This window comes from Zalophus californianus, chromosome 8 (genome assembly GCF_009762305.2).
Source record: "Zalophus californianus isolate mZalCal1 chromosome 8, mZalCal1.pri.v2, whole genome shotgun sequence".
NCBI lineage: Eukaryota > Metazoa > Chordata > Mammalia > Carnivora > Otariidae > Zalophus > Zalophus californianus.
Window position 1 is genome coordinate 55,349,703 of NC_045602.1, and position 72,089 is coordinate 55,421,791.

General features: G+C 36.6%; 1 pseudogene; it reads right to left on the reverse strand.

Moving 5' to 3' along the window:
• Nucleotides 1-43,387: 43,387 nt before the first annotated feature.
• LOC113938863 lies at nucleotides 43,388-43,502 on the reverse strand (annotated as a pseudogene).
• Between the last annotated feature and the right edge of the window lie 28,587 nt (nucleotides 43,503-72,089).

Here is a 72,089-nt window from a genome sequence, read left to right on the forward strand (position 1 = left end):
AGGTATGTTTCTAACTTTTATAATCCCCAAACTTAGGCTACAGCTTAAACCACCTATGGGCTGAATTGTGTCCCCCATCCAAATTCACATGTTGGTGAAGTCCTAACTCCTCATACCACAGAATGTGACTGTGTGTGGAGATAAGATCTTTAAAGATTGAGGTTAAGGTAATTAGGGTAATTAAGTTTAAATGAGGTCACGAGGGTGGGCCCTAATCCATATGACTGGTGGCCTTATAAAAAGAGAAGATTAAGGCACAGATACATACAGAGAAAAGATCATGTGATAACACCAGAAGATAGCTATTTACAAGCTAAGGAGAAAGGGCTTAGGAGAAACCAACACTACCAATACCTTGATCTTGGACTTCCAGCCTCCAGTACTATGAAAAAATAAAGATCTGTTATTTAAGCCCCCCAGACTGTGGTACTTTGTTATGGCAGCCCTAGAAAACTAGGACAAATCATATTTAATTTTTCCCCTTTGTAGAGTTTAAAAATTTTGGGTATGATTTTTGAAAAGGTATTATCATCATCATCATCATCATCATGCTGTTTTCCGGCAAAATAGCCTTAGTTCTCATAAATGTTTCTCATTAATCCTGTTTTTCAAGTATTTTGGAAAAAGCTACAAAGCTGAAAAGATTTTTATTTTTTTAAAGATTTTATTTATTTGACAGAGACACAGCAAGAGAGGGAACACAAGCAGGGGGAGTGGGAGAGGGAGAAGCAGACTTCCCGCCGAGCAGGGAGCCCGATGTGGGGCTCGATCCCAGGACCCTGGGATCATGACCTGAACCAAGGGCAGACATTTAAGGACTGAGCCACCCAGGTGCCCCAAAGCTGAAAAGATTTTAAAAGAAGATTTCTTTATTGTGGATATTTGCTTTTTTAAAAGAAAAGACTATTTTTTTTGTTTAAGTCTTCACTTTCTACCCTGGTCTTACTGTACTAGTTCCAAAACAGTCATATACTTGAAAAGTTTATTCCAGTGTTTTCATTGTTGGTTTACCTTTTCCTAAAGTGCCTATTCATATATATATGTATATATACACACACACACACGTGTATATATATGTACATACATGTATATATATATATATATATACGTGTGTGTGTGATATATATGTGATATACACACATCTCATATATATGAATATATATCATATATATATAATCTCATATATACATGTATATGTATACTATTAGACTCTCTTTTTGGTATAGTCTTTTCTAAGAGCTCATTTTCTCTCTTAAATATATAGATAGTATATCTGAGTGCTCAATAAAAGTTACCTGTTTGAGTGAATGTTGAGAAAATAATCAGTGAACAGGTTGAAGTTGCAGTTGTGCAAGGCCAACAGAACCAAACAAGAATTACAGCTGGTTGTTCAGAGTTCTATAATCAACGAAGTTGAATTTTTGTATTTTGCTTGAACTTAACTCAATTAACAGTCTCTGAAAAATAAGCTAGCTTTACTTATTTCCACCTAACAACAAAAAAGAGTCAAGAAAACACTGTCTTTTCTCACTGAAGGAGAGCTCTTTGAGATTTAAAATTTATATTTATATACTACAGCAGCTGTCCAGAATTCAGAACATGGAGGTGTCCATTAGTGGGTTTTGCTTGTTAAGGGATTTGCCAAATGTGAAAAGCTATTGTCATGAATAGAAAAAGTGTGATTATTGTAAGATAATGTCTCTCTTCATTTGAATAATTGTTGATGAAGACTGAAAATGGGAAAGAGTGTATTCTTGGGATGCTCATGCTTAGTGGTTTTCTCGAGGTAAATAGATAAAAACTTCAAATTAACTTCAGTATTTCATATTTTAAAATATTTTCCAAGAAAAGTATTTTAGAAGCATAGCATGATTAGATAACTAGATGCTATCACAAGAGCCAATTTTGTTCATTTTCTAAGGTTTTAGGGAATATAACCAGACTACTCCGGATGAATTATTATCTATAAGTTTTTAAAGAACTTTACAGACAGTGATTCTACAACCATACATAAATATATTTTCATTTCATGTCTATATTCGAATTATGGGAGGAATTAGGACACATTACACTGCTAGAGTCTTAAAAATGTTAGAGAAAGAAATACATTTAGGAGCTGTTGGTTCTATTCGGGAGATCTCATTCCCTGAGTATGGTATATGGTATTTTGTTTTCTTCCTCCTGTGTCCAATCCCAAGATAATTATTCTTAATTTGTTTTATGGCATAACAACATTTCTGAGTAAAAGTGTGCCAATTTTAACTACAGCTTCTTATCAATACCATACATCCTTCCCCATCAATTTTATTCTTACAACTGTAGGCTTTGCAGTTGGTATGTACTTTAACCTTATCAAAATTTAACATACTGGTCAACTTTTTAATCACATTTGAAGCTTACTGAGTTCAGGGGTGCTATCGTTGCCATGTTCACTAGATGTCTTTCCTATAGTGTAAATTAAGTCACTGAATTCGGTTATAGTCATTTCCTGCCAGAGAGAGGCAATTAAACCATGTGGGTCCAAAGCTGGTAATGACTTCACAGTTATAGAGCAACCACAGACCATGGTGTTCTGTATAAATGATCAGAGCAGACCAATGTGGCCTTTCATATGAGAGCCTGTACTTAAAAGATGTATATAGGAAAACTTTGTAGCTAACTATATCATTTTAGCTTATGTCTCTTGACATTGAAATTCTCATTGTTACCAGCAGGTCTCTTCAGTGGAGTGCTATGGAGTATTTTTATTCTAACCACATATTGATTCATCTAATTTCAAACTTGAATAGTGATAATTTATTAAATTTATAGAGTTCTAGATGTTTAGTTTATGTGGTCTATTTGTTTTGTAGTTTGATTCTTTTCCTTTTCCTGAATGGGGTATCCCACTAAAATCTCCGTTAATATGTTCTGACACTGCCACAGGACACTGTGAGCAATAGCTTAAGATGGTTTTGATTTAATCTAGAGAAAGATGAGAGTGGGTGTCCATTTCTTTCAACTCCTCAGCTCTTTCACCAACCATCTTAGTCTGTTGTGGTTACTCAAGACATGGCATTAATAATAGCTATAAAAATAATAGTCTGTGGGTTAAAGGTCAAGAAAAATATGTAAAAAACTTCAGGGTGAACTGATAGTAAAGAAACTCATTTAGTCATTTAAATGCTAGACTAGTATGGCCTTGGTGGGGTCAGGGGTTAGTGGGAGCAAGAAGAATAAATGGGGACATCTCCAAGTAGTTTACTCTTGTTAAAAGAAAAAAGAAAAGATGATAATAGCATTACCAAACAAGCACGCTAGAGGCAATTTTCTTAATTACAGTGCTGACCTAGCAGTGTACATAGAGTGGTCTTCCTATTGGCATGAAAGCTTTTACTTTCCAATAATATTAACCCTTCTTGGTACTCTATGTCTTAATTAAGATAACTCCTAGAAGTAAGTGCTGCCAACATCCACAGTTTTATGTTCCTGTTGGTGTTTTTCTAAGTCATTTGTGAAAGATGTGAGCTTAGGGTCCTGGCAGAGAGTCCAGTTCCTTTATCCAAGGAACGTTTTCAGTGAATCTAAAGGAAAATCTCACAACGTTCTGTTTTACTAGGCTAGCTAGTTAATATCACACTACACAAATTCTTGAGAGAGAAAGAAAAGGGAGAGAAAGAGATCATTTTGGTCCCATAAAAATCTTCAGGGACAGCAAAAACCATGCCATATGATCTATACAAAAAAAATACATTATTTGATTTTAAATATAAAATTGGCATTTATAGCCTTGAAGTTCAATTTTGGGCATAATTAATTATAACACATTGTTACTTGTAGTGTATAAAAGTATTAGAACAATTGCTTATAGTAATTATACAATGGAAGAATCACTGAAATTCCACTTTGACATCTGAAAAATACTGGGTTTATGTAATTTTTAAACAAATTTTTACATTTCTTTCCTACTGCGGGGATCCAGGAAGGAACCTTTGAAATTCTTTAGAGAATAACCCTAGTTAACTTATGGTTACTTAAAGAATTGCTTTTGAAAAGAAACCTCTGAGATGTATAATGTCACTCCAAAGTATGTTTTCCTAATTACTCTAGGTGGAAATGTGAAGTGTATTCTCTCTGAGAGAACTCATGGTTCACTTCAAGAATCGAGTGCAAGATAAATGTGAATATTATTTGATGAACTTGAGTTCCTGAGTATTCTAGACTGGGTATTTATGCACCAACAACTCTATGGACAATGGCCAAGTCCTTGTATTACTTGACTCTGGTTAGAAGGTTAGAGGGATAAAATTTTTCCACATGCTGATTAGAGCAACTAGACCGATTCTGTTTCGTAAAGTTTTACTACAGTTTTTTTCTTTCTTTCTTTTTAAGTTTTATTTGAGAGAGAGAAAGTGTGCATGTGTGTGCGAGCAGGGGGAGGGGCAGAAGGAGTGGGAAAGAGAATCCTCAAGCAGACTCCCTGCAGAGCAGGGTGGCCTACGCAGGGCTTGATTCCAGAACCCAGAGATCATGACCTGAGCTGCAATCAAGAGTTGGCTGCTTGGGATGCATGGGTGGCTCATTCGTTAAGCATCTGCCTTTGGCTCAGGTCATGATCCCAGAGTCCTGGGATCGAGCCCTGCATCGGGTTCCCTGCTTAAGGGGGAGTCTGCTTCTTCCTCTACCCCTCACCCCACTCGTTTCTCTCTCTCTCTCTCTCTCTCTCTCTCTCATGTGAGTTCTCTCTCAAATAAACAAATAAAATCTTTAAAAACAAAACAGAACAGGAGTTGGCTGCTTAACCAAGTGGGCCACCCAGGCACCCCTACTATAGTTTCTTTAGATCTCTATTCTTATACGGATTGCTTGTTAGTTATGCTATTTTTTAGTGCAAGCATATTTTCAAACATTTGTTTAGTTTATAAGTTACCTTCAAACTTTACACACCAAATATATTAGCAGACCTTTCTTTAGAGTCAACATTATTAATATTATGAGATATTGCAAACACATATCATTTATACTGTTGAAAAAAATTTCTAGATTCTAACTGGAGCCACCTCTGCCCAGGGTGCTTTGTTGGCAAAACAACATTTAGTTTCATTTTGTGTTTTTGCCAATGCTCTGCTTGATCAGAAACACAGTGTATCCAGTCAGCCAATCCCAAATGCCACACCAACCCTGGACTCTGTAATACTTCCTTGTTCCTTCTTGCACCAAACAAAGTTGACTGTGTTGCCCCAGCCATTCAGACATTTTCTGTTTCTCTTCCTTGTTCTTTACTCTATCCTATAAAATTTTTCTTTATACCTTCTGTCACATTTTGCAGTTTTCTGGAGATGGTGCTTCATGAAGTATTAAACAAAATTTGTTTATATCATCTAAATTGTCTTCTTTAATAATTTTGTTAATTTTTAATTTATTTTTTATTATTTTTTAATTAACATACAATGTATTATTTGTTTCAGGGGTGCCGGTCTGTGATTCATCAGTCTTACACAATTCACAGTGCTCACCCTAGCACATACCCTCCCCAGTGTCCATCACCCAGCCACCCCATCCCTCCCACCTCCCTCCACTCCAGCAACCCTCAGTTTGTTTCCTGAGATTGAGTCTCTTATTGTTTGTCTCCCTCTCTGGTTTCATCCTCTTTCATTTTTCCCTCCCTTCTCCTACGTTCTCTGTCTTGTTTTTCAAATTCCTCATATCAGTGACATCATATGATAATTGTCTTTTCTTTGATTGACATTTCCCTTAGCATAATACCCTCTAGTTCCATTCACATCTTTGCAAATGGCAAGATTTCATTTTGTGATGGCTGCATAATATTCCAGTGTGTGTGTGTGTGTGTGTGTGTGTGTGTGTGTGCATGTGTGTGTATACCACATCTTCTTTATCCATTCATCTGTTGATGGACATCTAGGCTCTTTCCGTAGCTTGGCTATTGTGGACAGGAAAGAATGTCTAATGGAAAAAAGACAGTCTTTTCAACAAATGGTGTTGGGAAAATTGGACAACTACATGCAGAAGAATGAAACTGGACCATTTCCTTACACCTTACACACAAAAATAGACTCAAAATAGTTGAAAGACCTAAATGTGAGACAGGAATCCATCAAAATCCTTGAGAAGAACACAGGCAGCAACTTCTTTGACCTTAGCCACAGCAACTTTTTCCTAGAAACATCGCCAAAGGCAAGGGAAGCAAGGGCAAAAATGAACTATTGGGACTTCATCAAGATAAAGAGCTTTTGCACAGCAAAGGAAACAGTCCACAAAACCAAAAGACAACCGACAGAATGGGAGAAGATATTTGCAAGTGACATATCAGATAAAGGGCTAGTATCCAAAATCTATAAAGAACTTATCAAACTCAAAACCCAAAGAACAAATAATCCAATCAAGAAATGGGCAGAAGACATGAACAGACATTTCTGCAAAGAAGACATCCAAATGGCCAACAGACACATGAAAAAGTTTTCTTTAATAATTTTTAATAATTCTTTTAGTTACTTTATGTACTAAAATGTCAACCGTAAAACAGTGTATTTTTTTCAATTTCATAAAAAAATGTTTTTCCCTTCGTAATTGTTTCTGTGGGGGTGGTTAGGTTGTTTTATTGTTTTATGAGTTTTCCTTTAAGAGTTCCTTATTTCAAGAGTTTATTTGCTGCCTCTGCCTCTCTAGGAACTTTTACAAATGACATTAGAACCTTTGGAGAACTGTATTGGTGCTTAATTGTATAACGTGCTCAGTAGCCAGCAATGGCTATAGATTTTGGTAAGTGAAAGATAGTGATGAAAACTTTTCCTTTAGTGTAAATATTCTCACTTAAACAAACTCACCCAAATAAATAAATCACAGCTACTAAAGATAGTTTCTTTATTGTTTTTAAGACTATGATATTTTTCCATATTCTAGAAAAATTTGAATAATGTAGACAGTTTATATTACATAGGTAGGAAAAAAAATCAATAGTTGGTTTATTTCTTAAAACCCAAATAAAATGAACAGTATAGTTGTTAACCACACTCAACCATAACTTTTGAAGATCCATCAGTGTTAACACTTACTTCCACCTGATTTTTTTTTTCCTTATTGAAGTATGGAGTATTATAGCATCTTACAGCATCAGAATTCCAAACAGAAAAAAATGCACATTTCTCCTAGTAGAGGTGGGAAGGAAGAACTTAAGCAGATGTGATTTATCATTACCATTTTTAGAATGAATGCTATAATAATGTATTAAGTACAAAAACAATGCCAGGTACCTCCAAAGAAGATGATAAATTAATTTAGGGCCTTGGGCGCTATTTGAAGAATAGCAAAAATAAAATCTTATTTCCATTTCATAAAATGGCAATTTAAATTACAGAGATAGACTATTTCATTGAAATGTAATGATCTGAGGGGATGAAATTACAGTGCAATGAGATGATATGTAAGAAAGGGTCAAATGTAAGAATGAATGAGTAGAAATATTAGAAATATAACAAGCTGTAGCTAGTAATGAATTTGCAGTTAGTAGGAAAAGTTACCTTTCTCTACCTCAGTTATTTATTCTTCTATTCATTTATTCAGCAAGAAGTTAAACAAATCCTGTTATATGTCTCACTTTTATATATTTGGGAAAAATTGTTTCAAGTTTATAATGAACAGGATCTCAAATATTTCTAAAATATTAAGGTGGAAAAAAAGATTGTAACAATCAAAAATATGGAGAACAGTTCAAAGTTAATCAATTAATAAGTGTGTGTTCTTGAGCAAGTAATAACTTCTCTGAACCTGTATTTCCTCCTCTGTAAAGTGAAGCTAAAACAGCTGAACTTTACTTTCCCTTTAAGTCGCACTTGTCAACAAGGAGATGAGCTGGACTTGTTGGCAGACTGGCACAGTTTCTGGAACTTCCTAACTCTCCATTTTCTTGGCCAAATTATATCTCAACATATCTACAGCTCCATGAAGCTATCAGGATAGCCACGATCTCAGACTTTGAAACAACATCCAAAACTCTGAACCAGAAAGTGTACCTTTAAGCTTAGTGTTCCCTTTCCAAAATGTAGTGTGCTGAACTGATGAGCTTTGACTCATCCTGACTCAGCAAAGGGATGCAAGGTCTTACCAGTTTTCCATCCCAAGAAACTGGGACACATTGTGAATCTCTATCTAAATGTGTGAGGGTGGAAGGAGAGCAGAGACACCTTCTTTTCTAGCTTCATATTGAAGAAGGATACAGAATCTTGACAAAATGGCTTTGGGGACTAGCACACACTCGATAATGGGAAACTGGAAAAGTTTACAAAATGAACATATTATGATTGTGCTAAAAATGAACTTGTTAAGGCAAGATTAAGCTTGAGAACCATTAGACCTACTGAGGGACCCAAGATTTTTGTAATCAAAGTGTGACTATGGACTCTGAGAAACAAACTGAGGGTTCTAGAGGGCAGGTGGGGGGATGGGTTAGCCTGATGATGGGTATTAAAGAGGGCACGTTCTGCATGGAGCACTGGGTGTTATACACAAACAATGAATCATGGAACACGACATCAAAAACTAATGATGTAATGTATGGTGACTAACATAACATAATAAAATTTAAAAAAGAAAATCATCTGAAAAAATGTGACTTGCTATGAGTGATATGGCTTCATACCAGAACATTATGTCAAACAGACACAATTCTCTTTAAAGAACTAAATTGAAGTCTGTGAATAAGGGTAATGAAAATCTCTTTGTGTGATATGCCCAGGTTCCTCCAGTTCTTCCCTATGATTATGTTTTTTATCTTTGTAGTCACTGTTTTTCTGGTGGACTTCAGAAGAATACCTTTACATCCTTTAGTTGAGATTTTCTCCCTTTTCTGTGGAAAACATTTCAGAGACACTGAGAAAATGAATGCAAGACTGTTCTGAGTTGTTTATCAATGAGCATTTATTGAATACGGACCATGTGCTCAGTGACATGGGCTGATGTGGAAGAGTGGACATCATTCATAGATCTCACGAGTGAGATAGAGATGAAATTAGCAGCCACATCAAACTTCCTCTCCCCTCCTATTTCTAATCTGCCCACTTGACATGGAGATAAGAAGACCTTGACCTAATTTCCCCCACTCCCAGCCTTGCCTGTCCCCACATGTGTTCTATTGCAGTTAGTAACTCACGGAGCCATAAAACAAGAGGACTGAAAGGGACAATAGAAATGACATTTTACAGAAGCTGGGGAAGGGAACTGGTTGAACTAGGGTCAGAGAGCTAGTTATTGGCAAACTCATAACTAAAACTCAAGTCTCTTTCCTAGCTCAGTCACAGCTACTCATACTCAGCCTCTCTGACACCAGTCAACTTCCAGAAATTCTGTAACTCCTCATGACCTGTATTAGGGTATTTTAGTTTTTTAGGGCCACTATAACAAACTGCTACACACCGAGTGGCTTGATACAGAAGGAATAACTTTGCTTACAGTGCTGGAGGCTATAAGTCCAAAATCAAGGTGTTAGCAAATCCCTGTTCCCTCCAAAGTCTATAGGTAGACTCCTTCCTTATCTCTTTGTAGCTTTTTGTGGTGGCCAGCAATTCTTGGCCTTTCTTGTCTTGTAGATACATCATTCCAATCTCTGCCTCTGCTTTCACATGATCATCCCTGTGTCTGTATTTATATCCTCTTTCCTCTCCTTATAAGGACACCAATCATATTAGATTAAGGACCCACCCTACTCCAGTATGACCTTATCTTAACTAATTACATCTGCAATAACTTTACTTCCAAATACAGATGACCCGTGTACAACACAGGTTTGAACTGCATGGGTCTGCTTATACACAGAGTTTTTTCAATAAATACAGTATAGTACTGTAAATGTATTTTCTCTCCCTTATGACTGTCTTAATAATAACATTTTCTTTTCTCTAGCTTGCTTTATTGTAAGCGTATAGTCTATAATACACATAACATACAAAATACATGTCAATTGACTGTTTATGTTATTGGTGAGGCTTCCAGTTAATTATTAGTAGTTAAATTTGGGGGGAGTGTCAAAATTATACGTGGATTGTTGACTGTATCATAGGGGGTTTTGTGTCCCTAACCCCTGTGTTGTTCAAGGGTCAACTTTAAGTTCATATTCGGAGACAGGAGGGGTTAGGAGTTCAACACCATTTGTGGGGGGAGGGTTTACACAGTTCAATTCACAACATACTCCATAACATGTAGGCTGGGGCCTACAGAGATCAAAAGGGAGAATGGAGAAGTCAGTCAAGAGAGTTCTTCCTGGGCTCCCTCAGTTGTTTCCCCTGGTTCCATTTGACATTCAACTTGTGTCCCACTAACAAAACATGGGAGGACCTTTGCAACCAACAAAACAGAAGGGGTGCTTATCCCTGTTCCTCTCTTCTCTCTTCCCAAAGCCTCCCTTTGGAGAAACCATGGCCCTCCCTCTCCTTCTCACCCACTGCTTCCTGTCTCTCCGTCAGGGACTGTTAGCCTCACTTGCCTGGCCTGTTGCACAGTCATTACTCGCTGACCTGGCAGAGAGCATCACAATGGCTAATGGAAACTTTCTCCTCAGCATAAACCGTGCAGTTCTCTAATTTGTTTAGCTAAACTGCATTAGTCATACTGAAAGTTTTATTATCAGAGTCAAATACAGGAAGCTGGAGCGGACATGCTGTATTTTAAAAAATTAAAGCATTTTTAAAAATAAACTTGGCATATTGATTAGCTAATTTTCTAAACAAGAGGCTCATTCCTTTTAATCCTCGGCATTACTGTAAATTCTATTTCCGCCTATAGGTCATACTGTTCAAAATGGGATTTTAAAAAACTCCAACAACAACACACTCATATTTCATGTTAGGTTTTGCTTTAAGATCACCTTTGCTGAGATATTATTGAATTGGGTGAGAGAGGTATGGCCCTGGATTTCCACAAGACCTTGCCTCTGTAAATTTAGAAGGATGAGCAGAGATTCTTTGCCTACGTTGAAACTTATACTTTATACTCATAAACATGATTTTTGTATGTTTTCCTGGTGGTCCAAGAGAAGAAGTTGTGGGCAATTATTCTGTCATTTCTATGGAAGTCACTTCATTTGACCTATTTTTGATTTCTTTTAGCCTTTTGTAAGAGTGAAACCGTAAGCATGTCTTTTCTCTCTTTCTCACTACTTGTTGTCTTGGTTGTTTGTTTGTCTATAACAGATAGGGAACAAATGGCCTTTGTCAAGGACTCAGTCACTGCTACTGGATAAGTCTTATTATTATTGTGTCAGACGTATTACTAGTGGACTAGATCCTGTTAGGAGAGTGAGCCTTTTTATCATAGTGCATAATGTTTTATAGGGACTATTACTCAGATTTCAAGTGCGTTATATACTCAGCCCACTTGAAATTTTCCCTTCCAAATAAGCCCGATTGATTACAACTTCCATTTCTTTAGATTCACTATTATTTTCAGTGCTGAGCGCAAGAAGCTCATATCGTAGTGAGTCTCAGTAATCTGTTGCATAACAGTAAAGAACAAACAGATGACTGTTTCTTAATCTAAATTTAAAAACAGAATTTCTTATTCTTGGTCCTGAATTCAGCCACTTCTACAGTGAAGGTTTTACTAGACCCCTACATTGATGAAAACTCCTCATATTACAAGAGCAGAGGGAAAGTCTGTGATTTGAAAATTCTCAGCTCAGTCATCCTACAGGTAAATGTTTTAGGTTCAGTGGATTGAGTATGTGCTAAAGAGAAAAAAAATTAACTTGAAAGAAAATGGTGGAGAGGTTTATATATTTTCTCCCCAAGTTTAGCTCAAATAATTAAATTAGAAAACCAATCACTTTATGTTTACTCCTGGAGCTTATTTGGGATAAGCAATTTATTTAGTAGATTCGCAATTGCCAAGTTAATTTTTTTATGACTTTTGCAAATGGATCAGACAGTGTAACATTACCTCCTTCTCCCTGCAAAAAGAAAAAAAAAAAAAACAGCAGCACCAAAAATAAATGTCCCAGGCAGAGCTCTCACATAATTCAAATTACCCACTTCAGTGTTTGAAGCCAATCTAAATGGCTTTACCCATCCCTACGTCTGCCCTCCCACACTGGAAATATGCCCCCCTGTAAGATGTCTTCATGATGAATGAGCTAATGTTTATGAAGCACTTAGAGATCCTTGGGCAAGACACTATCTAATTACAAAGTATAGTTCTCATTATTAAATGGAAGCTATTTTCCCCCTGTGTTTTTTGTTATCCATACCATTTCCATGCCATACATTCCTGATGGTTTCCATTGCAAAGTAGAATCAGCTTCTTAAAAATAAGGAGTGGGGGGGCATGAGAGCTCAATAATTTTAAGTCACAGTGCATTGCACATGCCCAGAAAAGCCTAGATCACTTCCAAATTCAAGGACTAATAAAAATTGGAAGCACTCCAGTAATTTTAAATTGCTTTGCACATTGAAGAGTGATTTAAAATCATTGAAGTGATTCAATTTTTTTTATATATGCACTTCAATTTAGAAGTGAGTCAGACAGACAGCATCCTAGTGTAGAATAGAAGTCCAAGACATTGAATTACTGTTTAAAAGTTAGGAATTAGACTAAAATATAACTGGAGGAACCAAGATCAAACAAGCACCAGAACCGATTGGGCCATTAAGTTGAAGGACCATGGTGAATTTCTGGACATATTTTCCAAGGCCTGTCCTCACCTTGTGTGTGGCCATCTCTTTTTCTTCTGAACTAACAGTATTTATAGTCCTATTAACTAATCTGTAAATTAGCCTTTGTATATGCCTTTTAACATTTTTTTCAGATTTGATTTTTAATATTGTTATTTATTCTGTCTGGTCATTTAATTTTCATGTGAATGAAAATTTATGTAGAAATATAATATGAGTTACAAATGCAATCAACATATGTAATTTAAAATGTTCTAGAGCCACATTTAAAAAAGCAAAATGTGAAACTAATCTTAATAGTATATTTTATTTAATCTAATATATCTAAAACATGGCATTTTAATGCATTATTAATAAGCAAAATTATTGAGATATTTCACATTCTTTTCCTTTCTTTCTTTCTTTCTTTCTTTCTTTCTTTCTTTCTTTCTTTTTTTTTGGTCTTTGAAATCTGGTGTGTATTTTACACTTACAGCACATCTCAATTTATAGTGGCTGCACTTCAAATGCTCAGTAGCCACGTGTTGCCTGTGGCTACCATATTAGTGCAGCTATAGACTACAAGCACCTTGAAGTTATGAACTGTGTTCTCTACTTTGCAACCTCAGTTATGCTTTGGTTTTACATTTTTAATTACTTTTACCATCTCACTTTACTTTGTGACTATAATAGTTGACAGTGCAGGTTTATTAGCATAAAAAGAAAAGAAAACAAAGGAAAACCGAACAATCCAGTGATCATTCTTCAGGCCCCATGCAGTTTGACAACACATTTACCTGAAATATGTATAGGATTGAAACAGAAAGCTGACATATGGAGTTTCCTGAAGGCCTAAGGCTGAATTTTACCATCTATGCATTTATGCATAAAATCCAAACATGGCCAAAGAAAAGACTTCTCTATTAACTATGACAGAAAGAAGAAAAAGGAAATACAAGAATAATTTTTGGCCATCAAATTGAGCAAGCGTTTATTCACAGCTACAAAGAAAAGGAGCATCATTTTCCCAGTAAAGACGCTGGCCAATGATTGGTTCCTATCTCAAGTCTCTGCTGGAAAAGGCATTCTGTGCCCAGGGGACAGATTTTTCAGAGCTTCCCAGGGCAGCCCTGGATATGAGTAAATGTAAAAAAGATGGCACCACACAGTGGATGTATTGTCAGGACAGCAAATGATTTTACATGACTCAGAGCAAAGAAAAGATGTATAAGGCCACAAATGACAGTTTGATGGATAGAGATGAATGGCCAGAAAGAAACCTCACCTAACATTCTTTCCTTGAAAAATCCTCCACTGAAGAATTTCATACAACTACACTGCATTTTCCCCCTTGTTTGCACTTTTAATTATTTATTTGCCTAATTCTAAAAGCAATGTATGTTATAGCAATGTTGAAAGTACAAGAAAGAAAAAAATAATACGGAAAGATGACCTTTCCTCCCACCAGGCAGGGGAAGTCATTGTTACTATTTTGATTTATTTCCTTCCAGTCTCTCTTTTATGAATTTTTTATGTAGTTGACATATTATTGTGCTTTCTTCATTTTGCATTTTATTGTGAGCATTTTCCTATGTAATTAAAAACCTCTTAGACCACGATTGACGTTGTTACACTGGTAACACTTTTTCCATTATAAATGATGCTGTGATGAACATCTTTTCACCTAAGTCCTTTTCTACATTTTGAGTTGTTTGCTTAAAATAGATTGCAAAGAGAAATTACTGGGTCAAAAAATGTAAGTTTTCATAAGGGTTTTGAAATCATATTGCAGCTCTCTCTTCAAAAAAGGCTATATTTTCTTTTTAATAGATATTTCTACCATGTTGACACACGATATAAAACCAGATCATCTTTTTTTTCATCTTTTAACATTTCTACCTTTGCATGTATTTTTTTATTTTTTTGTTATGTTAATCACCATACATTACATCATTAGTTTTTAATATAGTGTTCCATGATTCATTGTTTGTGCATAACACCCAGTGCTCCACGCAGAACGTGCCATCTTTAATACCCATCACCAGGCTAACCCATCCCCCCACCCCCCTCCCCTCTAGAACCCTCAGGTTGTTTTTCAGAGTCCATCATCTCTCATGGTTTGTCTCCCCCTCCGATTTACCCCCCTTCATTCTTCCCCTCCTGCTACCTTCTTCATTTTTTTTCTTAACATATATTGCATTATTTGTTTCAGAGGTACAGATCTGTGATTCAACCGTCTTGCACAATTCACAGACAGTGCTCACCATAGCACATACCCTACCCAACGTCTATCACCCAGCCACCCCATCCCTCCCACCTCACCCCTACTCCAGCAACTCTCAGTTTGTTTCCTGAGATTAAGAATTCCTCATATCAGTGAGGTCATATGACACATGTCTTTCTCTGATTGACTTATTTCACTCAGCCTAACACCCTCCAGTTCCATCCACGTCGTTGCAAATGGCAAGATCTTATTCTTTTTGATGGCTGCATAATATTTCATTGTGTATATATACCACATCTTCTTTATCCATTCATCTGAAAACCAGATCATCTTGACACATTTATTTCTAGTTTTGTTCCCCAAATCATTGTTTTAATTCTTCTTATGTAGCTTTGTTCATAATTTTCCAAAAGTTATTGTCAATAACTTGGTGAAATATCCCCACCCCAGCAGCAACCTGCCTTCAGCATCTACTCAAGCTATTTGTGAACAGACAGAAACGAGAGCCTTTGGAAATATTGGCTCCATTAAAATCTATTATTGACTTAAGTTCCACAGATAGATTATGGAAAAAAGATTTCAGGGAAAGATTCTAAGAAAGCACCATTTGATAACCGTCACTTCTGTTGTCTGGTGAACTAATTATCTTTTCAGGTTTGTACTAACATTTATTGAGAATTTACTATACCCCAGACACTTTATATCTTGGATTTTGTCATTTTTTTTTAAAGATTTTTATTTATTTATTTCAGAGAGAGAATGAGAGATAAAAAGCACGAGAGGGAAGAGGGTCAGAGGGAGAAGCAGACTCCCTGCTGAGCAGGAAGCCCGATGTGGGACTCGATCCTGGGACTCCAGGATCATGACCTGAGCTGAAGGCAGTCGCTTAACCAACTGAGCCACCCAGGCGCCCCGGATTTTGTCATTTTATCCTAACAATAACTGCCTGAGAAAGACACCATTATCAGTGCCTTTTTACTATTAAAGGACTTCATCCTTAGAGGCTGAGAATAAGTAACTAACTCATGTTATGATTCTGTTAAATATCAGCGTCAAAATTCAAACCTAAAATTGAGAGAGTCTGTTTTGAGAGTAATCGCCTCTTCTTAACTGTCTACTACCAGAATGCTATAAAACTTCAGATTTGTTTAGAACTTCCCTCCTTCCTATCCCCAGTGTCTCCTATACATTCTGTTTGCTTTGTACTGTAACTCTGCCTTGCGCATGTCTGTTTACCAGCTGACTGTAAGTTTCTGGAAGGCAGGTTGGTGCCCTGCTCATCCCCCTATCTCCACTGCCTAACATAATAGTAGGCACCTCATAGGTGCTCAAGAAACATTTGTTGAATAAATACTGTGAGTCAAAATTCTTGGAAGAGAGACATAACATGATATTTTGTGATGTTATTCTTTTAAAAGTATGGAATTTTCCGGAGTAGATGATGTTGCTCTTAGGAGTACAATTGAAAATAACCAACCAAAAAAGAGAAACTGAATCGTTTAGTATTATGAGAATTTTGGCTACTATAATGACATTTAGGGTGCTCTGGGTTATATTTGGCCTATAATACAAAGCAAAAAAAGAAAAAGATACAAAGCAAAAAAAAGAAGACGAAAAGAAAAAGCCAGTGCTTTTTCACAGATTTCCTAACTGTTGTAAACCAAAAGCCCATCTTTTTTAACAAGTCTAAATTGATGTATAATAACTTAGTTAGAAGTGATGTTTTCATGACTTCATGGTTTCAATTGTTTTACTTTGATTTTTTTTAAGTGCAGCTAAGGGGGTGTGAACCCACACAAACAAAACAAAAAGGGGTTTGTGGACTTGGAAACTGAGATGCATGATACTCATGGCTTTATTCAGCAACTCAAGAGGGCCAGTATATCCAGCATTGCAATCTATCACATTAAGAGAAATGAGGGCTCCTTAGGCAGTTGGAATGTTTAAGAACTGAATAGCAAGGAAACCATTTAATGACCCTTGTATGTGTTTATGACTTCCGTGTGTTTATGACTTCTGTGTGATTTTTTAAATAAGGATGGATGTGTTCTTTGTAGAGAAAAGATGTTGTGTGAAACACCAAATGCTCAGATTAAGACCCAAGAATGACAAAATGTAGTCTTCCTCACAAAGAATTCCTATGTTAAAAAAAAATGGTTTTAAGTACAATGACTGAGAAACAAGCTCCCACTTGTCTGGATCATGCAGTTTGGAAGGAATGATGCATCTTTAGAAATATCTCAAGGTCCTATTTAGAAATATGCCTATTTTACTCTTACTATTTCTTCAATATTTAAAGATAAAAGACCACTTTGGAGCTTTTATACACATTCATTGTGTTTGATTTTATGTCCATTTTGTGGGCAGTAGAGTTTGGCATTATTATTTATACTTAGTTTCTTTCCTTTACATTACAGCATTGCTATACCTAAGTGAAATTAATATGGGAAAAATGCAGTTGAACATGAAAAAACTATGTAGGGGTATGGTTAGGATCAGGAACTTTGTGTATATATTCCTAGAAACACGTTATTTATACATATATGGGCATTCTTTATATATGTATATGCATATATGTTTATTTTGTGTATATATGTATATCTATATCTTTGACATTCTTATAAATATACTTATGGGGATTTTCTAAATTATCTCTATGTAGCATTTCCCCCTTCCTCTTTTATATTCCCACAGTGTTCTATGCCTTCTGTTTTCAGAAGTATACTGAAACTAATTTCAAAGTATACTTAGACAAAGAATAATTTTTTTCTCATATCATTTGTTGATGGATTACCAATATGTTTGCAATGAGAGGCACTGGTTTTGTAGAAATCTGAACTACTTTTCTAATCACTAATCACAGGATGTAATTTGAATGCTTGGGGTGGCTCAATGTGGTGGCTAGGTAGAGATGGGGAATGTAGTGAGTCCTAGAAAAAAGGGGAGTGGTCAGCAGATACAATGTGTGACTAAGTAGCAACATTCCGAAAAAAAGAGCGACAACTGATATCAAAAGTCGATGAAGTGGCACCAAGAAGATGTTCTGAAAATTGTGGTTCAATAGGGACTGAAATTAAAAGAAGGGCGCCTGGGTGGCTCAGTCGTTAAGCGTCTGCCTTCGGCTCAGGTCATGATCCCAGGGTCCTGGGATCGAGCCCTACATCGGGCTCCCCACTCAGTGGGAAGCCTGCTTCTCCCTCTCCCGTTCCCCCTTGCGTTCCTTCTCTCACTGTGTCTCTCTCTGTCAAATAAATAAATAAAATCTTTAAAAAAAAAGTTAAAAATCTTGATTAGATACCATGGAACTGACTTCAAATACTTCATGAAATTTTTTCCTAATAACTTTCTTTTGTTCTTGCACTGTTTGTGTCCAGATTTCACTACTCTGTATTGACTTAAATGTATTACTCATGTTTTAGTTGAGCTCAGGGTAAAATCTCTCCAAATCTACCATGTATTAAGTTCTGCTTTGGTGCCACCAGAAGTCTAGTCCAATTCAAGTCAGGCTAATGTGGATGAGGAAACTGTTTTGTTTTTATTTTTAAAGATTTTTATTTATTTATTTGACAGAGAGACAGCGAGAGAGGAAACACAAGCAGGGGGAGTGGGAGAGGGAGAAGCAGGCTTCCCGCTCAGCAAGGAGCCCGATGCTGGGCTTGATCCCAGGATCCTGAGATCATGACCTGAGCTGAAGGCAATTGCTTAACCAACTGAGCCACCCAAGCACCCCAGGAAACTCGTTTTTAATAGAGATTAGAATCACATCCTGATTCAGGGTGTATGTTGTGAATGAAGTGGGGACAGAATACTACTAGCAAAGCAAAATCTGAGATTTAAAAACATGGGTGGGAACAACAGTGGAGCAAATGGCTCTTAGGTATCAACCATTACTTTTCCAGGATAGACAGATGAATCTAATCAGATTTGCTCTTCCACCTGAGGAGGCATTACTTGTAAATAGTAAATATTTCATGAGAATTCACCTGTGAAGTGAGTCAGGACAGTCAACTAGACCTTGAGAAATTCTAGACCAGATCTGAAGTTTCTCAGAGGTACTTCAGGGAATACTGTAGTAAGGGGTAGGCTGGGATAGGAAAGAGAATAATCAAAAAGAAGTGCTCCGGATCTTCCATTCCTATTTCAACCAGAGTAATTCCACATAATATTTTGCTTGAATAAAGAAAGGGCTTTAGCATTAAAAGTACTCTGAGGACCTCTGCTTTAGATAATTATTTACATGCACACCAAAGTAGTGTCCACATACTTCACTGAAAATAAAAGTCCACATACTTCACTGATAATAAAAACCATCACCACTGATTACTGCCTTGGGGCATAACAGGTTTTTTATAGAAGAACTCTATGCTGAATAATAAGGAAGATCAGTGCCTCCTGTGGTTGTTAGGCAAAATTGTCCCTGTGAAACACAGACCTTGTGGGACCTGGGACCTTGATATCTTTTTTTTTTTTGAGAGAGAGATTGAGAGAGAGAGAAACAGTATGAGAGGGGAGAGGGTCAGAGGGAGAAGCAGGCTCCCTGCCGAGTCGGGAGCCCAATGTGGGACTCGATCCCAGGACTCTGGGACCATGACCCGAGCCGAAGGCAGTCGCTTAACCAACTCTTATTTATAAATAGCTGTGACACAATCAAGGTTAAAAGAAGTACTAATGCAGGTTATAGTCGGAGGCAGTAGTCATTGAGTACCATAGTTGTTGAGGAAGTCATAGGTGTTGAAAAGCATGCACTGAGATAATGTGAGCATGCTGGGTAGTGCTAGGTGTTCAATTTCAGTGACTATAGCAATCTTAGAACACTGGACTAGATAGAGGATATCTATTTGGTTTTCAATAGCATGGTGATGTGCTCTACGAGCTTGATTCAGGACAAACATTCTTCAAACTGCTTACACTTGGAATGTGTTGGTGCAGCTTCTCTGAATAAATTGGTAGTGTGAGGCTAGGCTATAAAACAGGCCAAGATATTACATAGGAATACAGTGTCATCTCTCCTCAGTAATAAAGAAAACTCTGTTCTAGAACTTCTTAAAGAGGATGGTATCATAAGATACTTATATTACCTCTGTAACATCAGTGTATACACAGTAAGTTTGTGGGTCATCCAGGGGATATCGAGTCCATGTGTGTTAGATAATCAACCTAATATGAAACCGTGCCTCTAAGAGGCTAACCAAACTGAGTCAGAAATTTTTGTTGTCATACTCCAGAGGCATAAATTTGTTTTGAATATGGTCATCAGTATCTTGATAGAGTGGTCAAAAAAAGCCCAAACCATTGTAGACTAAGTCTTGGTTTGGATTTCAGAAGGTTGATCACCATTAAGTGTATAATGAAAAGCATGGAAACATTTTGTATTGTTGATGGGTAATTTTAGTGTTCATATTTTCATTTTCCAAAATGTCTTGCAATGACTTTGAATTACATTTATGATCAGAAAGATAATGAAATCATAAAAGTTTTAATATCTCCTACTGGCTCAGGTTTTAAATAGAACCTGGTTCTTATCTAGACGTTACAAGAAAGCAAGGGCCCTCCAGTATCAATTAATTGAGAAGACTGAATGAAAAGTTTTGGACAATTCTCATAAAACCTCTTTCATGATTCCAGAGAAGGAGCAAAGACATGGGTCAATTGTCATGAAGAACTTACTCTTCTGATGCAGGAGTTGAACCTGTTAGCTATAGTCTAGATTCTTGGGGGAAAAAAAGAGCAATTTTCTTTGTAAAGTAATAAAAAATGTTATAGCTAACTGTGCAGACTTTGGTAGAATTATGCCATGTCCCATGTAATGCAGAAAGTGGAAAGAAAAAGAACTATGGTAGCATATTAAGCCAGTACTATGTAATTCAGTAGTAACATTTGGGATACTATCAATAATCTCTTATGAGCAATAAACAGATACATTTTGTGAGCTGAAAAAACAGAGCTGGACAGGAAGTGGGAAGTTAGTACTTAATCCATTAAAGGAATTGCTGAAATCTAGTACAAGGACGCTGTTCAGGTCAATGAGAGGACTGTATTCAACTATCAGAAGATGAACACCTGATTTCTTTCTAGGAATATCTCAGCAAATTCTGCTACATTACTTTCTGCTCCAATGGGATTATCATTATTTAATTTCCTTCATGTACAAAACTTTTGTCCAGTGGTACTACTTTTTTCTCACACACTGCTTAGCTTCAGACACTATATTCACACATATTCCAGGATCATCAAGTTAAGGGACTTTTGATGAGGCCACAATGAATACAACCATGTTTCAAATGTGTTCTCCCATGTACACTTATTAATATTGTTGCATATTTCCTGTCACTCTCAAAGTCCCTAAGGCTTTGATGATATCTTTTCTTCATTTATATCATATTACAAAAGCATTGCCTCTCAAATACTACCGTAATTATTGACTTCCATAATGGCCACTTTAATTGAAATCATTTGGGATTTCCCAAAGGTAGTCATTCAAGTGCAATATAAAACAATGACCTATGAGCAGCTTTGGAATGCTACTCATTATTAGCAAGGAGGAGTCCGCTTGCATCCATCTTTTATGCAAGGATTATATCATTTCAATAGGAACAAATCTGTTTCTTTTCAGGATTCTGTCAGCTAACCCTGGGCCTACCATATACCTTATTAAAACACACCTCATGCCCGGCTTGTTATTAATTCAGGCAGTTTGTGTGTGAGTTTGGTTATCATTCGTAATAAGATTAATTATTCTTAGAATTGGAGATTGTTAGTGAATCCTAAAATTCTCATAGAAATCCCTATTTCATAGACATCTTAATGAATTGGCAGGCATTGTGATCCTAAGTGGGATGTTATAAAAATATTCTCTCTTTTGTAAGGAGGGTTTAGAACCAATTACCTTAGTATAACTTTAACCAGAACTTTACTAACAAGAATCGTAATTGACTATTTTTGTATTCAATTTATATGGATAAGCAATATCTAACAATTCATTTTCTCAACATATTTATTGAAGACTTCATTACGTGTATTGTTCTAGGTCCTAAGATCACTTTTTTATAAAGAAATAATTTCAGTACATATCCTATTATTTGGTACACATTTATTTATATTCTCTCATTAAATGGAGACATTAGACTGATTTATTTTCAAAAAGAATTTCAGCAATAATACTGAAACAGAAAGTGATTACTCTGAATTAAAAACAGCAACAACAACAACAACAGCAACACAATTCACTTGAATTCCTAATGACCAAAGTACTCCACCTTGGGTTTACTGTGATTTTACTTTATTTGGCACCATAGGACCTATAAGTATCTGTGAACAAATGCAAGCTTTTGGTAGCTGAGTAAAATAAAGGAGATGACTCTGAATTCAGTGGGTACTAGAGTAAGTTGCTCATACCTTTCTTTCTTTTAGAGAAATAGATATTATAATGTCAAAACACATCATTCCTTTTTCAATTCAGGGATCTTTTACCTTATCAACTTCTTTAGTGCTAGCATGTCTTCATATGCAAAATTCCTATTGCTCAATATATTGCTAAGATAAGCCTTTCTAGAGATTAGGTGAAGTTTTAAACTTTATAACATAAATGAGCAAACTGTCTTTTAGACATTTACTGATACTATGTCATGTTATTTAGATTCCTATTTAACAGTTCAGTAATTTATTTTATTTTTGAATTTTTGTTCAGCTGAATTGACCATTCAGTCACAAAAGGCTTGCACATAATGTTGATTTATCATCACCACTCTCTACACAATAAATATTTGGCAAAATCTAACCAATTTGACCAGTATCTTCAAAATGGGTGAAAATGTGCTCCTAAAGTCTACAAAATGACCTGCTATTCAAAAATCCTAAAGTTTCAAACATGTTTGACAGAAGATAATATAAAACTTGAAAAAAAAAAACACCTCTAAATTTTCTGAGATTTGTCAGTATGAACTCCCCTTGTGACGTTACTTCAATTTTATTTTCTGAATTTAATATATGTTATTTTGTGTGTATTTCTTATTAGTTCTTGCTATTCCTATGGCTCCTGGTCATTCTTATCAAATAGCATAGACTTATGCTTAGATTTTTGGCAGTGTGAACAATGAGCAAGGGATTTATTTACCTTCAAATGATCATGTTCAATGAGTTGCACAAAACATCACATTCATGTTAGTTTTATATGAGCCCCAGCATTTTACATTTTCTGTACAGATGTTCCTTGAATTACAGTGGGGTTACATTCCAATAAACCCTTCATAAGTTGAAAATATAAGTTGAAAATGTATTTAATACACGTAACCTATTAAACATCATAGCTTGGCCCAGCCTACTTCAAACATGTTCAGAGCACTTACATTAGCCTATAATTGGGCAAAACCATTTAACACAAAGCCTACTTATTTAACAGACACATTAAAAGATGCTCAACATCACTCATCAGGGAAATAAAAATCAAAACTACAATGAGATACCACCTCATACGTGTCAGAATGGCTAAAATTAACAACACAGGAAACAACAGATACTGGCAAAGATCTGAATAAAGGGGAACCCTCTTACACTGTTGGTGGGAATGCAAACTGGTGCAGCCACTCTGGAAAACAGTATGGAGGTTCCTCAAAAAGTTTAAAGTAGAACTACCCTATGATCCATCAATGGCACTGCTAGGTATTTTCCCAAAGGATACAAAAATACTGATTCACGGGGACACATGCACCCCAATGTTTATAGCAATATTATCAACAATAGCCAAATTATGGAAAGAGCCCGAAGATACATCAACAGATGAATAGATAAAGAAGATATGTTATATATATACAATGGAATATTACTCAGCCATCAAAAAGAATGAAATCTTGCCATTTGCAACAACATGGATAGAGCTAGAGAGTATTATGCTAAACGAAATAAGTCAGTCACAGAAAGGCAAATACTGTATGATTTTACTCATATATGGAATTTAAGAAACAAAACAGATGAACATGGGGGGATAAAAGAGAGGTGAACCATAAAACACACTCTTAACTATAAAGAACAAGCTGAGACTTGTTGGAGGGGAGGTGGTTGGAGGGAAGGGCTAAATGGGTGATGGGCATTAAGGAAGGCACTGGTTGTGATGAGCACTGGGTGTTACATGTAAGTGATGAATCACTAAATTCTACTCCTGGAACTAATGTTAGACTATGTGTTAACTAACTGGAATTTAAATAAAAACTTGAAACAAACAAAGCAACACAAAGCCTCTTTGATGGTAAAGTGTCAAATACCTCATGTAATTTATTGAGTACTGTAGTAAAAATGAAAAAGTAGAATGGTTGTGTGGGTATAGAGTGGTTATAAGTGTATAGTGTGGCTGACTAAGAGCTGCAGTTCATTGCCACTGCCCAGCATCATGAGAGAATATTATGTGTCACTAGCCCAGGAAAAGATCAAAATTCAAAATTCAAAGTATGGTTTCCACTCAATGCATATTGCTTTTGCACCTTCATAATTTGGGGACCGTCTGTGGTTCTAATACTGATTCTAATTTTATTCAGGGGAGAGGAAAAGTGATAGAATAAAATTTTTTAAAAATAGAAAATATGAAACTTCCTAAGGCCCTCTTCTAGTAAGAAATATGCAGACATTGCACAAGCCATTGGATAATCTTCCTTGGCAAACTGGGTCAGGAAATATGTGTCCCATTCCAAAAAGAAACACTTACATTTGGAGAGAAGAATGATTATGCAAAAATTAATATGAAGCCTCTTTCAAAATATTTGATTATGTGCCAGTGGAGAACAGTACTAGGAGGCTCAACTGAATAAAAAAGAGTAAAGAAATTTACTTTTTACATCAAATGCCATATTTAAAAGCACATTCTACTCAGAATATCCAATTCAAATCAAAAGTTTGTCTTAGAAGAAATGGTGGGCTGCCTGAATCTATACTGTGTATATCCTCTAAAAACTCATAAGATCAACAGAAGCACAAATAAAACCACACAGGGCCCAGGACCCCTGCATTATTACTAGGAAATTGACAATATTAGGAACTTTGCATAGAATAGAGAAAGGGTGTGACCCTTGGAAATGTAGTAGTTGAAGATAAAAAACAAAGTAGGATAAAAGTTAAGGACCCTGCTGAAAAGACAGAACTTTAAGGTACAACAACCTCTCCCTTCTACCCAACCAACAAAATCACCCATTTAAAAAATTGCATTTTATTATACTGACAGAAGAGGGAGCTTTTGAATGAGGACCCCTGTTTAACTACCTAGACATAGGAACCAATCTTATGGAAAACTACTTTAAGAAGAAAAACAGAAAATAAGATTTGCAATATTTCAGATGATAAAAATTTCACCCTCTAAAATCATGAAGCAGGAGTGACTTGCTCTAATGTAATATTCCCAATGCATGTTCTTTTTGTAATATACACATATCACACCTATAATCAGAAATTCAAATATTAAGAACAGAACTGGACAATAGCAGAATGACAATAAATGCAATAAGAATTGATAGAACTCAGGAAAGAAATTAAAGAAAATTATCTCAGAAATTGAAAAATAAAGAATAAATTACAAGGTGGCCAATGGTGAATAGGTTCAAATAAAAATTTCATAAGGCACATTGAAAAATGCAGGAAAACTACAAAGAGAATGAAAATGAAATAAAGAAGTAAAAACGGTCATAGAAAAATTGGTTGAAATGGAAGACAAAAAGAATAAAATGTGTATAAATGAGACCTGGAAGAAGAAAAATAAACATCCTTGGGGGCTTCAGGAAAATTAAAAATTATTTAAAAGGCTAAAAATTTGGGCTGGTTCAGATTACTCAAGAGTAACATACAAAGTAGAGCAGCAATAGAACAGCATTTAAGAAACTCAAGTAAAGAAAATTTAACTCAAGGATTTTATATATCACCAAGCTCACTTTCAAGTATCAAGTGTTATAGAAAAATAGTTTTAAACATGCAAGAACTCAGGGAATAGTTTATTCATAAACCCTTCCTAACGAATCTGTTAAAGACAGATCTTTATCTGGCCAAGAGATGACTGGGCAAACTTAGGTAAAAGAACTAATGGTGAGTATTTAATATATATCATTATAGATGTAACCATAAAATGAAAGTGAGAAAATGGGTGGGATAATGGCATGTTAATGCTATATGCTGAAAAATAGAAAGAATACCACTTTTAAAATGTGAAGAAAAAGAAAGAGAAAGAACAAAGTGGACAAAGATTATTCAGTCTACTATAGAGAAAATAAATGAGAGTCAAAACAATTTAAAACTGACAAACCATTTAGAAAAAAAGGTTAAGGAAAGAGGGGGTTTAAAGGCACTGTAAAAGGCACAACTATAAAGGTAACCACCAAAACAAAAATAAAAACTATTTATTTATTTTTACTTAAGATGTAATTCACATATAACATTGTATCAGTTTTAGGTGTACAACATAATTATTTGATATATGTATATATTGTGAAATGATCACCACAGTAAATTTGGTTAACATCTGCAACTTCCAAATGTACAATATAGTATTGCTAATTATGCAAACCTTTCTTGATAACAAAAGAAAGAAAAAAGAAAAAAAAGCAAAAAGTCCTACTGCATAGAGAAAAAAACATTAAAAATAACATAATATGCACAGAAATTATGACACAAAATATTATGACAGTTTAAATGAAACATAAAAGTGATATAAAGAAATAGAATGAGCTGAGTTAACCCATTAAAAGAAAAAGACATTCACATTAGTTCATACAGCAAAACCGAACTCTATAATGATTCAGAAAGGCAAATATATATATATATATATATATATATATATATATAGATGTAACAGGCAAAGGGAAATAATACAAAAGCAGGACTTGCAATCCTGACATCAGACAAAGAGAATTCAGGCCAAAAAGCATTAAGCAAGATATATCTGTATTTGTAAAGTTGTACTTTATAATGTAGATTTAAGTTATGACTGTCTTTGAATCAAACAAAAAGAAACATTGATAATAAAATGTTTTAACACTCCATACTTAGTATGAAACAGGTCAACTGAATTAAAAAATAAACAAGGATATAGCAGAATTAAACAACATAATCAGTAATAAGATCTTACAGAGACATATCAAATGCAACACTCCAATAATAAAGAATGTACCTTCTTGTCAAATTCACAGAGAATATTCAGAAAAATTGATCATATAGTAAGTTACTGAGACAATTGCATAAGTTATAGAGCACTTAAATATTAAAGGCAACATTCTCTGATTACAATAGAATAAAGCTAAAATTAAAAAAAAATAACTGAAAGCTTGTTCTACTTGGAAATGTTAAAAAATATCTTTACTCTTAGCCAAAAGAGGAAATGCAAAGAGAATTAAAATATTTCTGAAAAATAATTATAATGAATGATATATACTTGAATTTATGTTACTCATTTAAAGTAGCAATCAGAAAGCTTCACAGTTTAAAACATATATCAATATCAATAACATAGTAAAAGTAAATGAATTCGATTTCCAACTCAGATATCTAAAGAAAGAAAAACAAAGTGAACACAAAAGAAGCACAAGGAAAGAATCAATAAAAATAAAAACAGCAATTAGTGAGGTAGAACATAGTAGAACAGTAGGTCAATTTAATATACCAAAGTTCTGTTTCTTTGAAAAAAATAAACACACAGGCACTGTTTAATTAAGAAATAAGAGAATGCACAAATATACAAAATAAGAAATGGCAAGGAACAAATAACTATTGATTCTGAGGAAATATTTAAAAACCCGAAGAAATTACTTAGCATACCTCCATGCAAGTAAATTTGAAAAGCTAAATGAAATCTGTGGTTTCCATGGAAAATAGAGTTTATCAAAGATAACCCATAGAGAGATTTTTTAACAGGAGGAAGTTAACAAGGAACTACTCAGCAAAAAGGGACTAAGCCCGAATATCCCATAATTTTTCTAAGCCTTTAGTGACTGTCTAGTTCCAATGCTAACTTTTTTTTAATTAAAAGTAAACCTATTCCTCAAACTATACAAAATAACCAACTTCAAATGGATTAAATTTTTAAATGTAAAAATGAAATTGTACAGATACAAGAATAAAGTGTAGCAAAGGTGTAGGGGAAAGCTTTAGAACTATGACTCAAAATTCAGAAACAATAAAAGCTTTATACATTTTACTACATAAAATAACTAAAGCATTTGCATGCATTTTTCTAAAGACACGACAAATTCAGAAATAATACTTGCACAATATGTCTTATTTAAAGGGATAATGTTTTATTCTACAAAGAACCTTTAAAGATTGAAGGAAAAAAGGCACAAACTTCAAAATGAGCAAAGCATCTAACGGATGATTATTTATTAATTTATTTATTAACATTGTATTTATTTATTTTGATGGAGAGAGACAGAGACAGCGAGAGAGGGAACACAAGCAGGAGGAGTGGGAGAGGGAGAAGCAGGCTTTCCGCTGAGCAAGGAGCCTGATGCGGGGCTCGATCCCAGGATCCTAGGACCATGACCTGAGCCAAAGACAGATGCTTAATGACTGAGCCACCCAGGTGCCCCTAAACAGATAATTTTAAAAACAATATTAAAATGGCCCTCAAATCTATTAAAAGATGTTCAGCTTCATTCATAAAGGAATGTTGTTCATAAATTCAACCCTGCACTCAATACTATCTCTCACTAGTTAGATAGGAAAAATTTCGAAAGATTGACAATATACTGTTGGAGAGGCTGTTGGAAAACAGGTTTTCTCATTCATTACTGGTGGCAATGTAAAATGGAACAACCCTTTTGAAGGAGAATTTGACAGTATTTAACAAAATTATAAATGCATTTGGCCCAGAAATTCCACTTCTAGGAATTTAGCCTGAAGATGTACCTCTAACAAGCATCACTTATAATTACAAACTACTGGCAATTCTAAATTGCCAAAACAAAGAATACTGATTGAATAAACTTTAGTGCGTACACACAGTGGAACACTGTGCAACTATAAAAAAGAATGAGGAAGATCTTTATGAACTGATAGAGCTTAATTTCCAATATATATTGTTAAGGGGAGAAAAGCAAAGTGTGAGAGAGTCTTTATAGCATGCTACCCTGCATGCAAGAAAGGAGAAATAAGAAAATATGCTTATTTTTGTAAAAAGAAACAAAGGAAAGGATAAACCAGAAACTTATGGGACTGACTCTTAATGGGGGCAGGGGAGTTATAAGGAAGAGAGTAATTTTCTCTGTGTATAGTGTTTTGTATAATTTTGACTTTTGGAATCATAAATACTTTTTTTTAAAAAAAAAAGATTTATTTATTTGAGAGCGAGCGAGCACGGGGAGGAGGGACAGAGGGAGAGGGAGAGAAAGTCTTAGGCAGACTCCGTGCTGAGTGTGGAGCCTGACATGGGACTTGATCTCACAACCCTGAGATCACGACCTCAGCCAAAATCAAGAGTTGGATGCTTAACTGACTATGCCACACAAGTGCCTCAAGGAATCATAAATATTCTGCATATTCAAAAAATAAAATTAAACTAACAAGGATGGGGGGGACTCTAAAACTAAATGCAAGGAGAAATAACTTATTTCAAACAAAATGTTTAGAATTGAGGGGAAAAAACAATTCAAGTGACTTTCAAATGCAGTATATTGACTATATACTGTTAGTTTTAAAAAGAAGAGGAAGAAGAAGAGGGGGTGGGAAGGAGGAGGAGGATAAGCAGGAGAAGGAAAAGGAAGAAAAAAGACACTGCAGACAAATCTTGAACTCTTGGTAGTAGGGGTGTTTGCTGCAGTGGTACCTCAACCAAGGAATTGAAATCAGTGTCACTAATAAAGGGCATCCTAGCCCTTCTGATGTAATATTCTGGAGGGAAACTTTGCTTATGTAGTATTCTAGCCAAAATGGATAACCTGAACCTAAGGAAACATCAGAAAAACAAACAAACAAAAAAACAAATAGTGAGATTTTTCGTAAAACAGTTGGCCTGTATTTTTTCAGTATTGTGGCATGTCAAACCCAAGAAAGACAGAGAAAGTCTGATAAACTGTTCCAGACTAAAGGATACTAAAGAGATCCTGGCTTGCATCCTGTACTGGAAAACAGTCTTATAAAGGACATTATTGGAACAATCAAAGAAATTGAAATATGGGCTGTGTGTTAGATAACAGCATTATATCAGCAATTTTCTGAATTCAAACACTTGCTTTTAGGAAATCAATACCCAAACATTAAGGGTTAAAGAGCATAATGTATGCAGCTATTCCCATATAGTTTGGGGGGAAATACAAAATATCTACAGAGAAAATGATAAAGCACTGTGGCAAAGTGTTAAAACTTGGTGAATCTGGGTAAGAATATTCAGAAGTTCTGTGCACTATTCTAATTTTTCTGTGAATTTGAAATTATTTTGAAAAGAAGTTTTTTTTGTTTTGTTTTGTTTTTTTTTTTTTAGGCACAGAAAAGAAATTGTGTTTGGGATCCTCACCCAGGCAATATTTTCAATAGTATTGTGACATTTGGTCAAGAGTAGTACTTATTAGATGAAAAAAGGTATAAGCTTTTCAAAATCATCCCAAACCCCCTATTTCCTCTACTGTGATATGGGTATTTTTTAAAAAACACCAGTTGACCTAAAAATGATCCTTAGGGCACCTGGGTGGCTCAGTCAGTTAAGCATCTGACTCATGATTTTTTTTGGCTCAGGTCATGATCTCAGGGTCTTTAGACTGAGTTCCACTCGGGCTCAGCACAGAGTTTGCTTGAAATTCTCTCTCTCCCTCTCCCTCTGTCCTTCCTCCTGCTCATGTCCTCACTTGCTCTCTCTCTCTCTCTCTTTCTCAAATAAATAAATAAAATCTAAAAATGATCCTTTATTCTCTGCCTATGTTAGTACTCCTTGAATGGGGTTTCACATAGTTCATTTATCAGCAGTGGTGAAGTTTTGTAAATTTCCACAGGCATAGCATGAAATTGTGAAACAATTTGAAAGGTATTTTTAAAAATTATATATGTAGGTGTTCCTCTAATTTTAGATGTAAAAGATATTCTATTTAGAAAACTTGGAAACATGGCTGAGTGGTTAAGGAGATAGACTAAAAAACTTAGAAAATATAGAAAAGCATACAAAGTAGAAAAAAACAATCATTGAGTAATGATTTAATGAAGGAGAAGACAGTTTAAAATGTTTTTGCAATTTTTGGTTGAAAGGTTATAATCATTTTGCAAAAAAAAGGGAGGCATATATGGGAAAGATAATAGTAGATGAAAATGTTGACTTACTGATGAAAATAAATCCACCACATTCCCAAAATAGGAAATTTACACTTGAATTCACTAAATTTTCCTTCCAGAAAGTGATCTCCTTTATAAAAAATAAAAAACAATTTGCTGATACTCAGTTTCATTAGGTGGATAAATCAATAACTACATAAAGCCTGAGTAGCTTGTTGGCACAAACTTGCATGACCTTATTTTCACTTAAATGTATCAAGATATGTTCTGACATTTAAAACGAAAAACATCTAAGTTGTCAACCAAAAAATCTATACAAACAAATGAATAATTGAATTACTAACTTTCTATGCACATAATGGTAGAAGGGAGAGAGAGAAAAGAAAAAGAAGGAAAGATATAGATGAGAGGTTTCTAGGGAGCTGTTCAAAGCTGAAGAAGATAGTCATTGAGAAACAACCATAGTACTATGTAAAGATCCTAAAACATGCCTCATTCTGAATCAGACCTATGGCCGGTTATGGATTTAAGAGTAGAGGACAGCTGGGTCACTTTCCCTCAAGCTCCTTTACCATCAGCTCTTTCCCTGGTGTTCATGTTTTTACTGCCTTTGCGTGAACTAGAAAGGGGGCCAGGACTTCCCTGCCCAGGGCCTCCTAAGCAGTATGTTCATTGGTCATTGATCATGTTATATATAGCACAGAAATGTTTGGTTTTGATACTGTTCATTTCAAATGGCAGGCAGTTATTATTAGAATGAAAAATTAAGACATTATACCATCAAAGCCTTGCTGGATCTATCAAACTTAAGGAGTTAATGCAGCAAAATTATCTTTTATGGCTGATAAAAACAGCTGCATATAGATAGCTGGCCTTTTTTTCAATAGGTAGAAATAAAATGGCAGACATGTTGGGATGCCCCACACCAAGATGGAGGCATCAATGATGATTGCTGGTTTGGCAACACATGAAGAGATACACCATAAGTGGATGGTAGTCTAATCCCATAGAGGGTTTTATTTTTATTAGTCTTTTTGTAGGAAGGAAACAAAAACCATACCTTCACATTTTCTAAAAATAAGCCTTTCCACTCCTTAAGTAGCATTGTTATTTATAGGTCTGCCATTTTTCTGTTATTTAGTGAATGTTTCAATTAACATTTACGTTGTAAAAATATTCATGTAGCAATTACAACTTTTCAGAAACCAATGAATTGCAAGTAGAGCTACTTCCTATTTATAAACCACTTTTGTAATATCTTTAGGAGATGCTCATCTCTTGTAAAATATTTGAGTCATAAAAAATGCAAAGCACAGTAAGTCCTGATGTGGTGCTTTTCATTCCAAGCGCTTTATGGTGATAACTTATTCAGGCCACCTCTGTAAAGGTCACATTGATGACAGTACCCACTAGACCAGAACACTATTGCATCCCTTGGGGGGAGTGGGGGGGTTCCAGGTCTCTAGGGCATGCTTGACTGAACCAGCACATTAACACCTGGGTATTTTTCATACCAAATTCTTGAATCTTTTCTTGCCACATGTAATAATACCTAAATGCCAACAAGAGTAATATTTTAATCCTATCCTAAAGACTTAGATCAAGTGTGTCATAGATTCTCCTTAATATCCATGTGTGTATATTATATATGAATGCCTATTTTATTTTATTATTTGTTGAGTTTTTTGAGCTGTTTTATTTTCTTTCTTGTTCCATGAGAATGATTTTATTGTAACACAGCTTGCCTTGGTAATCAGAAACTTGCTTAGCTTCTTGGAGAGAGCATTTAAGTTCTGCTTTGTCAAGGTTGTGCATATGAATGACCATTTTTGACCTTATCACTGAAGTTAGAATTAAAAGGTAAACACATTGATGCAATTACCTAACTAGATCCTGATGCAAATCAACCTGACCTATCCCTTCTTTCTTCTTAAAGGTGTAGTAGGTTTGACTAAGCAAGAATAATATTGTTGAAGTGCAGGGCCATGGAGAAGGAGGAAGGATTTTTTGGTGTTTTGTGTTTTTGTTTTTTGTTTTACCTTCAAAAGATAAACTTGCCATCAAAAAAGGAGCAAATGTGCTGGTCTTAGAGGCAATGGAAAGGGTTTTTAATAATAAGCATATGTATCAATATGGGATTTTCTTATGTGCCAGGCACATTTAATTCTTCATATTCCGTATACATTACTTCATTGCATCATACCCATTTCACAGATGAGGAAACTAGGCATTCATTAAAATTACTTGTAAAGACCATGCAGATAGATAATAAGTGACCAGTTGAAATTCCGATCCAAGCAATCTGGTTCCAGAGACCTCATCTCTAAACACTCTATGAAACTGCTTCCCCTGAAAAGGGAACCTACTGAATGAAGCCCAGGCCTTGGTATTGTCAGTTGGTGGTCCAAGGTCTAAGCCAGAACAAGAGGCTGGTCTCTCATAAGAGTACTGGCCCCAGAGGCTCCACCTTTGTTTCTCCCCTTGCTCACGCTGCTTCCTCCATCAGTCTTGGGGCAGGCGTGGCCGTGAAGCACTACAGGAGCCTTTCTATGGCTCTTGTTTTTGCTGGAGCGTGTTATACTTTAGACTTGTAGCAGCTTCTTTGCCCTAGAGGTCATGCCTGATTCAACACTTTATTGATTAATTTCACCACTGCATCATTTCACTCCCTATGGGCTTGCAAACCTCGTAGTAAATGTAAAAGTGCTAAGGTCAGTAAATAAAGAAGTGATAATGTCAAAAGCATTCTCTTTATCAGAAATTGTATATTTTACGATTACCCTTGATATTGTAAAGAGATCTGTAGAAGTCATAGAGTAGTTACAATCTATTCTAAGATTTTAAGGCTGATGTTTTTTTCTTAATTAGAGATTTGGATTCTGGTTATGCCACATTCTAAATGCATGACTTTAGATGATTTATTTAACTTTTCTAAGCCTTAATTTTATCATCAATGAAAATGATATAATAACTGCATAGAGTTTTTGTGGGGGTTAAGAGAGAGAGATAGTATATAACTTCCTAAATAACCACTGGTACAAGATAGACGGTAAGGTAAATATTAATTTTCTCCCTTCAAACAACCCTCAAATGAACACATACATTTAAAAAGAACAGGGTGTCATATGCAACTAATGAATCGTTGAACACTACAACAAAAACTTATGATGTACTATATGTTGGCTAACTCAACATAATAAAAAAAAAGCAGTGTGTATGCAATGGAATATTATTCAGCCATAAAAAAGAATGAAAACCAAGATTAAAACTCTTAACTAGAATTTTCTAGCTTGAATAAAAATTTCAGAGCCATGTAAATGACTCCCTGTTCTTACTTATTCCATAATGTCTTCCCATACTGAATGGAGAGGTCCTTTTTAATTCATAAAACAAATCAATTGTTTGGTGGAATGCTCAGCTCAAACCTGAAATATTACTCTTGTCAGCAATCCTAATGTTTACCCCGTATGTAAAAATAATACACAATCACTGAGAACATAAGTCTAGATTTAATATTTTTCTTCTCTTGCCTATGTTCTTCTTTTTTAAGATTTTATTTATTTATTTGAGAGAGAGAGAGTCAGAGAGAGCATGAGAGGGGAGAGGGTCAGAGAGAGAAGCAGACTCCCCACTGAGCAGGGAGCCCAATGCGGGGCTCGATCCCAGGACCCTGGGATCATGACCTAAGCCAAAGGCGGACACTTAACCAACTGAGCCACCCAAGTGCCCCAAAAACTAACAGTTTTTTTTTCAATGAGTATTGATTGGTATGAATGAGAACAAGATATCTCAGTAAATAATAATTTTACATTTAAAATGACAATGACGTGTTTGCCCTATGTGTAATGGATAATGGTAACAAACAGTGATCTATTACTTTATTTTTAAATAAAATATAGTAGTTAACATGAAACGTGACACTATACTTAACTAACATTCTATGTGTTCCTAAAAGATACTTAGACTAAAAACTATGATGTTTTTAGTTTTCTGTTTTCAAGCAGCTAAAATGTACATACATAAACATAGGGACTGCACATCTCCATGAATTAAAAATTAGGTCAGTTCCCACAACACAACAAAAAAATGCAAGAACTTAGATGTATATAAAAATAGTTGGAAGAAACTCAGAATTTTAACACTAAAGGACATATTGTACAAAATGGTTCAATTTCCAAAGACAAAATCAGCTCTCTAATTTTAGTGTGAAAACCAATTTAATTTAAAAAGCCAAACTTTGGGCTCCTGGGTGGCTCATTCGTTAAGCATCTACCTTCAGCTCAAGTCATGATCCCAGGGCCCTGGGATCGAGCCCCACATTGGGCTCCTTGCTCACTGGGGAGCTTGCTTCTCCCTCTCCCACTCCCCCTGCTTGTGCTCCTGCTCTCACTATCTCTCCCTCTGTCAAATAAATAAATAAAATCTTTAAAAAAATTTTTTTAAAAATAAAAAGCCAAACTGTGATTATTTATGTACTGCCAAGAGCTGGTGTGGCCAAACTTTCTACTTGTCAACTTTACTTTGTATTTATTATGCACATATGCATATATTCATAAGCATATATTTGTATACATATATATGCATATATATGTGCATGTCTTGTCTATATGCATACATATATGGGCATGTGTGAGCAGAGCCACTGTTTTGGTCTACACATTCATACTATCCAAAGTAAACAGTGATCCTTGCTAATAACAAGCATTAACAGAAAGTGATTTAAGAGGGGGCTAACATGAGAAAAGCTTGCGCTTATAACAAAATTTTAACATGACTTTTTGGTTGCACTGTGGAAACGTGTGGCTTTGTTTCCATGCAGACTATACTGAGAAATTCCATCTGGTCAGCAACGCTCATGTGTATGCTTTGGAAGTTTTGTTCAAGTTTCATAAATCTTGTCATATATCAGGTTATTCTCAATTTGGCCAAAGTAAATAATCTACAGCCAGAAGAGTGAAAGATCATTTGTGCCCTAATTGCAGAACAACATTCTCTCTCAGCCAATGCTACGGCTCTCCTTTCATTAATCAGGCCTTTGGTGACTAACATCTATTGATGTTTGAAGGAGTTTTCTGTGAACAAGTTTCAGAATATAAACCAGTCTGGAATTAGGATATTTAATTGTTTGAGTGACAGTCAAAATAACCCTCATGTGGCTTTTTCTTTTTAATAATTGCAATATTGAGAAACAAGAGAAACCCAAGAAACTTCTGAGAGGAATGTCAATCTTGGGAACTTGGAAACATGCATAAATCCTCTTACCCTGGCTAAACATGATTCAGCTTCATGCTCTAGCTTGATGTGCTCCTCCACCCACCATTTTCAGCTGTTAATCTATTGTGCTTCTCTGTCTTGACACTAAACTACTCAAAATTAACAAAACATTACTCAGACTCTAGAAACACAGAATCTTTGTGTTCTTGTGCAAAAGCTGCTTTTAGCTAGACATTTACTTTACAAGCCTGTAAAACTGAGATAGAATTATGACCTCCTCTTGGACTACTTTCGGGCTCTTACGTCTTCTGTGACACTTGAAGGGCCTCCAACAACATACTGGCTTGACGTTTCAACTGCATGCTCTTCTTATACCTGGGATGTAATTAGTATTACCTACAACCCAGACAGGACACTTGCTTTTGCTCCTATGCCACCTTCTTTCTCATTTCCCTTATCTAGGAAATGTGTTCCTCTTTTGCTATTTCCAGTTTCTTGAATTCCTAAGAAGAGCTTGCTCATTCCACATGGCCTATCTTACCTTGTTTAAACAAAATTCACTTAAGTAATAAGATGCTAAGATTAAACAAGCCTGATGTAAAGGGTGGTCCTACTCTTGGCAAAAAACCATACCTGAGATTCTCAAACAACCCTCTCTCTCTTTCTTTCTTTCTCTTTTTCTTTCTCTCCCTTCCTTCCTCCCTCCCTCCCCTCAACCCCTTCCTTCTTTCCTTCCTTCCTTTTTTTCTTTTTCTTTTCTTTTCTTTTTTCTTTTCTTTTCTTTCCTTTCCTTTCTTTCTCCCTTTCTTTCTTTCAACAAATATGTATTGGGTGACCACCATGCACCAACATTGATACAACGGTGACTAAGACAGAATCGCCATTCTCCTAGACCTCATATTCTAGGGGGGAATGACAGATCATAAAGAAATATACAAATAACATAGTTTCTGATATTGTCATGTACCGTGAAGAAAATAAAAAGAGAGTGTGACTATTGAGAAAACTGGTTAGGGGAGAAGCAGTTTAAACATTAGAATGTTTGGGGAGGATGACTCTGAGAATGTCACATTTGAGCTGAATGAGAAGAGCTAAGTGTATGAGAGTATAGGGACATTGTAGTCAGATAGAACAGCAGGTGCAAGGACCTGGAGTCAGGAAAGGAGTATCAGAGAAAACTGTATACAAGCCACTGTGGCTTTTGCACCATGAGCATACACCCTCTGGATGGCAGCTTTGGGCATTTTCATTCATCAAGACTTTTGATGGGGAGCCTATGGGCATACCTGTGTTTTGAAGGAACCATCTAGACTTTTTGACCTCTAACTCTGTTTCTTAGAGTGCCTGTAGTGCAGCTGAGCCAGGTACTTGGATATTGGATTTCTCTGATTACTTCCCCTGCATCTCACACATGAACTGATCATCAAGAAAGCTAAAATCAAAACTGAGCTTCTCTGAGATATAATGTATGAGTCAGAAGGAAGTAAATGGCTTGTTTTTTTCATGTAGTAAATGACCAATATTTGGTGGGAAGGAAGGGAGCTGGTTTCCTGGTGGCAGTTTTTCTTCCAGTCCTTTTATCCATTCTGTTCCATCTTATCTCTTCCCTTAACTCCCTGCCTTCCAATAATTTGGGGAGGGGGTTGGTCATAATTCAGTATCTTCTTTCCCATTAAATGCTGCTTTTCATGCTTACTTCAAACATTATTTACATCTATAAAAATGATTGAATTAATAAAATTGTAGGGTTATTTTTTCGGGGGTCTTTGACACTCCTACTTTTGGTCCCTAATTTGGGGACATAGGGACTACTATTGACCCAATCTTTAACTAAAATTGACAAAGAATTGTGTTTTTTAAAATCATTGCTTTATTCGTCCATTCATTAGGGCCTCCAGAGTTTCAACCACTGGGCTGCATGGAGATATAAACACATTGTTGTCTTCACCTTCATGGCACCAAAGTGTACAGGGGATAGACACACAGAAAGTGACTCCATGATAGTATAAAGAGACATGTATGAAGTGGTAGGCCAGTCAGAAGTCAAGGCATTGACTCTGGAGAGATCGCAAGCCAGGTTTGGGAACATAAGTCAGAGAGTTGTTGGAGTCAAAAGACTCTAGCCCCTCAGACATCTCCAGTTCTGGCTCACTGCCAGGAGTGTAATATCAGATTCATTCTAACATTGCAAGCTTCTGGGAAGACTGTGTTCTTTGGTATTCACCTTAAATCCTCATCAGTTTCATAATTGCTGCCCCAGCTTTCTTGAACCACTGAATGAGCTATGGCTGTAGTTACTCAATTATTATTTTCAAAACAACCAATAACAATACTTTATAATTCCACAGTCCTTCAACATGAAGCCTGGCAGATTGATGTTGCAAGTTTTATTATCTTTGCTTTCTGACTAAACAGTCAAGGACAGGTGAGGAAAGACTCCTCAAGATTTGGTTGATGTTTAGGATGGGCAACTGAAACATGAATGCTGGAAAATAAAAAAGCAATTATAGACGAGGTTTCTACAGGCCCAATGTGGAAAAGAAGCCAGGAAATCATTTAAATCCTTCTCATTCAATACTTGTTTTCACCTGAGGGGTTCATTTGAGGAATGAGAGAAGGTTTCATCTGATTAGTGCAGACCTTGTTCATCATCTCTAAATATCACAGTGTTAATAATTTTGAACCAAGAAAATAGAAAGACAATGATACCAATACATTTAGGGCTTGTAATTTTGGCAGCACCCCATCCTCCCCACACACATAAACACACAGCAGCTGAAGAAAAAGTCATTTTCAAAGCTTTTTACCAAAACACTGTATTATGTTCAACATGTTAGTAGCTAGTATAAGTAGTGAATAAGAAAACCTGTCTTTGTGTGTAGATATAGCCGTAGAAAGTAAATAACATCATAGAACATTTGTGGAAAAATAGTAGGCTAAAAAAATGTATTTCTAGGACATGTCTTTTCATCCAAGAATTCTACTTATGAGAATGTATTCCTTGGCAGGGGAGGTGGAAGTATGTGGGATAGATTTAGCCATAGAAGTTTATGGAAGCACTATTAATAATAGGAAAAAATGAAAATCTAAATGTCTATTAAAAGAGGATCAGTTAATAAATTGCCACATAATGGAAAACTATGCAGAAATTATAGTAATTTATTATGGAAAGATATTCATGATATGTTTTTAAAGGGAAAATAAACATTGAAAAATAGGATGTATAGCTTGAACCATATGAAATTGTTTTATAGGTAAAAGGTGGTTGAAAATTAGTAATTTATTAATAAACTAAACTATGATACCATTTTTATAGATAATAAAAGTAAAATGATTGTTGAAGATATGTACTGCATGCACATAAAGACTGAAAATATATTTGCTAAGGTTTACAATAGTTGTCTTCAAGATAATAGGCTTAAGAGGTTTATTATAGTGATAATTATTATTTTAATTTTTACTCTTCCATATTTTGAGACTTTTCTTTAAAAAGAATAGCCTTTCGTAATGAGGAAAAACAATGAAATATTGTTTTCACTCTGAAAACAAAAAGAAAGAATTGGATGCCATAAATTTGTATTCTTTTCATTTAGTGATAACTGCTTTTGCTATTATCCTGTATTCAGACTTGATTTCTCTTCTTTTGACTGTAGTAAAAGAACACATCCTGCATTCTAAAGTATGTATTCTAAAAGATACCCAGCAAAATGTGAACCAAGAAGAAAAAATACATGATATGACACCTAATTAACTGACTGGCACCTCCAATTAACCAAAATGTTCTCCTCCCAAAGCAATATCAAGAATTTGGCTAACACACACACACACACACACACACACACACACACACACACACACACTCACACACCTGACTGAGTTCACATTTTGAGTCATTTTTAGTTAGTTGCTAGTTGGTATAGTGCATGGCAGTGCTGGCTATCTGCTATGAACAACCCTGAGGACAAAGGATCTATTTATATTCCAAATTAGTGCACACCTGGGCTCACTACCCTCGTGTGATAGAGCTCTCTGCTCTCATATTCTTTTCTTCCACCTAGTACTATGACTTGACTGCTTTGGGGCTTGGACATTTTAGCAGAAGCTCATTCCAGCCCCATTCACACCATCTGTGGTTGTAAAAATACAGACTCCAAATCACCCAACATTTATAATACCTATTCTCAACCTTCTGAGGCGATTTGCTCTCTGAAAATACTATAGATATAATACACATTTAGCCCAATATTTTATGGTATTTATACCAACTTTTATTATCATTGGCAGATGTAAAATGATGATCACAATTATGGCTTGGAGAAAGTACAAGATCTTCAATCAGCAAAGAAAACTGAGATTCTCTTTACTTGACTCTTCTTCATAACAAAATAGATTCATAATAGAGAAAATTTTTCTGAAACAAAACATGAATGAAAATATTTTTTCCTGTAAATTCCATGACAATTATCTTTCAGCCATATGGGCTGATTATTTGGTACCATAAAAATTAGTTAGCAGAACTCAATTATTTCACTGATTTCCAGAAGAAACCCTTTTCTATCTAGCATTTCATAATTTGAATCATCTTTACTGAAGATGTATTCACATTGTACCAGTGTAACTGTTTGTTTTCCCCCAAATCCCATCTGGTATCTCTGTTTTTCTTTTTTCTTTTTAATTTTATTTTATTATGTTATGTTAATCACCATACATTACATCATTAGTTTCTCATGTAATGGTCCATGATTCATTGTTTGCATATAACACCCAGTGCTCCATTCAATACGTGCCCTCTTTAATACCCATCACCAGGCTAACACAACCCCCACTCTTCTCCCCTCTAGAACCCTGAGTTTGTTTCTCAGAGTCCATAGTCTCTCATGGTTCGTCTCCCCCTCTGATTCCCCCCTCTTCATTTTTCCCTTCCTACGATCTTCTCTCTTTTTTTTTTTAAACATATAATGTATTATTTGTTTCAGAGGTACAGATCTGTGATTCATCAGTCTTACACAATTCACAGCACTCACCATAGCACATACCTTCCCCAATGTCTATCACCCAGCCACCCCATCCCTCCCAAACCCCACCACTCCAGCAACCCTCAGTTTGTTTCCTGAGATTAAGAATTCCTCATATCAGTGAGATCATATGATACATTGTCTTTCTCTGATTGACTTATTTCACTTAGCATAATACCCTCTAATTCCATCCATGTCATTGCAAATAGCAAGATTTCTTTTTTTTTGTGGCTGCATAATATTCCATTGTATGTGTATACACCACATCTTCTTTATCCATTCATCTGTCGATGGACATCTTGGCTCTTTCCACAGTTTGGCTATTGTGGACATTGCTGCTGTAAACATCAGGGTGCATGTACCCCTTTGCATCCCTACATTTGTATCTTTGGGGTAAATACCCAATAGTACAATTGCTGGGTCATACAGTAGCTTTATTTTCAACTTTTTGAGGGACCTCCATACTGTTTTACAGAGTGGCTGCACCAGCTTGCATTCCCACCAACAGTGTAGGAGGGTTCCCCTTTCTCCACATCCCCGCCAACATCTGTCGTTTCCTGACTTGTTAATTTTAGCCATTCTGACTGGTGTGAAGTGCTATCTCATTGAGGTTTGGATTTGGATTTCCGTGATGCCGAGCGATGTTGAGCACTTTTTCACGTGTCTGTAGGCCATTTGGATGTCTTCTTTGGAAAAATGTCTGTTCATGTCTTCTGCCCATTTCTTGATTGGATTATTTGTTCTTTGGGTGTTGAGTTTGATGAGTTCTTTATAGATTTTGGATACTAGCCCTTTATCTGATATGTCATTTGCAAATATCTTCTCCCATTCTGTCGGTTGTCTTTTGGTTTTGCTGACTGTTTCCTTTGCTGTACAAAAGGTTTTTATCTTGATGAAGTTCCAATAGTTCATTTTTGCCCTTGTTTCCCTTGCCTTTGGCGATGTTTCTAGGAAGAAGTTGCTGCGGCTGAGGTCGAAGAGGTTGCTGCCTGTGTTCTCCTTTAGGATTTTGATGGACTCCTGTTTCACATTTAGGTCTTTCATCCATTTTGAGTCTATTTTTCTGCGTGGTGTAAGGAAATGGTCCAGTTTCATTCTTCTGCATGTGGCTGTCCAATTTTCCCAACACCATTTGTTGAAGAGACTTTTTTCCATTGGACATTCTTTCCTGCTTTGTTGAAGATGAGTTGACCATAGAGTTGAGGGTCCACTTCTGGGCTCTCTATTCTGTTCCATTGATCTATGTGTCTGTTTTTGTGCCAGTACCATGCTGTCTTGATGATGACAGCTTTGTAATAGAGCTTAAAGTCCGGAATTGTGATGCCACCACCTTTGCTTTTCTTTTTCAACATTCCTCTGGCTATTTGGGGTCTTTTCTGGTTCCATACAAATTTTAGGATTATTTGTTCCATTTCTTTGAAAAAAGTGGATGGTATTTTGATAGGGATTACATTAAATGTATAGGTTGCTCTAGGTAGCATTGACATTTTCACAATATATGTTCTTCCAATTCATGAGCATGGAACATTTTTCCATTTCTTTGTGACTTCCTCAATTTCTTTCATGAGTATTTTTTAGAGTAATCTATATTTTTATAGATCCTTTGCCTCTTTGGTTAGATTTATTCCAAGGTATCTTATGGTTTTGGGTGCAATTGTAAATGGGATCGACTCCTTAATTTCTCTCTCTTCTGTCTTGTTGTTGGTGTATATTAATGCCACTGATTTCTGTGCACCGATTTTATATCCTGCCACTTTACTGAATTCCTGTATGAGTTCTAGAAGTTTTGAGGTGGATTCTTTTGGGTTTTCTACATGCAGTATCATATCATCTGCAAAAAGTGAGAGTTTGACTTCTTCTTTGCCCATTCAGATGCCTTTGATTTCTTTTTGTTGTCTGATTGATGTAGCTAGGACTTCTAATACTATGTTGAATAGCAGTGGTGATAGTGGACGTCCTGGCCATGTTCCTGACCTTAGGGGGAAAGCTCTCAGTTTTTCCCCATTGAGAATGATATTCGCTGTGGGTTTTTCATAGATAAATTTTATGATATTGAGGTATGTACCCTCTATCCCTGCACTCTGAAGAGTTTTAATCAAGAAAGGATGCAGTACTTTGGGAAAAGTTTTCATTTAGCAAAAATTACGCCTCGGATAAACCTCATTGGCTACAATACTGCCACTGTGCAAAACTTAGGATGCTGTACTTTGTCAAATGCTATTTCTGCATCTATTGAGAGAATCGTACAATTCTTGTTCTTTCTTTTATTAGTGTATTGAATCACATTGATTGATTTGCAGATGTTGAACCAGACTTGCAGCCCAGGGATAAATCCCACGTGGTCATGGTGAATAATCCTTTTAATGTATTGTTGGATCCTATTGGCTAGTATTTTGGTGAGAATTTTTGCATCCATGTTCATCAAGGATATTGCTCTGTAGTTCTCCTTTTTGATGGGGTCTTCATCTGATTTTGGGATCAAGGTAATGGTGGCCTCATAAAATAAGTCTGGAAATTTTCCTTCCCTTTCTATTTTTTGGAACAGTTTCAGAAGAATAGGTATTAATTCTTCTTTAAATGTTTGGTAGAATTACCCTGGGAAGCCATCTGGCCCTGGGCTTTTGTTTCTTGGGAGATTTTGATGACTGCTTCAATTTCCTTAGTGGTTATAGGTCTGTTCAGGTTTTCTATTTCTTCCTGGTTCAGTTTTGGTAGTTGATACATCTCTAGGAATGCATCCATTTTTCCAGGTTACCTAATTTGCTGGCATAGAGTTGCTCATAATATGTTCTTATAATTGTTTGTGTTTCTTTGGTGTTGGTTGTGATCTCTCCTCTTTCATTCATGATTTTGTTGATTTGGGTCCTTTCTCTTTTCTTTTTGATAAGTCTGGCCAGGGGTTTATCAATCTTGTTAACTCTTTCAAAGAACCAGCTCCAAGTTTTGTTGATCTGTTCTCCTGTTCTTTTGGTTTCTATTTCATTGATTTCTGCTCTGATCTTTATTATTTCTCTTCTCCTGCTGGGTTTAGGCTTTATTTGCTGTTTTTTCTTTAGCTCCTTTAGGGGTAGGGTTAGGTTGTGTATTTGAGACGTTTCTTGTTTCTTCAGAAAGGCTTGTATTGTTATATACTTTCCTCTTAGGGCCGCCTTTGCTGCATCCCAAAGATTTTGAACAGTTGTGTTTTCATTTTCATTGTTTCCATGAATTTTTTAAATTCTTCTTTAATTTCCTGGTTGACCCATTCATTCTTTAGTACGATGCTCTTTAGCCTCCATGTATTTGAGTTCTTTCTGACTTTCCTCTTGTGATTGAGTTCTAGTTTCAAAGCATTGTGGTCTGAAAATATGCAGGGAATGATCCCAATCTTTAGGTTCCGGTTGAGACCTGATTTCTGACCTAAGATGTGATCTATTCTGGAGAATGTTCCATGGGCACTAGAGAAGAATGTGGATTCCGTTGCTTTGGGATGGAATGTTCTGAATATATCTGTGAAGTCCATTTGGTCCAGTGTGTCATTTAAAGTCTTTATTTCCTGGTTGATCTTTTGCTTAGATGATCTGTCCATTTCAGTCGGGGGGTGTTAAAGTCCCCTACTATTACTGTATTGTTGTCGATGTGTTTCTTTGCTTTTGTTATTAATTGCCTTATATAATTGGCTACTCCCATATTAGGGTCATAGATATTTACAATTGTTAGATCTTCTTTTTGGATAGACCCTTTAAGTAGGATATAGTGTCCTTCCTCATCTCTTATTACAGTCTTTGGTTTAAAATTTAATTTGTCTGATATAAGAATTGCCACCCCAGTTTTCTTTTGGTGTCCATTAGCATGGTAAATGGTTTTCCACCCCCTCACTTTCAATCTGGAGATGTCTTTGGGTCTAAAATGAGTCTCTTGCAGACAGAATATCAATGGTCTTTTTTTTTATCCAGTCTGATACCCTGTATCAGATTGGGGCATTTAGTCTATTTACATTCAGGGTAACTCTTGGAAGATATGAATTTAGTGCCTTTGTATTCCCTGTAAGGTGACTGTTACTGTATATTGCCTGTGTTCCTTTCTGGTCTATGTTACTTTTAGGCTCTCTCTTTGCTTAGAGGACCCCTTTCAATATTTCTTGTAGGGCTGGTATGTGTTTGTAAATTCCTTTAGTTTTTGTTTGTCCTGGAAGCTTTTTATCTCTCCTATTTTCAGTGACAGCCTAGCCGGATATAGTATTCTTGGCTGCATATTTTTCTCGTTAATGCTCTCAAGATATGATGCCAGTCTTTTCTGGCCTGCCAGGTCTCTGTGGATAGATCTGTTACCAATCTAATGTTTCTACCATTGTAGGTTACGGACCTCTTGTCCTGAGGTGCTTTCAGGATTTTCTCTTTGTCTCTGAGACTTGTAAGTTTTACTATTACATGTCAGCGTGTTGACCTATTTTTATTGATTTTGACGGAGGTTCTCTGTGCCTACTGGATTTTGATGCCTGTTTCTTTCCCTAAATTAGGGAAGTTCTCTGCTATAACTTGCTCCAGTATACCTTTTGCCCCTCTCTCTCTTTCTTCTTCTTCTGGGATCCCAATTATTCTAATATTGTTTCATCTTATGGTATCACTTAACTCTCGAATTCTGCCCTCGTCATCCAGTAGTTGTTTATCTCTCTTTTCCTCAGCTTCTTTATTCTCCATCATTTGGTCTTCTATATCACTGATTCTCTCTTCTGCCTCATTTATCCTAGCAGTTAGTGCCCCCATTTTTGATTGCACCTCATTAATAGCCTTTTTGATTTCAACTTGGTTAGATTTTAGTTCTTTTATTTCTCCAGAAAGGGTTTCTCTAGTATCTTCCATGCTTTTTTCAAGCCCAGCTAGTATCTTTGTAATCGTCATTCTGAACTCTAGTTCCGACATTTTACTAATGTCCGTATTGATTAGGTCTCTGGCAGTAGGTATTGCCTCTTGTTCTTTTTTTTGAGGTGAGGTTTTCTGTGTTGCCGTTTTGTGCAGAGGAGAACAGATGAATGAGAAAAAAAAATGCTAAGGGGTAACAATGACTCCAGAAAAATATACACTAAACAAATCAGAAGAGACTTGAAACTGGGGGGAAAGAAAGGGAAAGAAAGAAAAGAAAGAAAAAAAAAGAATATGATCAAATATGATCAGGCTGGTGAATAGATCAGTGCCACACACTAGATTTTGGGCATATTTTGGCCTGTTAGAAGAAACTGCCTCCCAAAATTTTAAAGAAAGAAAAACTTATGTATGTACAAAAATAAGAGTAAACATGATGAAGGATAGAATATGACTGTAAAGATGAAAATTATAAAAGATTTTATAAAAGGAATTAATAAGATAAGAAGTTGGTTGAAAAAAGAAAGAGAAATTAAAATAAAAGAGGAGAGAATGTGACCAGGCAGGAGACTAGAACAAAGCCATACACTAGAGATTTAGGGTATATTTTGTTCTGTTAGAAGAAACTGTATCCCAAAATTTAAACAGAGAACAATTTATATATATATATATACCAAAAATAAGGTTAAGTACAATGAAGGGATAGATATGACTCTAAAAATGAAAAATAAAAAAGATTGTAAAAAAAAAGGGATTGATAAGATATTTGTTGAAAAGGGGAAAAAGAAAAATTTAAAAAAATAGAAAAAGAAAAAAGAAATAAAAAAAATTAACTTTGAAAGATTAAAGAATCAGGGGGAAAAATGCCATGAATTCTATGTGCTGTATTCCCCTAATGCTGATGTTCTGCCGTTCTCATTGATTGTTAAACTTGGTCTTGTCTTGCTGTTCTTGCTGATCTGCTGGGGGAGTGGCCTGTTGTGGTGGTTCTCAAATGTTTTTGCCAGAGGCGGAGCTAAGTAATCTGCTTGGGTTTGTTCTCAGGAGCTTTTGTTCCCTGCAAGCTTTCCGTTCAGCTTTGGAGGATTGGAGTGAAAATGGCGGCCTCCCAATCTCCATTCTGGAGGAGCTGAGAGCTCGGGGCTCCACTCCTCAGTGAGCCCCCAGAGAGGCAGTCAATCACTCCTGTCTCCCTGGTCTCCAGCTGCACTCTGTGCTCACCTGGCCTATGACCAAGCATTTCTATCTCTGGCACCAGAGCCCGTGTGGAGTCTCCAAACCCAGCAGATTCCTGTGGTGCGCTCCTGTGCCACTCCCCCGCGGGAAGAAGGGGAGTCTCCCCGGATCTGCTGCTTTCTGGGTCCCTGCTGGAAGAGCAGTGGCCCGACTGTGCCACGGATCATGGTTTATAGCAACCCCGAGCTGAGAGCCCACTCCTCAGCTCTGTCTTTGCAGCCAGCTTCCCTGCTCCGATACCTGGGAGCTCTGCCACGCTCAGGCACCCCGGTCTTCCTGTGACCCTGAGGGTCCTGAGACCACACTTTCCCAATGAGGGTTCCACCCCCTGCTTAGCCACTGGAGCGACGTCCCTCAGCAGAGCCGACTTCTACAAGTTCCCATTTTGTGCTCCACTGCTCTATCACTTGCCGGTAGCGGCTGATGGAGGCTTCCTCCCCAAGGTCTGTCTTCCCGGATATAGCCTCGGATTCACTTCTCCGGACGTCCTACCTTCCAGAAAGTCGTCGCTTTTCTGTTCAGAGTTGCTGCTATTCTTTTCTTCGATCTCCTGTTGGGTTAGTAGGTGTTCAGAATGGTTTGATAACTATAGCTGAATTCCTGGGATCAGGTGAAATTTAGGTCTCCTCTCCTCTGCCATCTTGCTCCTCCCATATCTCTGTTTTTCTGGTTGCAGTGGTTTTCTAACTTCTTTTTAATGTATAATAATCATCTGTGAATTTCGTTGAAAATGAAGATTAAGAAGCTTCATGTCTTGAGATTTTGATCCAGTAGGTCTGGGATAAGTTGAAAACCTGCATTTTGATCAGGTATCTCAGAGATTTTGATACATTGTCATACTGGGAAAAGAATGCTTCTAGTCCTTCTTTTACCAAATGGCCCAATGAGATTTTCCTCCCATCTTTCACCCTTCCTCCAAGTGCCCGGTCTTTCTGGATCATCTGGAATAGGAGATATCCCTCCCCACCCCCAATATTAAATTCTTCACCATTTTATGTGAAGACAATTTCATGATTATCTTTGTTTATTTGAAAGTTTCTTTGGGAACTTAACCACTGTCCCAAGAACTTTAAGTGGCAAATCTTTTCCCAAAAGAGTATTTAAACTCCTTACATGAAGTTAAAACCTTTGCTAATCAAAAAATTAAGTTATTCTTATTCAATGGGTCATTAATGTTTTGGCATTTTTTTTTTACCTCAAAGGCTAATTTTGTGAGGCCCACTAATATCTTGACTACATCTAGGTCTTAGAAACCAAATATTATTTTCATGGCTTTTATATATACATTTTTGATCAGTATTTAGCCCAAGATATAAAAAGGTAATATCAGAAATCTAAACTGTCTCCTTAAGATTTTTTTAATGCATTTCAAGAAATAATAGCTGTGGCATTTTTATCTCTGAAGCTCCTGCTTGATGAAAAATTTTGTTCTGTGGATAAAAAATGCAGAACATGGAGTCCACCTGCTTCCACCTCACAGCCAGAGAGCCCTCTGTGTTAAAGTTGAGCTACAGACTTCTTTGTTTCCCAGGAATCAGAGATCACTGGTCCAGCTGTGATATGCAGTCTCAAAATACAAAACATCTGGAGAGATGATATGAATAGTTCATGTTTCCTTATTTACGTTTGGAAGCTGAGGCAATGTTTAGGAATGAAAAATGTGTTTAAATGAATGTCTGAACATTATGAATTCCTTGTCACACTTTATCTGGCTTCATAATTGATGTGGTGAGGAAAGATCTCTCCATACAAATATTCATATACGTAGGCATGTAGCCATATAGCTATATATCCATGTTACATGTATATAGGTATGTATTTATTTCTATATCTATCTATCTATTTATCTATATATAGAAAGATTGCTATTTTTCTGTATGTACTTAGGGAAAACTCTGAACCCACTAAGGCCACTGTATTTATTTTTCTAAGATTTAAGAGTAGACTGGAAGGATGGGATATTAGTATAACATGAAGTAGTATTTATCACAAAAGCATGGCTAATTAAGAAGCTTGCATTCTTTGATACAATGTACAATTTGAAATTAAAGTCTATAACTGAATAATCTTCTTCTTATAAGAAGAATGTTCTCATAAATTTATTACCCAAAATGGTTTTGAAAGACAAGTCACCATTTTTATCAACTCTTAAGTCATAATTGCAAGGAAAACTCTGTGCAGAGCACTTTGGGATAAATATATATGAATAAAGAACTATTATCATGTTACTGGAAAATTGGGAGCAGACAGCTTTGACCTGATTATTTTCTTGACCTTTCTCAATCTGATTTATCAAAGACAACTAAAAGTTCCTTGCAAACTATATTCCTAGCCTCTGAATTAATCACAATGACTTGTTTAAGAAAATATTCTGCAATCCCAACTGTATCCTGACTGAAATTTGAACCATCAGGGGCTTCATAGCTTCAGTGGTTTGGGTTCTCAGTGGATTTTGATGCACTTTCCCTATGTGCAACATTTGGATGGTGGGAGGTTTATAACTGACTAGCCATTGACTGATTTTCAGCCAGTAAAGTGCCTATTGTAGTGGTGTAAGAGTTGTCTGTAAAGGGACAAATTCTTAGCTCTCAAACTCATTAAGCAGTGTCAAAAGGTTATTTTTTGAGAGTCCCATCAAATTCATTTGTATTTCTTTTCACTTGTTTTAAAAAATAACTGGGGGTGCCTGGGTGGGCTCAGTTGGTTAAGTGTCTGCCTTCAGCTCAGATCATGATCCCAGGGTCCTGGGATAGAGTCCCATGTCAGAGTCCCTGCTCATCTGGGAGCCTGCTTCTCCCTCTGCCTCTGCTGCTCCCCCTGCTTTTGCTCTCTCTGGCTCTCTCTCTCTCTCTCAAATAAATAAATAAAATATTTTAAAAAAATAATAATTGAAATAGTTCTAAGATAAAAGTCTGTAATTTTGATTTACTAAAAAAAAAAAAAAAGAAAAAAGAAAAAAAAACCTTAAAGAGGGCACGTATTGAATGGAGCACTGGGTATTATATGCAAACAATGAATCATGGAACACTACCTCAAAAACTAATGATGTAATGTATGGTGATTAACATAACATAATAAAATTAAATTAAAAAAACTAAAAAATCCCTTAACTAAGCACTACTAAGCCTCCATAGATATTTACTTCAGTATCTCCTGTGACATTGAGAGCTCCAATAACCAATTCCTTTTGTGACTTCTATTTGTTCTCCTGTTTAACTCTAAATTAACATATTTGTGTGTATCTGTTTGTATATATGCATGTATGTACACATTTGTGTGAGTTCACAAATGATTGGATGAATGTTAATTTATATCAATGAAGCTGAAATAACATTAGGAAAATTTCATTTTGTTTTCCATTTAAAGTTTTATTTTTAGTACTAATTACTGAATGTTTGTGCATCAATTTATTCCACGTTTGTGTATTTTATTTTGTCTCAGTGATCTTTGTTACCTTAGGGCCTAAAACAACATTGGAGGCATTCAACATTTTTATGTTATATAAATAAGTTAATTAGTAGGAAAAGTGAAGCCTGCACCTTATAAGATTATTTTCATCTTATAAGTCTTTAATTTTGCTCTAGGAAATTCAGCTTAGGGAAACAATTTGATTTTGATTTACTGGTGACTCTATTAATACCTACAAATAGCAAAAGTTTGCTTTGACAACCAAGGTGCAAGCACTTTTACAAATATTTTGCCTTTATATATTTTAGGCATTTAAGTGGCTTTTAACATTATTAGTATACATAGTGTTGTTACATTTATATTTATACCCCAATTAATTATGATTTTTTTTTGAATTATCCCATAAAAATCTACACAAATAGGGACCAAGTCTTCCCACATTTTGTAACTCTCACATTGCTTCCTATAATGCCTTATACACAGATGTTATTTAAGGAATGTCTGTTGAATTGCTCCAGCCATAGCTGGAAAGGTCAATAAGTAGTCTTAGAGAATATACCAAGAATTCAGTAGATAGCAAGATATATTATCAAGATAAAAAATTAATTGCATAGTAGAAATTTTGCTTCCAGCAATGGTAGACTAGTTCATTTTAGACCAAAATTCCTTAGAGCATAGAAATAGTGGAAAAAATATTTTTAAAAAATCTAATTGAGGGTATCAGAGAGATACCAAGGCAGGATGTATTTGCTAACATCCAGGAAAGAGTTAATCCCTGAGTTTGCTTATAGCTGGGAAGGAACCCTGATTTAAGACTCCTGTTTCTGAACATGATGGAGTATCAGAGACTAGATTTACCTATCCACCTTAAGCAATCAAAATGTAGGAAATATAGTATGCAATGATTTTCAAGAGACCGGATACCAGGCAAAAAGTTCAGTAATCACTGAGCAATGAGAAATACACAAAGTGAACCTGACAATTGCCTAGATTACTGTCTTGAGAGACTTTCCAGACTGTGGTACAGGAATGAGAAACTGAGGGAGAGCCTGGTAGACTCCCTGAGTTAAGGAGATAGAGCTGAGAGTGTAGGGAGCTAAGGCAGCTATGGTTCAGAGAAGAATATGGGAAAGAAGAGATCTGCAAAGTGAGAAAAACATAAATAAATGAAAACACATCCCGTGTTCATGGATTGGCAGACTTAATATTGTTAAGATGTTAATAGTACCTAAAGTGATCTACAAATTCAGTGCAATCCCTATCAAAATCCCAGTGATAAATGCAGAAAAGAGCCCTGAATAGACAAAATGATCTTGAAAAAGAGCAAAGCTAGAGGACTCACACTTTCTGACTTAAAAGCTTACTACAAAGCTAAAGTAATCAAAACAATGTGATATTGACATAAAGACAGACATATGAACCAATGGAATAGAATAGAGATCCCAAAATTAAACCCTCATAAATGTGGTAAAATGATTTTTGACAAGAGTGCTAAGACCTTGCAACAGAGAAAGGACAGACTTTTCAACAAATGGTACTGGAATAAACAGATATCCACAGGCAAAAGAATCAAGTTGGACCCTTACCTAATGCCATATACAAAAATTTCAAAGTGCATCAGAGATCTAAATGTAAGACCTTAAAAAAAAAAACTCGTATTAAAAGAAGCAGGGGGACAAAATCATGACAATGGGTTTGACAGTGATTTCTTAGATATGACATCAAAGGCACAGACAACAAAACAAAAAGTAAATAAATGAGACTCGATGAAAATTTAAAAATTTTGTGAATCAAAAGACACTACTAACAGGGAAATGGCAACCCATAGAGTAGGTGAAAATATTTGCAAATCATGCATCTGTTCAGAGAATATCCAGAATACATGATATAATTTTACATATATATATTCTGGATATTATTATATGTATTATACACATATATAATGATACAATAATGATATTGTGTATATTATAATTATAATAGCAACAATAATATAGTATATATTTTATAATACTCAGAATATGTAGAGAAACACCAAACTCAAAAACAACAAAATAAGCAACTTGATTAAAAAATGAGCCAAGGGGCAAGATGGCAGAAGAGTAGGAGACCTGGATTTCGTCTGGTCTCAGGAATTCAGCTGAGTAGGGATCAAACCATTCTGAACACTTATGAACTCAACAGGAGATCGAAGAAAAGAATAGCAACAACTCTCTGAACAGAAAAGCGACCATTTTCTGGAAGGTAGGACGTGCAGAGAAGTGAATCCGAGGCGATATTGGGGAAGATAGACGGCAGGGGAGGGGGCCTCCGTCGGCCGCTTCTGGCAAGTGATAGAGCCGCGGAGCACAAAATCGGAACTTTGAGAAGTCAGCTCTTCTGAGGGACGTCGCTCCAGTGGCTAACTGGGGGGTGGAACCCCCACAGGACAGTGTGGTCTCAGGACCCTCAGGGTCACAGAAAGACCGGGGGTGCCTGAGTGCAGCAGAGCCCCCAGGTATCGAAGCGGGGAGGCCAACTGCAGAGATGGAGCTGAGGCGCGGGCTCTCAGCTCGGGGTTACCATAAACTGTCATCCATGGCACAGTTGGGCCACTGCTCCACCAGCAGGGACCCAACAAGTGGCAGATCCGGGGAGACTCCCCTTCCTCCCTCAGGAGGAGCAGCGCGGGAGCGCACCGCAGGGATCTGCTGGGATTGGAGACTCCACACGGGGTCAGGTGCCAGAGATAGAAATGCTCGGTCACAGGCCGGGTGAGCACGGAGTGCGGCTGGAGACCGGGGAGACAGGAGTGACTGACTGCTTTTCTCTGGGGGGGCACTGAGGAGTGGGGCCCCGAGTTCTCAGCTCCTGTGGGGCAGAGATTGGGAGGCCGCCATTTTCACTCTCGCCCTCCAAAGCTGTACGGAAAGTTTGCAGGGAACAAAAGCTCCTGAGACCAAACCCGAACAGATTGCTTAGCCCGGGGCCAGGCAAGGACGGGCAATTCCGCCTCCGGCAAAGACATTTGGGAACCACGGCAACAGGCCCCTCCCCCAGCAGATAGGCAAGAACAGACAGCCAAGACCAAGTTTACCAATCAATGAGAACGGCAAAACTCCAGGGTTAGGGGAATATTGCACATAGAATCCATGGATTTTTTTTTACCATGATTCTTTAGTCTTTCAAAGTTAATTTTTTTTTAACTGGCTTTTTTTTTTTTAATTTTTCTTTTTCCCTTTTTCAACCAACATCTTATCAATCCCTTTTTTAAAAACATTTTTATTTTTCATTTTTAGAGTCATATTCTATCCCTTCATAGTAGTTACCCTTATTTTTGGCATATATATATAAGTTCTCTGTTTAAAGTTTTGAGATACAGTTTCTTCTAACAGATCAAAATATACCCTAAATCTCTAGTGTATGGCTTTGTTCTAGTCTCCTGCTTGATCACATTCTCTCCTTTTTTTCCTTTTTTTTTTAAATCCTCTTCTTTCTTTTTTCAAACAACTTTTTTTAAAAAATATTTTATTTATTTATTTGAGAGAGAGAGAATGAGAGACAGAGAACACAAGAGGGAAGAGGGTCAAAGGGAGAAGCAGACTCCCTGCTGAGCAGGGAGCCTGATGCAGGACTCGATCCCGGGTCTCCAGGATCATGACCTGAGCCGAAGGCAGTTGCCCAACCAACTGAGCCACCCAGGCACCCTCAAACAACTACTTGTCTTATCAATTCCTTTTATAAAATTTTTTGTAATTTTCATCTTTACAATCATATTTCATCCCTTCATCTTATCAACCCTTATTTTTGTACATATATAAGTTTTTCTTACTTTAGAATTTTGGGAGGCACTTTCTTCTAACAGACCAAAATACACCCAAAATCTAGTGCGTGGCACTGATCTATGCACCAGCCTGATCATATTTGGTCATATTCTGTTTCTTTTTGTTTTGTTCTGTTTTTGTTTGTTTTTATCTTTTTCTTTTTCTTTTTTCTTTCTTTCCCTTTCTTTTCCCCAGTTTCAGGTCTTTTCTGATTTGTTTAGAGTATATTTTCTGGGGACGTTGTTACCCTGTTAACATTTCCTTCTCTCATTCATCTATTCTCCTCTGGATAAAATGACAAGATGGAAAAAAATTACCGCAAGGAAAAGGACAAGAGGCTGTACCGACTGCCAGGGATCTACTCAATACGGACATTAGTACGATGTCGGACCTAGAGTTCAGAATCATGAATTAAAGATACTAGCTGGGCTTGAAAAAAGCATGGGAGATACTAGAGAAACCTTTTCTGGAGAAATAAAAGAACTAAAATCTAACCAAGTCGAAATCAAAAAGGCTATTAATGAGATGCAATAAAAAATGGGGGCGCTAACTGCTAGGATAAATGAGGCAGAAGAGAGAATCAGTGATATAGAAGACCAAATGATGGAGAATAAAGAAGCTGAGAAAAAGAGAGATAACAACTACTGGATCACGAGGGCAGAATTCGAGAGATAAATGATACCATAAGACGAAACATTAGAATAATTGGGATCCCAGAAGAAGAAGAAAGAGAAGGAGGGGCAGAAGGTATATTGGGGCAAGTTATGGCTGAGAACTTCCATAATTTGGGGAAGGAAACAGGCATCAAAATCCAGGAGGCACAGAGAACCCCCCTCAAAATCAATAAAAATAGGTCAACATCCCGACATGTAATAGTAAAACTTACGAGTCTTAGAGACAAAGAGAAAATCCTGAAAGCACCTCGGGAGAAGAGATCTGTAACCTACAATGGTAGAAACATTAGATTGGCAACAGACCTATCTACAGAGACCTGGCAGGCCAGAAAGGACGGGCAGGGTATCTTCAGAGCACTAAACGAGAAAAATATGCAGCTAAGAATACTATATCCAGCTAGGCTGTCACTGAAAATTGAAGGAGAGATAAAAAGCTTCCAGGACAAACAAAAACTAAAGGAATTTGCAAACACATAACCAGCCCTACCAGAATTATTGAAAGGGGTCCTTTAAGCAAAGAGAGAGCCTAAAAGTAACATAGACCAGAAAGGAACACAGACAATATACAGTCACAGTCACCTTACAGGCAATACAATGGCACTAACTTTATCTTTCAATAGTTACCCTGAATGTAAGTGGGCTAAATGCCCCAATCAAAAGACACAGGTTATCAGATTGGATTAAAAAACAAGACCCATCGATATGCTGTCTGCAAGAGACTCATTTTAGACCCAAAGACATCCCCAGATTGAAGGTGTGGGCGTGGAAAACCATTTACCATGCTAATGGACACCAAAAGAAAACTGGGGTGGCAATCCTTATATCAGACATGTTAGATTTTAAACCAAAGATTGTAATAAGAGATGAGGAAGGACACTATATCCTACTTAAAGGGTCTATCCAACAAAAAGATGTAACAATTGTAAATATCTTTGCCCCTAACATCGGAGCAGCCAATTATATGAGGCAAGTAATAACAAAAGCAAAAAGGACATCGACAACAATAGAATAATAGTGGGGGACTTTAACACCCCGCTGACTGAAATGGACAGATCATCTAAGCAAAAGATCAACCAGGAAATAAAGACTTTAAATGACACACTGGACCAAATGGACTTCACAGACATATTCAGAACATTCCATCCCAAAGCAACGGAATCCACATTCTTCTCTAGTGCCCATGGAACATTCTCCAGAATAGATCACATCTTAGGTCAGAAATCAGGTCTCAACTGGAACCTAAAGATTGGGATCATTCCCTGCATATTTTCAGACCACAATGCTTTGAAACTAGAACTCAATCACAAGAGGAAAGTCAGAAAGAACTCAAATACATGGAGGCTAAAGAGCATCGTACTAAAGAATGAATGGGTCAACCAGGAAATTAAAGAAGAATTTAAAAAATTCATGGAAACAATGAAAATGAAAACACAACTGTTCAAAATCTTTGGGATGCAGCAAAGGCGGCCCTAAGAGGAAAGTATATAACAATACAAGCCTTTCTGAAGAAACAAGAAACGTCTCAAATACACAACCTAACCCTACCCCTAAAGGAGCTAAAGAAAAAACAGCAAATAAAGCCTAAACCCAGCAGGAGAAGAGAAATAATAAAGATCAGAGCAGAAATCAATGAAATAGAAACCAAAAGAACAGGAGAACAGATCAACAAAACTTGGAGCTGGTTCTTTGAAAGAATTAACAAGATTGATAACCCCCTGGCCAGACTTATCAAAAAGAAAAGAGAAAGGACCCAAATCAACAAAATCATGAATGAAAGAGGAGAGATCACAACCAACACCAAAGAAATACAAACAACTAGGGGGGCGGAGCAAGATGGCGGAGGAGTAGGAGACCTGGATTTCGTCTGGTCTCAGGAATTCAGCTGGATAGGGATCAAACCATTCTGAACACCTACGAACTCAACAGGATATCGAAGATTAGAGTAGCAACAACTCTCTGAACAGAGAAGCGACCACTTACTGGAAGGTAGGACATGCGGAGAAGTGAATCCGAGGCGATATTCGGGAGGATAGATGGCGGGGGAGGGGGCCTCCGTAGGCCACTTCTGTCAAGTGATAGAGCCGCGGAGCAAAGATCGGAACTTTTAGAAGTGGGCTCCGCTGAGGGACGTCGCTCCAGTGGCTAAGTAGGGGGTGGAACCCTCCCAGGACAGTGTGGTCTCAGGACCCTCGGGGTCACAGAAAGGCCGGGGGTGCCTGAGTGCGGCAGAGCTCCCAGGTATTGGAGCAGGGAAGCCAGCTGCAGAGATGGAGCTGAGGCGTGGGCTCTCAGCTCAGGGTTGCCATAGACTGTGATCCGCAGCCCAGTCAGGCCACTGCTCCTCCGGCAGGGACCCAGCAAGCGGCAGAGCCAGGGAGACTCCCCTTCCTCCCCCAGGAGGAGAGGCACAGGAGCGCACCGCAGGGATCTGCTGCGTTTGGAGACTCCACACGGGGTCGGGTGCCAGGGATAGAAATGCTCGGTCACAGGCCGGGTGAGCACGGATTGCGGCCGGAGACAGGGGAGAAGGGAGTGACTGGCTGCTTTTCGCTGGGGGCGCACTGAGGAGCGGAGCCCTGAGTTCTTGCCTCCTCCGGTGGGGAGATTGGGAGGCTGCCATTTTCACTGTCATCCTCCAGAGCTGTACGGAAACCTTGCAGGGAACAAAAGCTCCTGAGAGCAAACCCGAGGAGCTTGCTTAGCCGGGACCGACCAGGGCGGGGCAATTCCGCCTCCGGCAAAGACATTTAGGAACCACGACAAAAGGCCCCTCCCCCACAAGATCAGCACAAACAGCCAGCAAGCCAAGACCAAGTTTACCGATCAAGAATGGGAGAACTCTAGTGCTAGGGGAATACTGCACATAGAATTCATGGCTTTTTTTACCATGATTCATTAGTTTTTCAAAGTGAATTTTTTTAACTGTTTTTTTAATTTCTCTTTTTCCCGTTTTCAACCAACATCTTATCAATCCCTTTTTTTAAAAAAACATTTTTTATTTTTCATTTTTAGAGTCATATTTTATCCCTTCATAGTAGTTACCCTTATTTTTGGCATATATATGGAAGTTGTTCTCTCTTTAAAATTTTGAGATACAGTTTCTTCTAACAGATCAAAATATACCCTAAGTCACTAGTGTATGGCTTTGTTCTAGTCTCCTGCCTGATCACATTCTCTCCCCCTTTTTTTTTAAATCTTCTTCCTTTTTTCAAACTTCTTATCTTACCAATTCTTTTATAAAATCTTTTATAATTTTCATCTTTACAGTCATCTTCCATCCCTTCATTGTATCAACCTTTATTTTGTACATCTATAAGTCTTTCTTCCTTTAAAATTTTAGGAGGCACTTTTTTCTAAGAGACCAAAATATGCTCAAAATCTAGTGTGTGGCACTGATCTATGCACTAGCCTGATCATATTTGATCATATTCGGTTTTTTCCTGTATTGTTCTGTTTTTGTTTGTAATCTTTTTCTTTTTGTTTTTTTTTTCTTTCTTTCGTTTCTCTTTCTTTTTTCTTTCCTTCCCTTTCTTTTCCCTTGGTTTCAGATCTATTCTGATTTGTATAGAGTATATTTGCTGGGGACGTTGTTAACCTGTTAGCATTTTGTTCTCTCATTCATCTGTTTTCCTCTGGACAAAATGACAAGATCAAAAAAAATCACCTCAGCAAAAAGAAAAAGAGATAGCACCGTCAGGCAGGGACCTACTCAATACGGACATTAGTACAATGTCAGACCTAGAGTTCAGAATCATGACTTTAAAGATACTACCTGGGCTTGATAAAAGCGTGGAAGTTATTAGAGAAACCCTTTCTGGAGAAATAAAAGAACTAATATCGAACAAAGTCGAAATCAAAAAAGGCTATTAATGAGGTGCAATCAAAAATGGGGGCGCTAACTGCTAGGATAAATGAGGCAGAAGAGAGAATCAGCGATATAGAAGACCAAATGATGGAAAATAAAGAGGCTGAGAAAAAGAGAGAAACAACTACAGGATGATGAGGGCAGAATTCAAGAGATAAGCGATACGATAAGATGACACAACATTAGAATAATTGGTATCCCAGAAGAAGAAGAAAGAGAGAGAGGGGGCAGAAGGTATATTGGAGCAAATAATAGCAGAGAACTTCCCTAATGTGAGGAAGGAAACAGGCAACAAATTCCAGGAGGCACAGAGAACCCCTCTCAAAATCAACAAAAATAGGTCAACACCCCGACATCTAATAGTAAAACTTAGGAGTCTCAGAGACAAAGAGAAAATCCTGAAAGCAGCTCGGCAGAAGAGATATGTAACCTACAATGGTAGAAATATTAGATTGGCAACAGACCTATCCACAGAAACCTGGCAGGCCAGAAAGGACTGGAATGATATCTTCAGAGCGCAAAACGAGAAAAATATGCAGCCAAGAATAGTATATCCAGCTAGGCTCTCATTGAAAATTGAAGGAGAGATAAAAAGCTTCCAGGACAAACAAAAACTAAAGGAATTTGCAAACACGAAACCAGCCCTCCAAGAAATATGGAAAGGGGTCATCCAAGCAAAGAGAGAGACTAAAAGCAGCACAGATCAGAAAGGAACAGAGACAACATACAGCCACAGTCATCTTACAGGAAATACAATGGCACTAAATTCATACCTTTCAATAGTTACCCTGAATGTAAATGGGCTAAATGCCCCAATCAAAAGACACAGGCTGTCAGATTGGATTAAAAAACAAGACCCATCAATATGATGTCTGCAAGAGACTCATTTTAGACCTAAAGACACCCCCAGATTGAAAATGAGGGGGTGGAAAACCATTTACCATGCTAATGGACACCAAAAGAAAACTGGGGTGGCAATCCTTTTATCAGACAAATTAGATTTTAAACCAAAGACTGTAATAAGAGATGAGGAAGGACACTATATCCTACTGAAAGGGTCTATCCAACAAGATGATCTAACAATTGTAAATATCTATGCCCCGAACATGGGAGCAGCCAATTATATAAGGCAAGTAATAACAAAAATGAAGAAACACATTGACAGCAATACAATAATAGTGGGGGACTTTAACACCCCCCTGACTGAAATGGGCAGATCATCTAAGCAAAAGATCAACCAGGAAATAAAGATTTTAAATGACACACTGGACCAAATGGACTTCACAGACATATTCAGAACATTCCATCCCAAAGCAACGGAATCCACATTCTTCTCTAGTGCCCATGGAACATTCTCCAGAATAGATCACATCTTAGGTCAGAAATCAGGTCTCAACCGGAACCTAAAGATTGGGATCATTCCCTGCATATTTTCAGACCACAATGCTTTGAAACTAGAACTCAATCACAAGAGGAAAGTCGGTAAGAACTCAAATGCATGGAGGCTAAAGAGCATCCTACTAAAGAATGAATGGGTCAACCAGGAAATTAAAGAAGAATTTAAAAAATTCATGGAAACCAATGAAAATGAAAACACAACTGTTCAAAATCTTTGGGACACAGCAAAGGCAGTCCTGAGAGGAAAGTATATAGCAATACAAGCCTTTCTCAAGAAACAAGAAAGGTCTCAAATACACAACCTAACCGTACACCTAAAGGAGCTGGAGAAAGAACAGCAAATAAAGCTTAAACCCAGCAGGAGAAGAGAAATAATAAAGATCAGAGCAGATATCAATGAAATAGAAACCAAAAGAACAGGAGAACAGATCAACGAAACTAGGAGCTGGTTCTTTGAAAGAATTAACAAGATTGATAAACCCCTGGCCAGACTTATCAAAAAGAAAAGAGAAAGGACCCAAATCAACAAAATCATGAATGAAAGAGGAGAGATCACAACCAACACCAAAGAAATACAAACAATTATAAGAACATATTATGAGCAACTCTATGCCAGCAAATTAGATAACCTGGAAGAAATGAGTGCATTCCTAGAGATGTACCAACTACCAAAATTGATTCAGGAAGAAATAGAAAACCTGAACAGACCTATAACCACTAAGGAAATTGAAGCAGTCATCAAAAATCTCCCAACAAACAAAAGCCCAGGGCCAGATGGCTTCCCAGGGGAATTCTATCAGACATTTAAAGAAGAATTAATACCTATTCTTCTGAAACTGTTCCAAAAAATAGAAAGGGAAGGAAAACTTCCAAACTCATTTTATGAGGCCACCATTCCTTGATCCCAAAACCAGACAAAGACCCCATCAAAAAGGAGAACTACAGAGCAATATCCTTGATGAACATGGATGCAAAAATTCTCACCAAAATACTAGCCAATAGCTTCCAACAGTACATTAAATGGATTATTCACCATGACCACGTGGGATTTATCCCTGGGCTGCAAGGCTGGTTCAACATTCGCAAATCAATCAACGTGATACAATACATTAACAAAAGAAAGAACAAGAATCATATGATCCTCTCAATAGATGCAGAAAAAGCATTTGACAAAGTACAGCATCCTTTCTTGATCAAAACTCTTCAGAGTATAGGGATAGAGGGTCCGTATAAGCCATCTATGAAAAACCTACAGCCAATATAATTCTCAATGGGGAAAAGCTGAGAGCTTTTCCCCTAAGGTCAGGAACACGGCAGGGATGTCTACTATTACCAGTGCTATTCAACATAGTATTAGAAGTCCTAGCCACAGCTATCAGACAACAAAAAAAAAATCAAAGGCATCCAAATCGGCAAAGAGAAAGTCAAACTCACTCTTTGCAGATGATATGATACTGTATGTGGAAAACCCAGAAGACTCCACCCCAAAACTGCTAGAACTCATACAGGAATTCAGTAAGTAGAGGATATAAAATCAATGCACAGAAATCAGTGGCATTCCTATACACCAACAACAAGACAGAAGAGAGACAAATTAAGGAGTTGATCCCATTTACAACTGCACCCAAAACCATAAGATATCTAGGAATAAATCTCACCAAAGAGGCAAAGGATCTGTACTCAGAAAACTATAAAATACTCATGAAAGAAATTGAAGAAGACACAAAGAAATGGAAAAACCTTCCATGCTCATGGATTGGAAGAACAAACATTGTGAACATGTCAATACTACCTAGAGCAATCTACACATTCAATGTAATCCCCATCAAAATACCATCCACTTGTTTCAAAGAAATGGGACAAATAATCCTAAAATTTGTATGGAACCAGAAGAGACCCCAAATATCCAGAGGAATACTGAAAAAGAAAAGCAAAGCTGGCGGCATCACAATTCCAGACTTCCAGCTCTATTACAAAGCTGTCATCATCAAGACAGTATGGTACTTGCACAAAAACAGACACATAGATCAATGGAACAGAATCGAGAGCCCAGAAATGGACTCTCAACTCTATGGTCAACTCATCTTTGACAAAGCAGGAAAGAATGTCCGATGGAAAAAACACAGTCTCTTCAACAAATGGTGTTGGGAAAATTGGACAGCCACATGCAGAAGAATGAAACTGGACCATTTCCTTACACCACACACAAAAATAGACTCCAAATGGTTGAACAACCTAAACGGAGACAGGAGTCCATCAAAATCCTAAAGGAGAACACAGGCAGCAACCTCTTCGACCTCAGCCGCAGCAACTTCTTCCTAGAAACATCGCCAAAAGCAAGGGAAGTAAGGGCAAAAATGAACTATTGGGTCCTCATCAAGATAAAAAGCTTTTGCACAGCAAAAGAAACAGTCCACAAAACCAAAAGACAGCCGACAGAATGGAAGAAAATATTTGCAAATGACATATCAGATAAAGGGCTAGTATCCAAAATCTATAAAGAACTTATCAAACTCAACCCCCAAAGAACAAATAATCCAATCAAGAAATGGGCAGAAGCATGAACAGACATTTTTCCAAAGAAGACACCCAAATGGCCAAATGACACATGAAAAAGTGCTCAACATCGCTCAGCTTCACGGAAATCCAAATCAAAACGTCAATGAGATACCACCTCACACCAGTCAGAATGGCTAAAATTAACAAGTCAGGAAACGACAGATGTTGGCGGGGATGTAGAGAAAGCGGAACCCTCCTACACTGTTGGTGGGAATGCAAGCTGGTGCAGCCACTCTGGAAAACAGTATGGAGGTTCCTCAAACAGTTGAAAATAGAGCTACCATACGATCCAGTAATTGCACTACTGGGTATTTACCACAAAGATACAAATGTAGGGATCCGAAGGGGTACGTGCCCCCCCAATGTTTATAGCAGCAATGTCCACAATAGCCAAACTGTGGAAAGAGCCAAGATGTGTATCGACAGATGAATGGATAAAGAAGAAGTGGTATATATACACAATGGAATATTATGCATCCATCAAAAGGAATGAGATCTTGCCTTTTGCAAAGACATGGATGGAATTGGAGGATTTTATGCTGAGTGAAATAAGTCAATCAGAGAAAGACATGTATCATATGACCTCACTGATATGAGGAATTCTTAATCTCAGGAAACAAACTGAGTGTTGCTGAGTGGCGGGGGGTGGGAGGGATGGGGTGGCTGGGGGATAGACATTGGGTAGGGTATGTGCTATGGTGAGCGCTGTGAATTGTGCAAGACTGTTGAATCACAGATCTGTACTTCTGAAACAAACAATGCAAGATATGTTAAGAAAAAAGAAAAAGAAGAAGATAGCAGGAGGGGAAGACTGAAGGGGAGTAAGTCGGAAGGGGAGACAAACCATGAGCGAGGATGGACTGTGAAAAACAACCTGAGGGTTCTAGAGGGGAGGGGTTTGGGGGGATAGGTTAGCCTGGTGATGGGTATTAAGGAGGGCATGTTCTGCGTGGAGCACTGGGTGTTATATGCAAACAATGAATCATGGAACACTACATCAAGAACTAATGATGTAATGTATGGTGATTAACATAACAATAAAAAAATTAAAAAAAATAAAAATCATGAGAAGCAGAAAAAAAAGAAATACAAACAATTATAAGAACATAATATGAGCAACTCTATGCCAGCAAAATAGATAACCTGGAAGAAATGGATGCATTTCTAGAGATGTATCAACTACCAAAACTGAAGCAGGAAGAAATAGAAAACCTGAACAGACGTATAACCAATAAGGAAATTGAAGGAGTCATCAAAAATCTCCCAGGAAACAAAAGCCCAGGGCCAGATGTCTTCCCAGGAGAATTCTACCAAACATTTAAAGAAGAATTAATACCTATTCTTCTGAAACTGTTCCAAAAAATAGAAAGGGAAGGAAAACTTCCAGACTTATTTTATGAGGCCGCCATTACCTTGATCCCAAAACCAGACAAAGACCCCATCAAAAAGGAGAATTACCGACCAATATCCTTGATGAACATGGATGCAAAAATTCTCACCAAAATACTAGCCAATAGCTTCCAACAGTACATTAAAACGATTATTAACCCCGACCAAGTGGGATTTATCTTTGAGCTGCAAGGTTGGTTCAACATCCGCAAGTCAATCAACGTGATACGATACATTAACAAAAGAAAGAACAAGAATCATATGATCCTCTCAATAGATGCAGAAAAAGCATTTGACAAAGTACAGCATCCTTTCTTGATCAAAACTCTTCAGAGTATAGGGATAGAGGGTACATACCTCAATATCATAAAAGCCATCTATGAAAAACGGACAGTGTATGGTATTCTCAATGGGGAAAACTGTGAACTTTCCCCCTAAGTTCAGGAACACCGCAGGGATGTCCACTATCACCATTGCTATTCAACATAGTTTTAGAAGTCCTAGCCACAGCAATCAGTCAACAGAAAGAAATAAACCCATCTGGATCGGCAAAGAAGAAGTCAAACTCTCACTCTTTGCCGATGATATGATTCTTTATGTGGAAAACCCAAAACACTCCACCCCAAAACTGCTAGAACTCATACAGGAATTCAGTAAAGTGACAGGATATAAAATCAATGCACAGAAATCAGTGGCATTCCTATACACCAACAAGACAGAAGAAAGAGAAAGTAAGGAGTTGATCCCATTTACAATTGCACCCAAAACCGTAAGATACCTAGGAATAAATCTATCCAAAGAGGCAAATGTTCTGTACTCAGAAAACTTTAAAACACTCATGAAAGAAATTGAGGAAGATACAAAGAAATGGAAAAACGTTCCATGCTCATGGATTGGAAGAACCAATATTGTGAAGATGTCAATGCTACCTAGAGCAATCTACACATTCAATGCAATCCCCATCAAAATACCTTCCACTTTTTTCAAAGAAATGGAACAAATAATCCTAAAATTTGTATGGAACCAGAAAAGACCCCGAATAGCCAGAGGAATGTTGAAAAAGAAAAGCAAAGGTCGTGGTATCACAATTCCCTACTTCCAGCTCTATTACAAAGCTGTCATCATCAAGACAGTATGGTACTTGCACAAAAACAGACACATAGATCAATGGAACAGAATAGAGACCCTGAACTCTATAGTCAACTCATCTTTGACAAAGCAGGAAAGAATGTCCAATGGAAAAAAGACAGTCTCTTTAACAAATGGGTGTTGGGAAAATTGGACAGCCACATGCAGAAGAATGAAACTGGATCATTTCCTTACACCACACACAAAAATAGACTCCAAATGGTTGAAAGACCTAGATGTGAGACAGGAGTCCATCAAAATCCTATAGGAGAACACAGGCAGCAACCTCTTCGACCTCAGCCGCAGCAACTTCTTCCTAGAAACATTGCCAAAGGCAAGGGTAGCAAGGGCAAAATGAACTATTGGGACTTCATCAAGATAAAAAGCTTTTGCACTGCAAAAGAAATAGTCAACAAAAACAAAAGACAACCGACAGAATGGGAGATATTTGTAAATGACATATCAGATAAAGGGCTAGTATCCAAAATCTATAAAGAACTTATCAAACTCAACACCCAAAGAACAAATAATCCAATCAAGAAATGGGCAGAAGACATGAACAGACATTTTTCTAAAGAAGACATCCAAATGGCCAACAGACACATGAAATAGAGCTCAACATCACTCGGTATCAGGGAAATCCAAATCAAAACCTCCATGAGATACCACCTCACACCAGTCAGAATGGCTAAAATTAACAAGTCAGGAAACGACAGATGTTGGCGGGGATGTGGAGAAAGGGGAACCCTCCTACACTGTTGGTGGGAATGCAAGCTGGTGCAGCCACTCTGGAAAACAGTATGGAGGTTTCTCAAAAAGTTGAAAATAGAGCTACTGTATGACCAGCAATTGCACTATTGGGTATTTACCCCAAAGATACAAATGTAGTGATCCGAAGGGGTATGTGCACCCCGTTGTTTATAGCAGCTATATCCACAATAGCTAAACTGTGGAAAGAGCCAAGATGTCCATCGGCAGATGAATGGATAAAGAAGAAATGGTATATATATACAATGGAATATTATGCAGCCATCAAAAGAAATGAGATATTTCCATTTGCAACGATGTGGATGGAACTGGAGGGTGTTATGCTGAGCTAAATAAGTCAATCAGAGAAAGACACGTATTGTATGACCTCACTGATATGAGGAATTCTTAATCTCAGGAAACAAACTGAGGGTTGCTGGAGTGGGTGGGGTTTGGGAGGGATGGGGTGGGTCGGTTCCAGACACTGGGGAGGGTATGTGCTATGGTGAGCACTGTGAATTGTGCAAGACTGTTGAATCCCAGATTTGTACCTTTGAAACCAATAATGCAATATATGTTAAGAAAAAAAAAGTAGAAGAAGATGATAGCAGGAGGGGAAGAATGAAACAGGGGTGAATTGGAGGGGGAGATGAACCATGAGACGATGGACTCTGAAAACAAACAGGGTTCTAGAGGGGAGGATGTGTTAGCCTGGTGATGGGTATTAAAGAGGGCACGTTCTACATGGAGCACTGGGAGTTATGCACAATGAATCATGGAACACTACATCAAAAACTAATGATGTAATGTATGGTGATTAACATAACAAGAAAAAATTTAAAAAAAAGGAAAAAAAATCAGCCAAGGACTTGAATAGATATTTCTAAAAAGAAGATATACAAAAGGCCAGCAAACACATGAAGAGATGGTCATCAGTAATCATTCAATAAATGCAAGTCAAAATGCAATGTGATACTACCTCACACCCATTAGGATAGCTAATACCAAAAACAAAACAAAAGAGAAAATAACAGGTGGTGGTGAGGATGTGGAGAAATTGGAACCCTACACTGTTGATGGGAATGTAAAATGGCATAGTCACTATAGAAAACAGGATGACAGTCCTTAACATGTTAAAAATAGAATTACCATATGATCTAGCAATTCAACTTCTGGGTATATACCTAAAAGAATTGAAAGTAAGGTGTCAAAGATATGTTTGTATCGCATGTTCATAGCAGCATTATTCACAAAAGCTCAAACACTGAAGCAACCAAGCATCTATCGATTGATGAATAGATAAGCAAAATGGTATATGCAAATAATAGAATATTATTCAGCCTTAAAAGGAAAGTGACACATGATACAGCATGGAGGTAACTTGAGGACAGTATGCTAAATTAAATAAATTAATCACAAAAATACCCCCAAATATTTCTTCATTCCACTTTTATGAGATGCTTAGAGTAGTCAAAATCATAGAGATAGAAAGTAGAATGGTGGTTTCCAGGAACTAGGGAGAGGGAAGAATGGGAGTTATTTTTTAATGGATTTGGAGTTTTAAAGATTTTAAAATATGAGAGAGCTAGGGAGATGGACAGTGGTCATAATTGTACAACATTATGAATGAATTTAGTAACACTGAACTGTACATTTAATAATGATTAAGATGGTAAATTTTATGTCATACCTAAAAATTGTTGCCTATCTGAAGATCAGTATTCTCTTACTTTTTTCTAAAAGACTTACACTTTTAAGTTTTATATTTACAAACATATATCTATAATCCATTTTGAGTTTAATTTTGTTTATAGTGAGAGGGATAAAGGTTAATTTTCTTGTAAATGTATATCTGATTGTCCTATCATAATTTAGTTAAAAGGCTATTATTTCTCTCCTTTCCACCTTTTTCAATATAATATGACTTTATTTTTTTCTTATTTTTGTTTGAGTATAGTTGACACACTGTGTTACATTAGTTTCAGATTTACAAGTTAGTGATGTGACAAATTTATACACTATGCTTTGTTCACCAGAAGTATCCCTACTATCTATCTTAGCTACATCACTATTGCAATATCATTGACTATATGCCTTATGCTTTGATTTTTACTTTGTGACTTACTCATTCCATAACTGGAGGCCTGTATCTCCCTCTTCATTTCACTCATTTTACCCAACCCTCAAACCCCTTCCCTCTGGCAACCATTAGTTTGTTCTCTGTATTAATAGTTCTGATTCTGCTTTTTGTTTATTTTTTTTAGATTCCATTTATGAGTGGAATCATATGGTATTTGTCTTTCTCAGTCTGACTTATTTCATGTAGCATAATAGCCTCTAGGCACATCCAGGTTGTCTCAAATGGCACTCTCATCCATTTTATGACTGTATAAAATTCCATTATATACATATATATATATATATACCACATTTTCTTTATCCATTTATCTATTGATGGATACTTGGGTTACTTCCATGTCTTGGCTATTGTAAATAATGCTGCAGTAAACATAGGGGTACATTTTAGTTTTCTTTGGGTAAATACCCAGTAGTGGAATTATTAGATCATGTGGTATTTCTATTTTTAATTTTTTTGAGGAAACTCCATACTGTTTTTCACAGTGGCTGAACTAGTTTGCATTTCCACCAATAGTGCACAAGGGTTCCTTTTTCTCACCATCCCCACCAACATTTGTTGTTTCTTGTCTTCTTGATTTTAGCCATTTTAACAAGTGCAAGGTGATATCTCATTATGGTTTTGACTTGCATTTCCCTGATGATTAGTAGCATTTAGCATCTTTTCCTGTGTCTGTTGGCCATCTGTATGTTTCCTTTGGAAAAATGTCTATTGAAATCCTCTGCCCATTTTTTAATTGGATTGTTTGTTTTTTTTGTTTTTTGGGTTTTGGGGGGTTTGGTATTGAGTTATAGGAATTCTTTATATATTTTGTATACTCACCCCTTCTTGTATATGTCATTTGCAAATATCTTCTCCCATTCAGTAGGTTATTCCTTTTGTTTTCTTGATTTTTTCCTTTCCTGTGCAAAACCTTTTTATTTTGTTGTAGTCCCAATAGTTTTTTTGCTTTTGTTTCCCTTGCCATAGGAAACATATCTAGAAAAATATTACTGTGGCCAACATCAGAGAAATTATCACCTGTGTTTTCTTCTGCTGTTTTTATGGTTTCAGGTCTCACATGTGGGTCTTTAATCCATTTTGACTTTAGTTTTGTGTATGGTGTTAGGAAGTAGTCCAGTTTCATTCTTTTACATGTAACTAGCCTGTTTTCCCAGCACCATTTATTGAAAAGACTGTCTTTCCCCAAGTATATTCTTGCCTCCTTTGTCATAGATTAATTGACCATTTAAATATGGGTCTATTTCTGGGGTCTCTGTTCTGTTCTATTGATCCATGCATCTATTTTTGTGCCAGTAGCATACTGTTTTTGTTACTGCAGCTTTGTAGTCTCAAAATCTGGAATTATGATACCCCAGCTTTGTTCTTTCTCAGGTTTACTTTGGCAGTTTGGGGTCTTCTGTGGTTCCATACAAATTATAGTATTATTTGTTCTAGTTTTGTGAAATATGCTGTTGGTATTTTGATAGGGATTGCATTGAATCTGTAGATTGCTTTGGGTAATATGGATATTTTGACAATATTGTTTCTTCTAATCCAGGAGCATGGAATATCTTTCCATTTGTTTGTGTCATCCTCAATTTCTTTCATCACTGTTTTATAGTTTTCCAAGTATAAGTCTTTTACCTCTTTGGTTAACTTTATTCCTAGGTATTTTATTCTTCTTGGTGTAATTGTAAATAGTGTTGTTTTTTAAAATTTCTCCTTCTATGACTTTGTTGTTAATGTGTAGAAACACTATACTGAATTCATTTATTACTCTAGTAGCTTTTTGGTGCATTCCTTAGGATTTTCTGTGTATAGTATCATACTGTCTGCAAATGGTGACAGTTTAATTTCTTCTTTACCAATATGGATGCCTCATTCTTATCTGATTGCTGTGGCTAGGACTTTCAGTACTATGTTAAATAAAAGTGGTAAGAGTGGACATCCTTGTCTTATTCCTGTTCTTCGAGGGAAAACTCAGTTTTATACCATTAAGGATGATGTTAGCTGTGGATTTTTATATGGCCTTTACTATGTTGAGGTATGTTCCTTCTAACTCCATTTTGTTGAGAGAATAGATGTTGAATGTTGTAAAATGCTTTTTCTGCATCTATGGAGATAATCATATGATTTTTATCCTTCGTTTTGTTGATGGTAGTGTATGACATTGATTTGAGATTATTGAACCATCCTCGCATCCTGGGAGTAAATTCCACCTGGTTGTGGTGAATGATCTTTTTAATGTATTGTTGTATGTGGTTTGCTAATATTTTGTTGAGGATTTTTACATTTATGTTTACCAGAGATATTGGCCCTGTAGTTTGTGTGTGTGTGTGTGTGTGTGTGTGTGTGTGTGTTTGTGTGTGTGGTGCCTTTGGTTTTGGTATTAGGGAAATACTGGTCTTATGGAAGCTTTCCTTCCTCCTCTATTTTTTGGAATAGTTGGAGGAAATAGGTATTCGTTCTTCTTTAAATGTCTGGTAGAATTCACCTATGAAGCTATCTTGTCCTGGACTTTTATTTTTTTGGTAGTTTTTGGATTACCAATTCAATTTCATTACTTGTAATCAGTCCAGATTTTCTGTTTCTTCCTGGTTCAGTTTTGGAAGATTATATGTTTTTAGGAATTTATCCATTTCTTGTAGGTTGTAATATGGCTTTATTTCTGAACACTATTCTGTTGTTCTATTTGTCTACCTTGATGCCAATACCACACTTATTATAATGGGACTTTATAATGAGTCTGTAAAATCAGACTACTTCTCCGTTTTCAATGTTTCTTTAGATATACTATGTTCTTTGTATTTTCACATGAATTTCATAATCCACTTGTCAATTATTTTCAAGAAACTCTTTGGGATTTTGATTTGGATTATATTATATATCATTTTAGAGAAAATGACATCACAACAACACTGAGTTTTTCTAAACATGAACATGGTCTATTTCTACGTTTATTTAGGTCTTATTTTTCTCAACAAAGTTTTACAGTTTTCATTGTTCAAATCTTTCACATCTTTTGTCATATTTATGTGTAAGTTTTCCATATTTTTACATTTTATGTAAGTGGTATTGTTTTTAATTTTAATTTCTGATTGTTCATTGATGGTGCATAGAAATATAATTGATTTTTGTATATTGGTTTTCTATTCTCCAACATGGCTAAACTCATTTGTTCTGTTAGCCTTTTTGTATAGTTAATGAAATTTTCAAAAAGTTTTGTTTGCAAATAGAATTCTTTCTTTCCAATATGGAGGTCTTTTATTTCTTTTCCTTTACTTTTTACACTGGCTAGACCTTCCAATAAACACTGAATAGAAGTGGTAAGTACGAGTCTTCTTCCTAATATTAAAATAATATATTCAGCCTTTAAACTTACATATGAAATTAGATCATTCTCATGGATGCCTTTGGCAAGTTGAGGAAATTGTCTTCTGAGAGATGTTGGATTTTGTCAAATGCTCTTCCTGAATCTCTTGAGATTATAATATGGGTTTTTTTAACTTATTTTTTAAATATGATGAATTACAATAATTGACTTTTGAATATTAAGCCAACCTTGAATTCCTGGGATAAACCCTATTTGGTCATGTTAGATTATTTCTTAAAA